At 44.9% G+C, this 70899-nt stretch overlaps 3 protein-coding genes across 5 annotated transcripts in view; 2 read left to right on the forward strand and 1 right to left on the reverse strand.

Moving 5' to 3' along the window:
• The first annotated feature begins 787 nt into the window (after positions 1 to 787).
• Positions 788 to 5655, forward strand: LOC130155102 (bone morphogenetic protein 2-like). The gene is made up of 5 exons (XM_056352055.1): positions 788 to 1118; positions 1310 to 1452; positions 2206 to 2322; positions 3502 to 3703; positions 5164 to 5655. Exons 1-5 carry the CDS (start codon positions 788 to 790, stop codon positions 5604 to 5606), a joined length of 1236 nt encoding a protein of 411 aa, XP_056208030.1. The 3' UTR covers positions 5607 to 5655.
• Positions 5656 to 17526: 11871 nt separating this feature from the next.
• Positions 17527 to 37150, forward strand: DRGX (dorsal root ganglia homeobox). Its single transcript, XM_056352196.1, has 6 exons — positions 17527 to 17736; positions 20530 to 20627; positions 20822 to 20923; positions 23498 to 23670; positions 23986 to 24098; positions 34291 to 37150. The coding sequence occupies exons 1-6, from the start codon at positions 17703 to 17705 to the stop codon at positions 34554 to 34556; spliced, it is 786 nt and encodes a 261-aa protein (XP_056208171.1). The 5' UTR covers positions 17527 to 17702; the 3' UTR covers positions 34557 to 37150.
• Positions 37151 to 47271: 10121 nt separating this feature from the next.
• The window catches only part of C9H10orf71 (chromosome 9 C10orf71 homolog), a 32892-nt gene continuing 9264 nt past the window's right edge, over positions 47272 to 70899 (reverse strand). Inside the window, exons 1-3 of one of the 3 annotated variants that reach the window (XM_056352752.1) lie at positions 69348 to 69556; positions 58377 to 58543; positions 47272 to 56474 (exon numbers count right to left, since the gene is read on the reverse strand). In XM_056352752.1, coding sequence (XP_056208727.1) covers positions 51649 to 56298 — 4650 coding nt within the window. In that variant the 5' untranslated portion in view covers positions 56299 to 56474; positions 58377 to 58543; positions 69348 to 69556 and the 3' untranslated portion in view covers positions 47272 to 51648. Of the gene's footprint in view, positions 56475 to 58376; positions 58544 to 63381; positions 63608 to 69347; positions 69557 to 70899 lie in introns of those variants that run through there. The other 2 variants (XM_056352751.1, XM_056352750.1) reach the window with 2 other exon arrangements.

Genomic DNA, 70899 nt, shown 5'->3' on the forward strand with positions numbered 1-70899 from the left:
AGACTGCCTTAGGAAGGACTAGTACAGGGGATGCGTAGGATCTGGGTTTGTTCGGCATTGGTGCTTTGCTGTTTTGGCTGGGCTTTCTTTGGGGTGTGTGGGATGGTGGAACTCCATCAACCCAAGGGGTGAAAACGGCAAACTAGGACCAGCTGGTTCGGTTTGGGCCTTAAAACAGCCTTTCAGGATGCCTGTGCCCGCCCCTACCGCTGGTCACTCCAGAGCCCGGCAGCTCCTGCCGCACCGCAGGGCGGCCCCAGGCCCCGCCGCGCACCCTGGGGCCGGGGCCGCGCACCCTGGGTCCCCCGCGGGCCCTGTAGCTGCAGCGGGCGCGGCTCACGCGCATTCCCGGGGGCACGGTTTATTGCTGTGGCAATGACAGAAAAAGCGCGCCGGGGCTCAGCAATGTCCAAATCAAAGCCCCCCTTTTTTTTTTTTTTTTTTTTTTTAAACATCACAACAAAGAACCCAAACAAAAAAATAACTTGCAGAATAAGCGTTCCGTAAGCGCGGTTTCCTTTGCAGGCTCTCAGCTGCCCCCGAAAGCAAGAGCCGGTGCCCCGGGGCCGGCCGGCGGCCCCCGGTGCTCCCGAGCGAGCGGCGATGCCCCATTCAGCCGTTAAGGGCCCTTAATGGCCCGGGCGCGGCGCACCCGCCCACCCCCGCGGGAAGCGGCCGTCGGGCTGCGCACCCTGCCCGGCGCCCCGCGCACTCGCCCCGCCGCCCTCAGCTCGGCGCCCCCAGCCCCGTGCGGCCACCGCCGCGGAGCGGCACGGGGCACCCGGCCATGGCGGAGCACCCGGGCACGGCGGAGCACCCGGGCACGGCGGCCCGCCGGCTGCGCCTGGGGCTGGGGCTGGGGCTGGCCTGGCTGCTGAGCCTGCCGGCGGCGAGCGGCCTGCCCCTGGTCCCCGCGCCGCGGGACGGGGTCCTGGCGGCCGCCCTGCAGCGGCTGCGGGAGGTCTTCGACATCGAGGCGCTGCCGCCCGACGTGCTGCCCCGCAAGCGGCCGCCCCAGTTCATGGTGGATCTCTTCAACGCGGTGGCCGACGCCAACGGCATCAGCCGCGCCCCGGGGCTGCTGGAGGGCGACGTGGTGCGCAGCTTCGAGGACCGAGGTGGGCCGGGGGCGGGCCGGGGCCGGGGGCCCGACGCCGGGGCAGTTCCCCGCAGCGGCGGCACCTGCCGGGCGGGGGGTTCCGGTGCCCGCCGCGGGACCCCGGCGGGGCGCAGCGGGGCCGGCGGCCGCCGCGGGAACGCGGGTGACAGTGCGGGGCCCTGCGTGTGCCTGAGGGAGGCTCTTTTCCAGTCCCCCTGGGCGCGGACCTGCACCGCTTCCACTTCGACGTCGGCGCGGTGGAGAGGAGCGAGCGGGTGCTGCGGGCCGAGCTCCGCGTCTTCGGGCTGCGGCGGGGCCGCGCGGCGGGGGCCGGCGTGAGGCACTTCTGCAAAGTAAGCGGGAACCGCCTGTCCAGCGCAGGCGCCTTCGCTGCTAACCGGGCTGCAGACGGGGAGGGCGACCACTTAGCACGTCAGCCTGCGTTATTTTTACTTTTATTTGTTTGCCATACTCACTTTTCCTTCGCGTTCAGCGTGCCGAGCAGGCGCAAGGCTTGGCTGTGGCAGCGTGCTGACCGCTGCGCGCTGTGCAGGGGGCTCCCCCCCGAGGTACCGCCGTCGGACCTGGCTCAGGCCAGACCGTGCTTTTCTGGGATTTGAGATGTTTTAAAGTTTAAATCGAAATTTATCTGTTTGAGCGGCTCCAGAAAATAATAGTAGCCCTCAGGGATTCATAGGAAAATAGGGCAGGTGAGGACTCTGATACTGAGTCTGTTCTTTTGGCAAAATGCAGGATGGGGCTTTTTGGAAACCTGAAGACAAAGATGTGGGGAAGCAGAAGCCTTTCATGGCAGCAGATATTCAATATAGAAAGAAAAGGGGATGGTCAAGATATTTTTCTGTAATATCAAACAGTCTACTATCCTGCACGTGTAGAAGTATGTGTACAGAACACACCTAGATGTATGGAGTGATACTTGGTTTTCTGTTAAACTGTCTCAAAACTACTTTTTGCCTGGTTTAGAATGACGGAACAGTTTTACAGCTATGACGTGGCAGAAGTGTGATAATTTTCATCCTCCTTATTTTGCTGGAAAAGTAGTTGGTTTCATTTCTTTACTGTTTTGTTTTATTGCTCTCATCAAGGTGGAACTGTATGAGCTTTTGGAGAATGGAAGTAAGCCACAAAAAAGACATCTCATTGCATCAAGATTGTTGTCCATGTACACAGAAGGCTGGGAAGTATTCAACGTCACGGAGACAGTAAGCAGAGAATTCTGTCTGAATTTTAATTCTACATCTCTTAAGATTACAGACAACTCGTAACTCCAGCATTGTATTTATGCTAGGTATTGCGGTCAATTCAAACTGAAAGACAGAAGCAGAAGGAGAAGTTTCTAACACTTAAAAGTACACCTGGTGCTACCTGAAATAAAGGAGAAGTGTTTGTATGCCACTAGCAGCACAGGCATGATGAGAATTGAGTAACCCAAACCTAGTCCATAGGAGGGACATCAGGCCAATTATGTCATTGTGATTAAAACTTGTTTAGGCTGCCAAAGGAGATGCCACTGATTGTGTGCTACAAGTAGGTTTTCATTTCTCCTTTTTATTCTGGTGGCATTACTACACAGCAGTGTGCTTTAACGTTCTGTTTCTGGAATTTATCATGGTTCCATTGTTTTTCATTTAACTTCTGCTGTAGACTTCTTCAGTTTCAAGATTTGTTTTATAGATATCCTTAAACTGTAATAGTATGTGAGTGCCTTTCCACAGCAAAAAGCCAAACGTGGTTTAAAGCATACGGTTTCTTGGATTTAAATCTGTACTCTCGGACAGTGTTTTTTATTGCCTGAGCTTTATGATCAGACTAAACCAGCATGCTTTGATGAGTGGTTGAGTTGCATCTCAGGTCATGATAGCCCTGCTTGAGAGTGGCCTAGCCTTATCTATTAGTCTGCAATTATAACTATTAGATAAACTTGCTCAGTTGCAGGGTTGGTTTCTTCAAATGCAATGTTTGTTAGATTTAAATGAGTTTTAATAGTGTGGAAAGTCTGGAGAGTTCATATTACTTTGTTATTAAGATTGCTATGAAAAATAAATTCCTGACTAAAGTCAGAGAGGATTTATTTTAATGTTAATTTTAACTCCTGGACTCATCTGTTCACTACTAAATTTTCTGAAATTAATTATTTTCCTGTAAATGTAGCTTTGGGGAATGCATATGGTATTTTGTATTTTTAAATGTTGAATTACTGGTTTAAATATTAAACTCAATTGAGTCTCAGCTATACAGTTACCTTATTTCTGTCATAATATACGTTCTTATGCTCTCCTAGCTTGTTGCCTGTTCCCTTTTCCTAATATAAACATTGCTTAATCATAATGCTGTAATAAGAATATTGAAACAATATTTTTTCATTTCCCTGTCATTACCAGGTTTCCAAGTGGGTTGGAAACAGCAGCTGCAACCATGGCTTTTTGATAACTACAACACATGTATTCAACAACAGAATTGAGCACAACGTGGTTAAGTTTGCTAAGAGCCAGGGTGCTTTGCAGGCGACTAGAAATGCTTTCCTTGTCCTCTTCACCAACAGTAACAAACGGAGGTCTTCCAGCTTTGCGCCCTCTTCCACAAGTAAGTTCACGTGAGAGCAGCAGCTGTGTTGTAGAATATGAACTCCCTGTTCATCTTCTGTTATCTTTTGCCTCATGTGTACCTAATCTCAGTATTTACTTGCAGTGTTGAACAGGTTTGAAGTTCAGCTTTGTCACTGATCAGAGTTTGATCTGATAGCTCATGCTAATAGGTCACCCAGCACCTTAAGTTGCCTTTCCCCTCAGAAAAAACGTGTTTGCAGGACATACTCATAAAGCCTAGGGGGAATCTGGTTTGTTTTGTTTGTAAAGGGGTGGAAGTTCTATTAGGTTGGGTTGGGGAGGAGGGGGAATTAATTACTGTTTATATTTCTTTTTTGTGGTGGTGAAGTGTGCATGAAAATTGTAGGTTATTTTTAGGCTAAAAAAAACCAGTGACCTGGAAAACTTTGTGAAAATGCTGGTAAAGTAACTGTAAGTAGAGTTATTAAGTGCGGTTTTCAAGAGTAGAAGAGGTTGTTAAATAAGCAATTTAAGCCTCTCTGTCCTTGGCTTGGTTTTTAAGCACCTATTTAACTTCAGTGACTAATTAGCATTGTGACTAAAGGCTGCTTTCATCAAAGACAACGCCTCGTCCTTTAAATTACAAAACATAGTGCCTTACCTCTCCCACTGGTCTTCCAGTAAATCCAGCTGTAGTTGGATTTTAGAGCCTGATAAATCCAAAGAACAAAAGCTGGAGGAGGGGCAGAAATTATTCTCTTTTGGGGTTGCAGGTTTTTCTGGTAAATCATTGCATTTTCGTACTAGAAAGAAACTAGGTAGGACTTGCATCAGTATTAAGAAGTAGGTGATTAGATTGATTAAAAACAAAAATGAGGCTGGCCTGTTTGTTTTCCAAATAAAATTTTTATAGTGAAATCCTGGATCCAATGAGAATCAAGCTCTATACAAGATACCGAGCAAGTAGATACCCATTTCTCATTGAAGAAGCTCCGTTGACCTGCTTGTTATTTGTGGTCAGTGGATCTGCACAGGTAGTTCTCCCACCAGCCTGTATATTAGTGGTTTGCAGCCTCTGTACATGGATCTTGTGGTCTCCGTGGACATTTATCAAGGCTTCTCAAAAGATACTTTAAGAAAGCAAAACTATTATCGGTAAGCTTCGTTCTCTAGCAGAGTTCCATAAAAGTGGTGGTAGTGTTTTCAGATCCAAAATTGAATTTATTTTTTTTAAATATTACTTTACAAGAGCACACTCTGCTTTGCAAGTGTATGGGTAAGAAAAAGGCATTATTTCCAGCCTCTGTTAGCACTGCTCAGCGTGACAGCAGTTGAATACACACCCCTTCTGGTGCTGTCACAGTTTAAGTGTAATTTTAAAATCTCGTCTGAAGACTTTGATGTAGATTTGTGGAATAGACTTTCATACAGAATACTGTACTTAGGAAATTAATTTCTTTTGAGAAAGATTAACATGCAACTTCCTTTCAGAACCAGAGATGAACCCTGACAAAAATGATGCTTCACACATGCCTCGTGAAACTCAGATCATCGAAAGCAGCAGTGCAAGCATGAGCAGGAGACCTCGAGCTGCTGCACTCCCTTCTGCCGAAAGCCAGGTAACAGCATGTCATCGAAGGGAATTCTACGTTGACTTCCATGCTATTGGCTGGTCAGGATGGATTATTTACCCAAATGGATACAATGCATTTTCTTGCAAAGGATCCTGTCTCTTCCCCTTGGGGGAAAGTCTAAATGCAACAAATCATGCTACAGTTCAGTCCATAGTCCATACACTTAAACTGTCTCAAGATATTAGCACGCCCTGCTGTGTGCCAGATGAATTGAAGTCCCTCAATCTTCTCTACTTTGATGACAAAGAGAATGTGGTCCTTAAAAATTATAAAGACATGGTGGCAACAAGGTGTGGTTGTCATTAGCAGGACCTCTTTTGTCTGCATTTGGTGTGCACTTGGATTCAGTTCCCCATTTGCCACTGATAATACCAAGGGAGATGGCATTTCAGTTTAAAGGGCAGGAGAGCCAGAAACGCAGCTGTGCTTCAGATCTTCTTCCCCTCACCGTGGCTCTGTGGAACCATGTTTAAGGCTGGCTGTCAAAGAGCCATGGGCTTCTCTAGGGTATGGTGACCTGCGTGGAGAGCTCTTTGAGTGCCAGTACACCAGAGGAAACCATTAAAAACAGGAACTTGCTATGTGGAAGAATTGAAACCCAGTTAGCTGACTGTTCAAATTAAGGTCTTGTTCTGTATATTAAGACTCAGAGTTTCCTATCATTTAACAGGCATGGTATCCTGCTTCCATCCAGGACCGGGTGCAGGTCTCTTAGTAACACAGCCTTACTCAGTTTTGATTGCATGATCCAGTGGGTATGTACACTCCTGCGTAGAGCTTTCAGGAGCCCAGGATTAGCCCAGAGCTAATGTCAGAGGCCTCTATTATCTGTAGCTCATGCATTACCCAGAAATGCACGTCTTCCCCCTGTTCTTTTGTAGCCTACCAAATGCAGAGACCTTGTAAGTCCCCATGGGACTTGCTAGCCAGTCTGAGGGAACACATACATCAGTATTTGTCTGAGAATCAGCAAATCTGGCTTCTGATGCAGGGCCACACCTCTGTATGATAGAGTCAGCCAGTCCCCTTCTTTGTAAAATCATTCTCTTCCACCATGGTCTGCTGTGGCTGTTAGGCTGTGTGGCCGCAGAAATTGATTGCCTTTGTGTATTTATACAGTGGCTGTACAATGGGATCCTAAGCTTGGGTCAGAATCCCCGTCATTTAGCAGGAAGAAAGAAGACCACTAAGCTTTGGAGGCTTGTGAGAACATACTGGATGCTGGCCTGGTCCTGTATCTGAGGCAAGTCTGATGGAAGGTGCTCACTGTTCCCTTCCATTCTTCCTCAAAGTATAGGACATAGACTTGGAAGGGGGCCTCCTGAGGTCTTTCAGTCTTGCTACAATTTAATGCAGGGAACCAGCCCATTGCAGTTCCTCAGTCAACTCACAGAGTTGTAACTTAAACCTGGTTAGGTTTGTTGCCTCCATTAATCCTTGAAGGAGGCTGACTTCTCACAGAACGTGATGCCTCCTGTGAGTAGAAACTTCATGGAGAATTTTTTTACTCCAGTGACATTCTTTAAAAAAACAAAAAGATGAAATTATGTAAATTTTTTCTTTCTGTAAATACTGATTTCTGTAATAAATCTATTTTATTTAAAACCCAAACACTTGGAGTATTTTAACTTAATTTGTAATAGAAAATTATAATTTTCAAATAAATGTAATGTAACACTGGTCTGGGTTTTTGTTTTGTTTTGGAACATCCTTCCTAGAATCATGAATCAAATACTTTTCCAGAAGAGAGGATGTGCCTATTGGCTTCAGAGGACACTGTATCCAGTCCTCTGACTCCATGTCAAGGAGTACAATGAATAAGCAGAATGGGTGTGTCACCCTTCAGGGAGGAGGGTCCAGTAATTTTTCCTGAAGTGAAACTCACATTGAAGCTTCTTGTAACTCTCACTTGAGTTAGGCACAAAGACTAAAGCCCTTCAGGTTGGTCACACATTGTGCTGGTAACAAAGCCTAGCTCGTGGAGGTCCCAAACTGAACATACCTGAGATGGTTTCAGTTTTCTTGGTGCATTATTTTGATGCATGTTGTAAATCTTAGGATGCCTTCATTAAAATTTCACTAAGTTAGGAAGCCAGGACAAAAGAAATAACTGTTCACAGGTACAATATATGCTGTGCCATATGTGTAGGGCATGTGCTTATCAGAACTGTAGCCTGGAATATGTGGAGTAGAGGAGCCTGAGCATGACAAGGATTTGGAAAGAAAGGATGGCATCCGTGGGTCAGTGTGGACAGAAGGGTTTTCTGCCATTATTTTTTTTCCCTGGAATGGTATGGAGGGTAAGTATCAGCAGAGCCGTGATACTCTGTTGTCAGAACAGCTCCAAAAGCAGGTCTTGCTGCTGAGAGCAGTGGTTAAGGTGAGGATTTGGTGCTTAGTCCAGACTGGAACAGGCAGTGAAGTGTTCAGAAAGCTCAATTTTGTTAGGTACAAAAGGCTTGATTCCCCCAAGCCAGGGAAACAGGCTGTGGTACAGCTCCTCTATTTCCATTCAGCAGACCATGTGTTGAGCTGGTGGTGTGGAGCTATACAGCACAGGCACAGGGTCTTCAGTACGACTGAATGTTTCAAACCTGCTGCATGTGCCTGGCATAGCAGAAAAAAAGTATTTATCCTTTCCACAGAACAGCCCGTCATCGCCGTGCTGAGCACACTGCCTCGTCTTCAGAATTCCCAAACAAATGGGCAAAATCTTCTATGTAAAACTTCTGAGTTGGGGCAGGGAGAGAGAACAGGGTGTTTTGATCTTGGTATATGGTCACCCTGGTAGAGTGGAGTATAAATCTGGTAGCAGGGTGATGCTAACTGCTGCATGGGCTCAGATTTTTGCCTTTGGCAAAAAGGGACCTTGGAAAGCATAAAGGGTCACAATCTCACTTTGCTGATTTATTTTCCATGCTGCTGTTCCACAGTTTTCCCTTTTAACTGCAGAAGTATCTGTGGTGTTTTAAATCTGTAGGAGCCACACCTTGGGAATGGGGAAATGTGTCTACAGTGAGAGTCCGGACAAGGTAATTTCGGAATGGTGACTTCTGATAGTTATCTATGCTTCTTTTGGTAGGGGCCCCAGGAACCAGAGCCAGAAGTTTTCACTGCCAAACAATGCTTGTAGAAGGACTGCATTTGGAACGGAGTGGCTGAGGCAGGTTCTATGTCCGGCACACTCCAATCTTCTGTCCATGACATGACAGATGCTTCTAGCACCATCAGCTGTGTATCAGCTGCATCCTTCATTGCTTGACTCAGAGAACTGCCCATTTTTACCAGGACTTTTTAATGGCTTTCTTCTTGTTTCAGATGCCAGGGGAAAAAAGGAAAAATTTCTATTGAAAAGCAAGTCTGATTAATAAATAAATGATGGGCAAATTGCATATTAGCTAACATAGTGTTGCCCTACAATAGGTGAATATGCACAGCCAAGCTAGGAGCACTCAGTAGTTCTGCACACATTAAATTATTTTTTTCTGCACCACTCAACATACTCTCATTATGCCCCATTAAACCCTGATAATTAAAACAAAATATATTGGAATTGTTTATCCTGGACTTTGTAAGGAAATGAGGATCATAATGATGCCAAGGGAAAAAATTTACACTACACCAGAACTTGTAATTAGAATAACAATTAAGCACAAGTATGCTTCTCTCTCTCCCTGACCCCTCCCCATCTCTCTTTCTGTCTCGTGTTAGCATAAAGGTGTATTTTCTTGTTCATTAACTGAAATAAGTAAGAATTCCAAAATTAGAAATGCCACACGTTGGAGTCTTGGTTTAATCAGAAGATCATATGTTTAGGTGGCATAACAAAAAGCAATAGCTAGGGTTTTGGAGGGAATAGGAGTAATCTTCAGCATGGGCAATCTGGAAAAGGACTGGTGGCTCAGATTGTGCATTGTTAATACATGTTGCATCACAACAGCAGCAAGCAGAAGCAAGGCTGGTGGTAAACCCTGTTGTGAGAAATACTGTACTGAGACCAATGAGGAGTACACCTGGCCCTGAAGACCTCTCCCGTGTAAAGAGCAGAAACAAAAAGGAATGACCACAGATTTTATATGCAGGATGCCACCAAAAGCATCAACACCCCAGAGACTGAAATTTGGAGGTATACAGAGGAGAAGTCCCACATTAAAGGACTGAAAGCCTTGCAGCATCTCTCTCCTGTCTCCAGCTCCAAGCCTCACTGAAGCTTGGTGTGGGGCTGTCTGAGCTGGCTCAGCTGGTGGCTGGCAGTGGTGGAGTGCCCTATCAGCCATCCATGGTGGTACATCTGTACTGCACTCAGCTCTTCAACTGAAGGGCTGCAGGCTTGGATCTCTGACAGCTCATGGATCTCTGTATCCTCTCCGTAGCATGAGAACAGTGTGATTCTCTTATGGTAAACAACACACCTTGCATTTCATACCCACAAGCATGTGGAAAGCAGGATTTCAGAGGCAGAAAGACTCAGACAATGCCTGGAAAGAGAATCCAACCCCCTGGTAAAGCTGCAGGGTTATGCTTAACCCCATGATAATGAATTTGGCCAGGGTTTGCAACCAAAGAGGTCCAGGTATGTGAGGTATGTGCAGTTATCACATAAGGTGGGGACAGCACTAAACCTAGTCCCAGGAGCACTGCTGTGGGATGGTAGTAGGATCTGAGTATGTTGTGGTGGAGAACTAATGGTAAAGAGCACAGATCCACAAGAGATCAGACTTGCACGGTCTCCTGCTTGTAGAATTGTTTGTTTTAAGGGATTTCTGTGGTGTTTCTGTCACAAGATACAGATGATGGAAAGGTGCTTCTGAGCACTGAAGCGGGAGGAGGCATGTGCTGGGGATGGCCTGTGGGGGTGGGTAAGGCAGAAGGGATGGGCTTGGGGAATTTGGTTTGGGATGGTTTCCTTTGTGAAGGGGAAGATAACTTAAATATGCCTGCCCTGAGGAAGCTGGAGCACAGCAATGCTGTAAAGCAGCTGAAAGGCCTCAGGTCTATTCTGTCTGCTTTGCAGGCTTGAAAATGATATTCGGTATGAGGCATCCAGTTAGGAATGCTCTTGAGTTGTTTCCAGACTGCCAAGAGTAGTTACTATAGTTCCTGTTCTTCCTGCAGGAAATGGGACATTTCTGTGCTTTACTTGAAAAACCCATGGTACTTGATTCATAGCCCTGGAGCTTGTCTCCTAAAAAGAGAGGAGAGAAACTGGGTGCCTATCGTAAATTCCAGGGATTTCCCAGAGAGACTGAACCCTCCAGATTACCTCCAGTCCCTTTAAGATCACACATGCAAATACATAAGAGCATATGCATGTATACATGTGGGTTCTTTCTTAGGTGCACACATGGGCACATGCCTTCATGTACAGAGGCAGCCTCCCTCCTGGTTCATCCCAAACTGCTTCCCAAAGCAGTTACTACTTACTTACCAATAACTGAGGTGGGGTGCTCAGGGCTAATTTGAGAACATTGTCACATCCGGAGGGTGCATTTCAATGGCTTCATGCAAAAGTATGTCACACCTAGGCCTATTCTCCCATTCTGGCCTTGAGTGTAGCCCACCTCCAAGGAGAGTAGTTAGCAGGTGTGAATTGACCTTTGGTGAATGAGACAATTGTGCCTTAAAGCAGCTAATTAAATGTTTTCTTTCTTTCTACTAGGTTGATTGCTAGAAGCCATGAACAGAATAAGAGGGACTGCTAACTTTCTGTTGCCACAAGGATCTATAGATCAATGCAGATACTAACTGCCCTATTTCAGAGCTAGATCACAGCCTGTCTTGGTTTTAGGAAACAAAACCTGTAGTTTTGCCTTTAAGTGGAAAAATGGCCTGTTACTGAGATGTGATTGGCCTTGAACTGAAACCATGATTTGGTGATGCTGTGCATCCAGGCCTCATGACAGAAAGCGGTGTTATGGCTTAAATCCCAGTACCCTGCTTCAGATCTGCTTGCAAAAACCTAGCTTGGTAAACTGACATATATTTCAGGGACCAGTTCCTGAGACTTGCAAGCACCTGAAAAATTCCAAATAAACTGGCAAGTCCATGGAAGAATAAGGACGACTCAAAGAAAGTGCAAACCTAAATATGAGATACCATGTGTCTCAATTTTTCAACTTTGACCTCCACAGCATTCAATCTTCTAGTAGCTTTGGGTACCTTTTCTAGGCAACAGGAAATCACTTTTCTGCCTTTGACCAGGGTAAATAATGTCAATAATCATAGCATCCACATTCATTTGAGATCTCTTCAATTTTCAAAGACATTGGATTCTGGTAAGCCGGAGCAGCTTCTTCTGGGAAAAACTTTTCTCCAAAGCCAAGGTCAAATGTTTAAGATGTTAACTTACACAGTCTGAGTTTGCTGCTCTATTCTGCAGTAGCTGTCCATTATGGACAACTTGAGCAAATCAATTAGTCTTCCTGTATCTCATTTTCCTACCTTCAAGTAATGCTACTACTTTTTCCTCACTCTTATAGCTGATCCCTTGAAAGTCTTTTCTCACAGATCTTGGTTAGAAGACTCTTTTTAGTGGGAAAGAGCACATCTGGGAAGAAACACCTTTATATGAAGTCGTCACTAAAAAAACAGACAATCCTCCTGAAAACCAGTGCTGTTTTGCCCCAGCAAACCCTGGCATAGTCTCAGCCTGCACTCTGAGTCACTTCAAATGGTGAGCAATGCAGGGACCAGGCACAGGTTTTGTAAAGGCATGACTCTGGGTAGAGAACTTTTGCTATTGAATAAGGCTTCTGGCAGCCTAACCCTCTCTGCCACTAGAGACGCCACAAAGTACCTTGTTGTTCTTCACAGGGAGGGAGGGCAAAGTATGGTTTATGGGCTGTCTTCTGAGTGTTCATATAGTTCTGGCCATAGGACTGTAGTTCTGGCCAGCTCTGAAAAGAAACACATTGTTCTTTTAGACACAGTAATGTGTGGCAGATGGAGAAGAAGATGTGCGTGTGTCTACTTGAAGCTTGGCGTGACCTGAATGGAATGAATATAATACTTGTGGGGACATCAACTTAGGAGGTCATGGGATCAGGACTGGTGCAATGAATGACTTCTCAGTGGTATGTAATTTAAGCTAATATCCTTTCCTTCTCATGTGCCTTCTCTGCCATGTCATGAAATTTCTGTCCAAATCCATTGTTGCTCAGCCCTGACCCAGGCTTTGATTAGAGACTTTCCTCTTCTATGTTGCATGTTCCCACATCTAAGGATCATATAATTTCAGTCCAGACAGCAGCTCTCAAATGAGAAAAAAAAATAATTCAGTATATGCACTGCCCATTAAAGGGAAGGAAGAAAAAAAAAAAAAAAAGGCTTACTTTCATTATAAATGGGACCAGGAATGTAAAAGTTCAATTACCAGAATGCATTTGCTTTGTACATTTTAAACCTGCTGTAGCTAGTATAACCAGCACATGCAGTTGGGTCTAATTGCTGCTTTCCAGCTTGACCTAATTGATGCTCTGATTTGCAGTCACCTACCTCTACAAGCCCATGTTTCATTACATTTTGCCCCTGCTTCCGAAATCCTAAAATTCCCATGGGGAGAAATAGATTACAGCAACCCAGAGCTTTTGTGTGTGAACTGACAATTCTTTCTCCCATATAATTTTCTTCATCTACATGTGAACAATAGAAATACAGTCGATTGACAGAGATGTATTAGTTACCCCAAAATACTCCGTATTTAGGCAGCATAGCTCCTTTTAACTCACTAGGCGTTTTACTTAAACTCTGAATGAAAACTGCAGTGGTATAAAATCAGCTTAGAGATATTTGGGATGTTTATATTACAAAACTGTGTTATTCTCAGTCTCTGCTTACAATTTAAAATAAGTTTTTTGCTGAAGAACGTGTCAGTATTTTCCATGGAAAATTATTTAGATAAAAGCTTTTGAAATATGGAAGCCTCATGGTTTTAGCTTGAAATAAGCATTTCAGTCATCATAAAAAAAAAAAAAAAAAGGAAAACAACACCTCTAATGTCTTTTGCAGCTTTGATTTCAAACACATCACATTCTTCATTAAAGCAATCATTGTTAAAACAGAGGGACATAAAGCAACATAGAATTTATTCCTTCATTAAACTGATGATCCGTATATGAAGCCAATTAACATTATGAGTCTGGTGAACATCAAGTGTAAAGAGGTTACAGAAAATTAAAAGCAGTCACCTTGGTCTTTAGATAAAGAAAGAACACTTTTACATTATAAATTATAAGAGTGTCCAAGCGGGACAAATCGGCAAATTTGGTTAATTGGAAAATACATTTTACTGCACATGAATTAGGGTAAAATAACCTTTTAGCTGCTAGCCTTTTTTTGTGGTCAGGTATTGGGAATCATGGGAAAGGAAGTGCTTGGACATGGAAAGGCTAGAGAGCCATTTCGTCAAACTTGAGCCACTTAGACTTTCTTGAGTTTTACAAATGATGCCCTCAAAGCTGAGTGCTCTTAAGGAAAACGTCCATTCAGTGATTTTGTTCATCAGTTCAGTCCTAGGTTTTATTGTCATGGGTGAAAAATAGGAAGAGGTATGTTTGTGTGTGCAGCACAGGGGCAGCTCTGCTTTAAGACAGACACAATCAGCAAAACATCTATCCAGAATTATATTTACTTGGACTTTTGCTTGCAGTAACTCATACTGAAGAAATAACAGTAATAGTAATAATAATAATAATGATGATGTATGCATGTAAGACTTTAAGGACTTTGCATTAAAAGGGATCTTTTGCTGAAATATTATAGCTCACCTCTATGTTATTTCATTCTGCAGCCTGGTTTTAGTGGTTGCCTACTAGCCGGGATCGAAAGCAATGTACTGAGGTTTTTTCTTTACCTGTGGTCCCAGCTTCGCGGGAGAGTGGCTGCAGAGAGGGGACACGGGGGACACGGAAAGACCAGACGCTGCCCGAGAGCAGCCTTGCCCGGGCAGGGACCGTCCCCGGCCGCATCCCAGCCTTGCCCGGGCAGGGACCGTCCCCGTCCCTGTCCCCGTCCCCGTCCCCGTCCCCTGCCTCAGCCCAGCGGGCGGGCGCGGCGCGCTGCCAGGGGCGCGGAGCGGCGGGCGCTCTCCGTGGTGCTGAAACGCGCCGCGCCGCTGCCGCCGCCCGCAAACGGCACCCAAGGCTCTCAGGCGCTAACTTTTAATTATGTCGACCCCACCTTTCGTGCATTAAAATTAAACAGGGACCGAGCTGGCGAGGGGTGGGGGGTTGTATGTTGCTTATTTATCTCCTTGTTTTGCAGCTGCTGCTTCTTGGGAGAAAGTTGAGCCTTGCCCTTGTTGAGGTTTGGGGTCCTTCTGCTTCTATTTAAAAAGCAGCGACTTGGAGCACTTCCCCGTGCTCCATTTCACCCTCTCTGCCTCCTGCAATGCGCTGAACTTGCAGGCTTCAAACTGCTGGGGAAAGTGAGTCTTGGAGCCAAAAGAGCAATGCAGCCCCCTGACTAGAGCAAGGCCTGTAGAGCGCCATAATGAAGTTATTATTATTTTATTAGGGGTTCTTATGATAAAACACTCTCTCACTCCTCTCTTCCCAACATCAGAGAAAACGCACATCTGTCTCTCTGCAAAGGGATCCTGCCGTACCAGCCCTGCATGGATTTTAAAGCTTAGGATGGACAGGCTGGCAGGGAAGATCCAGCCGGCACCTCTGGGTTATGTTTTTCCTTTTAAGGTTAATTGACCTAAAGCTTGTGCTGCTATTATTGAGTGCAGTCAGATTCAGAACATTGGTCTTGGGTCTTGTACAGTCCTGTAAAATCTGCCTCAATTCATAGTATATTTGCTGTTCAGAGACTTGCCTGGATGGTAAGTCAGTATCTGTTGTCAAACACAGGTATCCCTAAAAGCATCTATGTATGTGTATACGTGTAAATATATGTATGTGTGTGTGCATGTGTGTGTGTGTGTATATATATATATAAACACGTTTGAATGCGGCTTTCTGAATCTATCACTAGTATGCTAAAATTATAGGTGAATGGATAAGATCAGATCAAATCAATTTGGATCGTGGGTACAATTAATTCTTGCCTTGCTTTGCTAAAACAATACTTTACAGTACTGAAACATAACTTCAGCTTGAATATACATATGGCGAATTTCCGCATCTGTGCCTAGTGTGAAAGGCAGATAGAGCAGGTGATATTTCTAGGGCTTATTAGTCTTTATCTGATGAGATCAGATATGCAGAATAACTTTCAAAAGATATCTTCTCTTCAAAATCTCTGTCTGTTTCTGGACCTTTATCGCCTGTATCCATCTCCTTTGCTCTGGTATGAACGTGCTATGTCTTTAAACTCCCATCAGATCTAAGAGCGCCTGTGTAGATTTGCTCGCCCTTCCTGCACAGAACATTACAATGTTTATAAAATATTAAATTTGTGTAGTCTGCCGGAGCAGCAATTGTTCCAAAATAAAATCAGCAGTCTAGACGAAACATAGACACCAGAACTTATCAACAGTTGTCTGACTTACATCTTCTGATGCATCTTGAGTGGGTCATAATACCAACTTTATTTTCAGTGGTGCATAAATTAATTACACGCATTTAATAACCAAAATATCATTATATTCCCCCTTTAATATCATAAAGGCTTTACGCCAGGGAAGCACTTAATGTGCAGGGGGCCATAACAGGCTATTATCCTTGTGTAATGCTATTACAGAACCAATTATGCGCCATTATACTTGCTTTTTTTGCAGTTTATGCGATTTGATCCAATCCCGCGTCCCTGACTTGAAAATTTCATCTGGGTACTTTAAAGTCTAATTTTCACCCGGGCTGAGGCAAGGGCCATCTCTCTCCGCTGAGCCTATGTCTCGGATGCATTTTAAAAGTAATTGCAAAGGGTCCCGCCGCATATCATTTGCAGACGGGAAGCGAGCATAAATCCAGGGACCCCTCGCTGTGAACAAAATCAAACTTTGCTGCGGTACGATCGCTTGGAAAGGCAAGGCGTGTGCAGAGCGGCCCCCCAAAACCCATCCGGCGGCAATTATCCGGCGCTTTGACAGAGCCGTGGTCCAGGCGGCACGGCACGGCAGGGCACGGCGGGGGCCCCCCCGGCCCCACAGCCCGGGGCCGCCCCGGGGAGGCGGGGGGAGGGGGGGGGGGGTTGGGGGGGGGGGGACCGGCGGGGACCGCCGAGACCCGGAGCACCAGCGCTCAGAAAATAATGGGATTTTGTTGCTGCTGTTCACATTCCTGGTGTTTGCTGAGAAATGACGGGTTTTTTCTTTCCATCTTTTTTTTCTCCCCCCCCCCCCCCCCCCCCCTTGCTCTGCACACCACGTGGGCCATTTGTAGGGCCCAATAGACCTATCCAAGTTACTCACTGTAGACAGCGCTGGAAATAATCAGATTAAGGCCAATTATGCGTGAGATTATAAAGGCAAGTGCTGAGAGGCAGAGCATGCTGCAGACAGATATAAAGACATCTGGCCACTTCCAGAACTCCACAGAGCCCTTCTGTCTCTGCTGCCAACAACTCACAGCGCCTTATTCCAGTGCAAAATACCCACAAAACTTACTGGTGATTTTTACTTCGGTTTAGGTATGGATTACTATTTTTATTTGCCTTCTGGATTTTTTATATGACTGCATATAAATTTGAATAGTTTGTTTTTCTTGCCGAGGACGTTGGTTTCCAACCCGAACACGATTCCCAGTGTGTTGGATGCTTTAAAAAGAAGACAGCTTTTAGGTTTTATTGCTGTTTCATTTTGGCAGAATAATTTCGAGGGGGTTTAAACTGCTTATTCTTAGCTATAAGCTTTTTTTTTTTTTTTAATATGTAATTATTTGCTCCGGAAAGGATTATTTGAGATAATTAGATAGCTAGACAGACAGATAGACAGATGAATGACTATAGATGGATGGATGGATGGATGGATAGATAGATGGATGGATGGATGGAAGGAAGAACAAGAGATAATGTGCTATTCGTTTAAAAAAGAAAAGAAAGAAAGAAAAAAAGAAAAAGAAAAAGAAACCAAAGAGCAGCAGCAAAGTTTTACTTCTGATTACTTGCACCTACCATGGAGTTTTCTGCCTTTGGCTTTTGCAGTTCGTTGCATGGGGTTAGCCACTACTTTCTCTGCTTCCTCTGCTGTGGGAGCTGGGACGATCAGTGAGTTTCTTTAGGTGCTTTCTTCTGGTTATTCACCTATTCTGTTCTTTCCCTCTCTCTCCGTCTTTAGGTCGGCAGGAGACACCCCGGCGGTGCGCGGCGGTGCCCGGCTGGGCAGCTGGTGCCGGTGTGTCGGTGCGGGGGGTGCGCGGCGGTCCCACGCCCCGCGGACTGGCCCCGGCCCCGGCCCCGGCCCCGGCCCCCGACGGCTTCGCAGCGGCGGGCAGCGGGCGCCCTCCCGGCCGCAGGGCCATGTTCTACTTCCACTGCCCCCCGCAGCTAGAGGGTGAGTGTTGTCGCACGGAGATGTGTAAGTACAAGGGCTGAACTTCCAGGTGCGGGGGTGTGCGTGTGCGTGCGCTGGGGACGGAGGGACAATCCGTGGTCCGACTTGCTCCAAGACTGTCGGGGTATAGACATGTGCTAAGGTGCAGATCTATAGAGACAGCTAAATATAAAACATAAATATAAAACCTTTTTCCTTGAGAAAGCGCAGCCCTATCCCCCCTCCCCGCGCCCAGCTTTTCCCTCTTGTCACAGGATGGAAAGAAGGATTGCATGATTATTATTATTTTTTAAAAAATTTGATTCTTGTTGGAAAGGCCTTATTTTTACACCCCCACCCCTGTCATTTTGCCACCTGCCTCCCCTCTGTGGATAGCGATCCCGCAGTTGAGCCTCAGGCTACGAAAGAGATGCTTTTCTCCCCTCCCAGCACAGATGTTGGTGTCATGGCTGTAATCGGGACACTTTCAGGACGTGGTCACGCCTCCTCCCTCCAGCCAAAGGGACCGCATAAATCTTTAATGCTATTTTACAAACATTCTGCGGGAGGATGGGGAAAGACGGGGCACGACTGGGAAAAAACATAAAAATGTTTGGGTGGATTTTTTTTCTTTATGTTATTGATTAGAGGGTTTTGTTTATTTTTGTGTGTTTATTTGTTTATTTTTTTACAAGTATGGCACCCTTTGGGATTTCCCCGTGTCACCCCCTATATGTCCATGTCCCTCTGCACCCGCTGCCTCCGGCCGGCAGCCAGTGTAGGGATCACCCCCGCAGCCTCAGCCACACAACACCAGCCGCGGGCGGGCTGCCCTGCTCTGCCTGCCCTGCCCTGCCCTAGCCTGCCCTGCCGGCCCCCGGCGCGGCGGAGGGAGCGGCCCGTCCCTGTTAAATTCCCCCCGCTCCTCGCATGGGCATCACCGGCGAGCGAGGGGTTTTCCCCGCTCTGGCGCTGCCGGGAAGAGGTGGTCCAGCCGCTTCGTCCTCTTCCAGGGAAGGGCCACCCCCCCTTAAAGCACGGCTGCACCCGGGCCAGCGAACCCGAGCGGGTCTGCGCGTCGCCAGCTGCAAAATTCGCTCCCCCAGGGTGTCCCCGGCGCGGGCGGGGAAGCCGCGCTGGGCAGGGCAGAGCCGCGGTCCCCCCGCGCCCCGGAGCCTGCCCTGCCGCCCCGCCCCGCCACCCGGCGGCTTTGTGCGGTAGTTTTTGGCAGAGAGCTTTGGGAACGTGCTCTGGCTGGTTTGCTTGCTTGCTTGCTTGCTTCTCCGGTGGCAGTTTGGGGCTGGTGGCTGATCTTGGCGGCCCGAGATGGGGAGCGGTCCCCACAAGCTGCAGCCTCTCCCGGTGCCGTGGGCTGCGGGCGGGGGGCGCCGCGCCAGGGCCGGCCCCTCGCTTTCCCGGCATGGGCAGCAGTGGGGTGGTGGGGTGGCTGGTCTGCCCTGCTAAAGGGTGAAAACATCGTAGAGTGTCCTGAGTAAAAACCTCATCAAACAACAATAACCCCCAGTACAAAAAAAATCCTCAGCAACCCACCCACCCATCACCAAGCCGAAGTGGCAAGAGAGAGCCAGTCCCTTTTCGGCCGGCTTTTTCGGTGGGTTTTGGGCAGGTGCCCGGTGGTGCCGGAGGTCAGTGACTGCGCTCTGGGGCTCACCAGGACAGTACGCTTTACTCTCCGATGAGCATCTCCCAGGGCCGCAGCGAGCCTCTGCCTGTGCGAGGAGGGGGACTGAGGGCCGCGTTTATCTTCCAAATGATGCTCCAAGATGAGCGGCGACCTTCAGCCCCGGTGTCCCCCTGCGCTGGGCACTTCACGGGCAGCTTTGCCAGCCCAGGGTCCCAGAGACACTCAACAGCGTTTCTGTGGGCATGGGGACTTCTCTGTTCCGTGTTCTCTTGGTTTGGTTTAGGTTTGGGTTGGGGTGCTTTTTGGGTTGGGGTGCTTTTTTGTCAACTGTTTTGTCAGGGAACAAAAAGGAAGAGAAACAGGGGCGTCGGTGATGGGGGAGCGGCGAAGGCCGGGGTCTGCTCCCGGGAAGGTGGTTTGCATCCCGGCGGGTCGTCTGCCTTCTCTCGGCCTCCCACCAGGGACAAACTCCCAGTGCCTCAGTCTCCCCCTCGGGCCCCTCGACCCCCCCAGGACAGGGTTCCCTCTCCCAGCCCCGCTGGCGGGTCCCGGCGGCCCAGCCGCGGCCGAGCCCCCCGAGCACTGCCCCGGCCGCGGTGTTCGGCGCTGTGCGGAGCCCCGGCCCCTGCTGGCGGCTGGGCCCCAGGGGCGAGGGCGAGCACACGGGGACCGCTCGGCCGCTGCTCGGAGGGTGTGTGGGAGTGCGGGGAGAGAACTGCCAGCGGCCCCAGCCCTGCTCCTGCCGGGCACCGCGGCTGCCCCGTGCTCTCCTGGCAGACTGGCAGGGCTTTTTCGAGCTTGACCTGCCGTCACCACGCATAGGTCAAAGCCTCGTCTCCTGGTCCTTTCAGCCCACAAATGGCCCGAAAAAGACCCTCACCGGCGGCAGGGTGCCCCCCACCCGCGGCGGGGTGAGCTCGGGTCGGCAGGACCCCCCGATGCCGGCGGGACACCCCGGCCCGGTGGGGTCCCCGTCGCCCGGGCGGCTCCGGCTGCCGCGCCCGGCTGAGGCGCTCAGGGCTCCGCGCCCGCTCCGTCCCGCTCCCGCCCGGCTCCGAGCGCCGGTCCCGCCGGGCTGGCCCCGGCTCCGGCCCTGTGCCCCAATTCGGGGCGCGGCGGGGGCTGCGGCTCCGCGCCCCGCGGCCCCTAACGCGGCTGTCCCCCCGCAGGCGCGGCCCCCTTCGGAGGCCACTCCGCCGGCGACTTTGACGACGGGTTTCTGCGAAGGAAGCAGCGCCGCAACCGCACCACCTTCACCCTGCAGCAGGTAGGAGCCTGCTCCCCTCTGCCCCCTGCCCTGCCCGCCGGCTGCCCCCTGCCCGCTGCCCCGGGCGGCCCCGCTCCCCGCATCGCTGGCAGAAACTCCCCGGGGCAGCCGGACAGACGCCCCCCGAGGGGGTTGCTCCCTGCCGGGGCCGTGCCCGGCCCCTGACAGATGTTTGCTCTCCTCCCCTCCACCAGCTCGAGGCACTGGAAGCCGTTTTTGCTCAAACCCACTACCCCGATGTGTTCACTAGGGAAGAGCTGGCCATGAAAATCAACCTCACGGAAGCCAGGGTGCAGGTAAACATTCTGGGCAATTATTTAACTCTAGGGTATTCAAACTGGCAAACTTTTTTTTTTTTTTTTTTTTGACATCATGACTGCAGAGTGCACATTTGGCCAAAGAACGCAAATGAAGACGATCTGTCATTTTCATGATGCACTTTAATAACATCAACATAATGTGGAATATTAGATTAGGTTGATTAATCGGTCATTCATAATTAACTAGTGATAATGTTCTACACTAATTTGTCCGCGTCTCCAAGGTACTAAATTACATCAATGCACATCCATTTCCTTGCTTTTGGAGGGGGTGTGTGTGGAGAAAAGAGCTGAGACGTGATTCTCCAAAGCAACTATGACCACTGTCGAGCAATGGGGTTAGTCAACTGCAGGGAGCCCAGCTGCCAGGAAGAAATCTGCACCTCTTCAACTTTTCTCCCTTTCGCCCTCTTTCTAAACACTGAGACAGCTGAGGAGCCTGCAGAGCGATTTCTCACACCATTGATATAGCCAGTAAATACCATTGGCCACGATTACCCTCTTTCCATCCCTGCTCTTTTCCACCCCTTCCTTTCTTCCTTCCTTCTCCATTCCCGCCCCCCACCCTTTTTTTTTTTAATCCAGGTGTGGTTTTTTCATATCCAGCGATTAACTTTTGTCAACAAGCTCTGCTAAGAACAGCAGCCCTGCAGTTGTCAGAGATGGATCCCTATAACTCTGCAGGCATCCACCGCAGAGTTGCAAACCATTTTTTGAACACAATTATATACTCATTTTATTTATGGGGCTTTTCTTCATGCTGTTTTTGTATTTTTTTTTTATTTGGGTGCTTGGGGTTAAAACTATGCAAAGATCTAATTGTAGGAAATATAATAGCTTGCCTTTTGTTCCCTAGGGTCATGTTAGTATCTCTTAAAACCCAATGGCTGAAGAGAGATAATGGAATTCACCGCAGTAAATTGGGGATTGTAAACAAATTATTTCTCCTATAATCAGATTATGCGATCCTGATTATTAAATCTGAACATGAATCATTGGTCATATGCGGGCAAATTAAACTGATTATTATTTGGAAATGAAAATCTCCTTTTGCCACTGCATTGTAGGTACTGGCTTAAAAAAAATAATAAAAAATGCCATTTTGGCTATTGGTGCCTAAAGACTGAACTGCAAATTGAGATAAATGGGACAATTATTGAGCATTCAGAAGTGGAAGATCATAACTTCTTCCTGAAAGGTGCAAGGGTGAGATAGGGGTGGTGACAATTAGATTGCTGAGGACTGGTGTTTAGCCTTGTTGTTGGCTATTATGCAAACAGACAATAGATGCAAGCATTTGTTTAGCCTGCTTTCATGCAGGGACATGGGGAAACACAGAGGATGGGAGATATGTTTACATTTATACCCCTTGCTCATTCAAATATGATTAATGTGCTATAAAGCAGAGTCTTAATCGAAGATGATGTTGTCAAACAATAACTAAATAGGGAAATAAACGACTTCATCATGCTCTTTCCTCAGAAGCAGGCGAACTGTCAGTGCAAAGTCATTAAAATATGATAATGAAAAATAGCTCAATTAAATGTTGTTATAGCTGTGACCTTCATTCAATTAAGACACAAGAAAGTGTCTGCATTTTGCTTTGCATTTAACTGCTCTAAATTTAGAATATAGATAAAATCATTATTCAACGTTTGCTGATACACGCAATTAAAAGGCAGCTAACTAAAATGGAGTTGTAGGAGGAGAACAATAATAATAATAACAATCTCGCCTATACTTGAAGTCATGTATTAAAATGTGGATTTCCTGACCTCAAGAGAGGCTTGGCATTTTCCACCTCAAGTAAGGTGCTTTCAGAGCATCTGCTCCAAGGGAAAAGGGGGAAAAAAAAAAGTGTTTGGACTGAAAGTCAGGGGATAAAATCAAGAACCTGAATACGTGTATTGCATTACAGGAAAGAAATAAGTTTTGGAAACTGGTGTTTATTAAAGTGCAGAATGATCTTCTGAAATTAGTATCTACCACCTTTTGAGTTTTCTAAATGCAGACTGGAAAAATATGTTGGAGGAAAAAGAGCAAGTATCAGTCCTCTCCAGGAAACGGGCTGGACAAGATGGCCTAATACATACCTTTTCATTTCTGACCTCTCTGATTCTAGCAGCAGCTCACTTAAAGACTTTTATAAAGTTTCATCAGAGTGCTTAGATATGTATTTAAGTCCATCTCTATAATAGAGGCTTTTAGACATGTGAAAACATAGAAATCATTGAGAATTCAATGTATGCATAAAGGCAAGGCCACATTAAAATATTTTGCTAACTGGCACAATAACATTAAAACTCTTTTTTATTATTACTTTTTAATAAAAAAACTTTAGACATTCTTGGCTTGTTTTCCAGACACAGAAATATTCCAGATACAAATGTAATCCTAAGGCTCAACTAGAATAACAATGGTGACACAGAAGAAGAGGAAGTTTTAGCCAAGTTTCTAACTGACTGATTTCAGCAAAGTAACAATTTACAATTTCCTTGCTTCGCATTTGGCTAGACATGGTATTCAGCCTGGATTGCTCTCCTGCTCCAGGTGTGGTTCCAAAATCGAAGAGCTAAATGGAGGAAAACAGAGAGGGGTGCTTCTGACCAAGAGGGCTCTAAGGAAACAATGGCTGAGGTGGCACCTCCTGCGAGGAATTTAAATTCCCCTTCTCCAGCAGATCAAGCCAGGAATAAAAAAGAGGGTCTGGAGGTCCAGCAGAGGTAAGAGTAATACTTGTTATCAACTATCTTTCTTTGAGGCGAGCATACAGACTTGCTTGCTGCTAAGTCTTGACCTACGCAGTATCATATTCAGGTACAGCCCAAATCATTAGAAGATACGCTGTCTCTTGTTCAACTCACTTCTCCCAGTGGAGATGCTGAGAAACTGGTGGCTGTGGGAGGTTAATGTTATCTAGGCTTGGTCCTGTCTAGTTGGATGTTGAGAAACCAAGGTGTTTGTGTGCATGCACAAATGCTGTCTTTGGCATCAGCTTGTTCTGTATTTTAAGGACATTGTTTTTTCTTCTCCATCAGCCTGAGTCGAGCAGTGGGTCCTACAGGACCTTTCTTCCCCTCCTGCCTCCCAGGGACTCTTCTCAACACAGCCACCTATGCACAAGCTTTATCTCACGTCGCTTCTCTAAAAGGTAAGTGACTTGGTTTAACTTCAGGGGTAAGCTCAAAGAGCAGCTCTCTCAAGCTAAGCAGCATGGTCCCACTTGAGGCAGTGGGGAAGCCTTTGGGAAATGATGGATCCTTCTTTCTGTTATGATTGGCAGTAATTGCACTAACCAATGCTGCAGGTACAGGAGTGAGTCTCCTGTTGTAACCTGTAGCACCATTTGTGGTGAAGCTCCTTCATTTCACGCAGTTAGTTTTAGTGGGGTCAGGGTTTGTCTCAGGGAGCAAGGCAGGCAGGGTTTGATCCTTCAGAGCCTTCTTTGCATATGCTTTTATTTTCAGACTAGAATTTATACTAATAAATTAGTTATACACATCCTTTTGCATTATACATTACCTGGCACCGTTACTGATGCCTCATCCGCTCTTTGCATACGGTTTCCTTTGCAGTACATCTCTGCACAACGCCAGACTTTTCTCTTCTTGAACAGTAGGTCCCCTTTGAGAACTTGAATAAAGCTTGTATGTGGGGACAGGGGAGGATACAAAGTAATTCTTCATTACTTGGGACCCATGCTTCAGGAAGGGTACATCCAGTGTCCATATCTTTTCCAGTTCCCAGAAAGCAGCAGTATGCATCTTTTAAAAATAAATCGCCAGCTGATCCATTAGCTGTTCCTAGTCTAACAATTTATAAGACTAAGGGTGTAAGCAGGATGAATTCAATTTATAGATTTATAGGATGTTAAGCCTCATAGCACTGCCAAGCACAAAGTGGCACATACATTTATTCTATGCCCCAATGTAGTGCAATAATTTGTGAGGAAAGTTTCCCAGTTTAAGACCCTCTGCTATGAACACAAATGTCCTCTAATACCTCTCACTATGTTCTCTGGCACACCTCATGCTCTTTGTGGGTATTTCCAGTTAACTCAGGATTGCCAAGGTATATTCCTGAGGCAAATGCTTGGAAATGCTGAGTTCTGCATTAAGTCCAGTGTCCAGATCTCTGTTCCCCCTTCCTTTGTGTCTTTCCAGAAAAGCTGAAGTCAGGCACACCGTACAGCTACTGCTATTTTGATAGGTGTGGGATCTGTGATTTTGAATCAAGAAAAGCCGCACAGGAGTGACCTGAACCCTAAAACTTAAAGATGACTGTCAACCTAAACCCCGTAAGCAGTCAGGGGCTGCTGGACTGCATGAGTCCTCTTGTTCTCTGCCCCTTGACTGCAAAGTCTTGGGGCAGAGACTTTTGCCTTTTGTTGGGCAGGAACAGCATCTCTGGTGTAGATACAGGTGAAACTCTTCACGCAATAAGATTGTTCATTGGTAAATGTAGTCTCAGGTGGGTGTAAAGGTGTGGAAATGGGGTTGTGTTCAATGAATAATTTTGGATGGAAGTAAGGGATTTCTTTTCCTTAAAATTTACATTTAAGCATTTTCAAAATTGAGTGCATCAATACATTGTTCTCACTTGTTTCATGTTTAAATGTACCTAAATTTTAAGAAGAATAACCTCAATAAAAAAAACCCAAGCAAAGTGAAATAGAAATGAATGGGAAAAAATTGTCATGAGTTTCCCACCCCCCCTCTGTTTTATTTATTTGGAAGATTTCCAGATATTTTTTTCTGATTTTACAGCTCACCCGCTAAACTAAGAAATTAATAATTTGCTCCTTTTTGCTTGATATCAGTTTTACAACTTAGGGGCAGGAAAAATCCTATTCCTGAATCTCTTATAGAGATACTTATTAGATAGTCAGTTGCCCAGGCTAAAAGGCAGCGCCCCTGAAAAATTTGTCCCCACTGTAAACTTAGGTTTTTTATAATTTGTATAATGATGGTCAGTTATTAGATGCATGCATGTGATCTTGACGAATGTTGTCAGCTACGTGTGCAGTTCATTGCTGAAATGTCTGGTTTATAATTCCTGCCTGTTACCAGAAATCTCCAGATACATGCAAGGGGACCGGGATAACATAGTATATTCTGATTTTAAGAAATCCAGCTACAGATGTTCATATCTGCATATCCACCTACTTTGTGGAGCTTTGCCTATACCTGTCAGCATATTGTTACACTTGCAAAGAACTGGTGGGCTGAGCTCCTGCTTTGTGGGGAGGTCTTTTTCTTCTGCAGCTAGGTCTCAGGTAATGTCAAATTTTGGCTTTGAGGTTAAGGGGGTAGAATTTCTTATTCTATAAGGTGGCAAATGTGATCGTTTTTTCAGCAGAGGATAATTGTAGCATCTTTCCTGTGGTATTTTTATATGGAGTATTGACTCCTCTTTCCTTGGCTCATCTCCACAAGTTCCTATTTCCCTCTATCTCCAAGAGGAATTCACTTGGGCTGGGGTAGGGACTATGCACCTCAGAACCTGAGCTTCAGTCTTGTTAATTGTCAATGATGAATAGGATGGTCTCTAGAGATTCTGAGGGGACCAAAAGTATCACAGGCCTGATTTGTGTGTTGTTTTTCTTTGGTATGGAAACATGAGGTGAATGATGGCTCATCTAAACCAATGCATTTGAGAGCACGGCCAAGCTCACATGCCAGTCTGGAAGAAGAGATAAAGGTTGTGGGAAGGAAGGGAAGGACAGGGAGAGACACAGTGTTCACAAAACCTTTATATGACCTTCTTTGTCTTGCTCAACTCTGTTTGAATTTCCCTTCTCATTTCCCCCTTTGAGCTAGAAGCTGACTTGTACGCTTCAGGCCTGTCAAACAAGAACTAACCCTGCACTGAGGTGGGCACTGTCTGTGTCCTTATGTGTCTTAATCAAGTGACCTAAGCCTTGAGGAACCTTGATCTAAACCTTGAGAATCTAGTCGTGTTTTGCAGTGGAAACTCTGCCACAGTGTTTCTGAGGGCATAGGACTTCATGCTACACGAAATCCCATCAAACTCAGCACAGGGAATAAAATTCTGAGCTGTTTCATTTTTTGATTGCTTGGATGAGGACAAATTCACCAAGTAGGAAGTCTTTTCAAGATTTTGCAAGTTTTATTGAAGAGTGAAATGATCAAGAGCTCTTCCTGGTATCTCTCTTGTGCCAGCCATGTTTTGAAACTACCAGGATTTCTCTGTGCTTTTGAAAGCAAAATAGTTGCTCCAGAATCGAAGCACCACTTCACTACCAATGGATGCATAACCCCACTTTCTTCTAAGCAAATGTCAAATTAAATACAGCTCCTCTACGTGGATCCCCTAAATAGATACGTATTCCCACCTTTGGGAGAATAATCCTGGCCACTAAAGGGGATCTTATCTTCAATAAGGCTGTAAAAGCTGCCTGCAGACAAATGGGCACTCTCAGCACATCAGACACTACTGGGAAGTCTACGTTGTTTTCTTACCCTTTTGAGGAGACAAGACATGCTTTGTCGGGCTTGTGAGCCAACACTTTGTTGGTGTCAGTGAGTAATATTTCACTGATGCTTTAGAAGGAGACAATTAAAATCAATACAGTGGATAACAAGTGATGATGGTGATGTAACTAATTAATAATTATTTTATGCTCTCAGGGACCATTTTCATTCTGCCACCTGAGAGTTCTGTCTTCTGTAAAGAAACTAATACCTCTCTTTCTCCTCTGACTTTGATTGCTTGGCTCCAGACCCAGATTTCCAAGGCTACATAAACTGTCTAGGACACATGGCTCCTGGATCTAGTTTGTAGTATAAGGATATAGCAGTTGACAGTGAAGTTGGTCAGACAAGAAATCTCTGGACGGCCTAGCGTGAGGCAGGGACTGAGCCTGCAACTTTGCTTTTGGAAAGACTGTGCAGTGCACTGTAAGCTTGCCTTATGCTTTGTGTGGCTCTGGGCTCTCGGTAAGTGCTCATCCGAACCCCACATGTGCCACTTCCAGGTACATGGGGGATAGTGTTGGAGACTGAGACTAGGTCTGCTCTGATGAATGAGGAGAAAGCTGTTCTCCCTAAGCACTATGCCCCATGAACCCTGCTATCTCTGAAATGGAGATTTTTATGTTTCCCTCAAAGGGATGGTGTTACCATCACAGGGTGTTCTGTGAAGAAAGCAGGCTGGCTATACAATAGCAACCGTAACTGCAATTCAGAGCTTAGACTTTTCCAAAGAAGAGTATATTACCACTGGACAGTTTGTTTCTACCAATCATTCTCTATTCAGTAATACAACAGACCTTCTCCTTTCCTTAGCTGAGTCCTCTCCCTCCCTGAAGTTTAGCACATCGGCGGCTGTACTTAGCAAGCATCTGTCAGCTACCATAACACCTCACTACATACTATTCTTTCAAGAAATACGATTTCTCATTTGAAAAATTAGCATAAGATTATAATTTCTGTGGTATACAGGGTTTCCTGCTTCAGGGTTTTAGTTCTTTATCACTGTCCATAGTCATGAAGAAGGTTGGTTTGCATAAATGAAATTTCTGGTGTTTGTTACTCTCCGAAATTGCCCTAATTTGACAACTATGCTACTTCATTGTGGTGACTTTGACATTTCCATGATCTTCCAAGATGCATCACTTACTGTAAACCATGCATCTGCAGTCCATTTAGTGGATTTAATTGCAGACCTCAAATATGAAGGGAAAATACTTGTTTTATTTATGGGCTGTATAACAATAGAGTCATCAGGAGAAGCTAGTGTTCTGTGTAGAGAGAGACCTCAAAGTACCTTCTTAATGGATGACAGCATGAATGCAATTCATTAATGTAGAAGATGTTATTAATGGGTGTAAACAAGAATCTCCATTTTTTAGCGGAAGTATTCTACCATTCTGGTGGCTGAGGCCAAGAGTGTGTCTGTTCCATTCCACTGAAATTTCCCTAGACCCCGTGATGAGTGAAGTGTATGTGGAGAGAAATAATTACACTTGCCAGGGAATTACTTTCATAATTCACCCACAGCTCTTCTTTGTGCAAGTTATAGCTCAGTTGGTTTTCACGGCACATCCACACCGCTGACAGAGAAGCAGGACTGCATTATGCACATCAAAGTGGATATTCCAGGGTACCATTGATTAGGCTCTTTTATGGTTTGTTGCTGCTGTGGTTGCTGTTGTTCATATTAGGGAGGCTTAATTGCAGTATCCAGGAAAAAAACCTCGTAACAACTAGAACTGCCCACCCATTACATTTCAATTTCTATTATGGAAAGATGAAGAAAATTTGCCTGATTCCATTGGGCAACTCCCAGGGCCAAAGCTGAGAAAGAAGTGTTCAAGGACCTAACTTACCCTTGAACTGGTGTTTACTGGGTTGAACTCCCACTGCTTACCATAAGACTGGGAAATAGGAATCAAAACTCTTGGGGTCCTTTATTTTCTCTGTCATTCTTGGTTATGTACTTCTTGACTTTTCTCAGGTAATATAGCAAATATATCAGATAGGTTCTGTTTTTTCCCTAGTCTACCTGCTACTTTAGAGGATTTATAACATTTATTTAGTCTGCTGCAGATGCACAGACCTTCAGCAAATTACTTTGATTCCCATAACATCAGTCCTCGACTCCAGCACTGCCCTACCTTTCGGGTAGATTTTTTTGTCTTTTATCGCAAATATTAGAGAATATGCAGATACTAGAAGCCCTAAGAGCCGTGGGAAGGAAAAGCGTGATGACTTGTTCCTCCAGGAAAACTCTTGATTAGCTCAGTAAATCTTAGCTGGACAGTGTCTTGGAGTGACATGTCAGCAGTATTTAGGGTCAGATCATGTTTCTGATGTGCAAGGGAAGAGTGGTAAATCGCTGAGCTGACAGTATTCAAAGGGCTGGTTCTGTTCTTCCAGCTCTTATGGGTTTTGCTGCCAGCTTTCCTGTCCAAACAGGCAAGGTCCTGGCTTCTGAATTATTTTTTGAAACAGTACTAATGGCACAAATAAAGGAGGACGAAATCCTCTAGTTCCAGTATCAAGTTATTTACACAAAAAGACTCCTGCTAGAGCAACCGAACCAGATCATCAGCTCTCTGTTGTTTATATTGGGCATGTAGGCTTCACAAGCCAAGGAGATGTGAAATTATAAGATTTGGACTCTGCTGTCAGCTCTGAAGTGTTCTTCCAGCCTCTGGGAAGCACAGGGTGCCTTCCACACTTAACCAACTTAGGCACTAGAAGGAGGAACTATCTAGCTCAACTTTAGCAGCCTTGAGGCTACCCTAAATTATATGAGGAACATCTGGCGCTTCTCCATATAAGGCTTTAAGTTCATGCCTTTCTTGCTTTTCTGAACCTCCTGTTTCAAAGCTCAAGAAGATTTGGATAAAGCCACTTATTCTTTTCCTGCTTGTGCCTCAGACTTTATTAGACGGAGTGTTGACATCATGTATGAAGATCAAGAGGGAGCTCCCTTTGAATCAGCTCACTGGTACATGACAGTATGAACTTGAGGTTGTTGTTGACCTTCCAACCTTTCTGAAAGGGATTTCAGAGTTTATGAGGATTTAGAGCTCAAGCAAACCAATGTGATTACTATCAGAAGAAAACAATACTTAAACGAAGCATAATATTTTCTCTAAAAACTAAACAGCATGCATTGACAGATGAGGATTTTAAATGGAATTTTTTCCTTTAAACCTCCATGAGAGGTTGCTATTCGGCTGTCCACATCAAATGCTGATATGCACAAATACTGAAAAAGGAAAGGAACTGGGGTTTTGCTTTTTGGAAAGGCTATCTAATCTAATAAATTCTTTAAACTGTTGAGTTGAAATACAAACCATATATTTTAAATACTTATGTATCAATATGGGCCCTGCTCCCACCCCACTCTTCTCAGCTGAAACTGAACCTTGAAACTGAACAAGAGGGTCCACAACCAAAATTGTAGATCAAATATTCTTACAATTGAAATGTGATGTTGGCAGACACAAGACAGAACTAATTTAATTTTTCCTGTCAGTCTCTGTAGTAGATCAATTAAACTGCCAAGTGGATCAAATATTTCAGACTGTATTTATTACATTAAGTATTTATGTTCAGGCTGAGCATTTAAAGTATGATCTCATATAGGAATACAAGGAGGTTCAGATCAATTCAGCAGAATTTGCTGTAAGTTAATGGAAATCTAATTGTGTATTTTAATTTTGTGTACAGGAGGCAGTAAGTTCCTGAAAGAAAGAAAATGGTACCCTGTCAGTATTGTAGCAACTTGATCCAAATCCCATTAAAGTAATATCAGACTGTTATAGGTGTTAGTGGGAGCTGGATCAAGGTCTAGGGCTAATGGCTAAACCCTCACTAATTTTGATGGGAGCCTAAACCCCTTTGAAGATCAAAATAAGTAGGAGTGATTCCTTCCCCACTATGGACTCAGGGTTACTGCAATAAGATGTAAAAAACCCGCTGATGTCTGCTGTATGTGGATGCTTCTTTCTTGATGTAAGTCACATCACTGTCCAGCGTGGTCTGATTGAAGGACAGGTAGAGACCTCGGGCTCCTCAGTCTCCCATCATTTGTTTTGGCTATTGTGCCAGCAAAGGCCGATAGATTTCACTGGAGTTACTACTCACAGACACAGGCAATTGTAAGGTAGATTCAAATTGCCTTACAACCTGCATTAAAAAGAAACAGGGCTAAATCCTACTGTCTTGTATTCTAGCTGGACCCTGGGACAAATTACACTTGCTACTTTACATTTTATTTTGGGTGTGAACACTTGTTTGCAAGTGTTTTAACCTCAGTGAAAATGAAAGGAATGGTTTATAGGTGAATTATTGCTAGAGATAGCCTAGTTTCCACCACAGGTAGCTGCACCCTCAGGTTGCAGAGCCACTAGGTAATATCAGATCTAATTATTAAACAAAGAGCTTAGATTGGTACTGAATACTGATAAATATTTTATCCCTCTCTAACAATGGAATGAAAATCACTGTTAGGGGATAGAGATGATTCCTGCTCCTTTGAAAAAGGGAAGACTCTTTTGCACTTCTCCCCACCTCCCACTAAGCAGATGATGTCTGTGCTCAGTCCTGCGTTAGGTACCACCGGTGGGGCAGCCCTCCCCTCAGCCTGGGAGCTGAACAGCCACACTCAAAAGTCTCACTCAGTTTGTGTTAGAAAGCAGCAGTGCAAAACCAGCTGATGCACAGGCAGGCTTCCATGCTCCCCCATTGCAGAGCCTGAAGATAGTGGGGATTAGCAGTAGTGAAAAAACAGACCTCTGTGTGGCTTCTACAGCTAGAGACCTGCTGCATACCATACGGACTCTGAAGTGCTGATCTTCCTCTCCTCCCCTTTGTTAAAACAGTGGCTGTCCAGCACCCCTGAAGTGGCTGCAATTCAGCAGAGCGAAAAATGACTTTATGAGCATGGTTGGTGGTGGCAAGAACTGTTAAGTTGTGTTCCTGAGTGGATTTTGTTATAAACCCTCCTTCTGACCTGCTCAAAGCAGCCACAACATTCAAGACTGAGCTTTCTAGTGCTAAAAGCAAAAATGGAGGATTTTAGCCAAGTGTTGAAACTTGCTTGTGCAATTCACTTGAATGGCTGGACCCATGGAAGGTTGGTCTGCTGCTCATATGTTCTGTCAGAGGAGTATTACAAGAGAAGAGAAGAGAAGACTTTCCAGTTATATTAATAACTTGTCCCTTGTAGATTCTGTTTTTTAAAATGCAAAGAGTACTTTCTCCTGAATGTTACTTGCAAGCTGCTAATCTCTGACAATTGCTGTGGAGAAGTCTTGCCAACATCCTAAAAACAAACAACTGTCTGCCTTCATCCTTAGCAGATGGGTGCTGACCCGTTGCTACCGAGAGCAGAAGTGTAAAAGAAAGACTACCTGCTCCCTGCAGGTTATTAGTTCCATCACTTAGTCATGAGCCATTTAACTCAAATATTAATTGCAGAAATTAAAGCAAGTCCTTGGCTTGGAAAGATCAGAGGAAGACATTGCATTGTGTCAGGATGTGTGTGGCCAGGCTGTTTCTTGTTGGGAGGCAGTGTATCAGCAAAGGACAGGCTTTTGCTGGGGCATAGAAGAGGATGTGGCATTTGTGTAGCCTCTGAGACCCTTGGAAAAATGGTGTCACCCAACATTTCTCACCAGAGAGAAAAATAAAGCAGGAGCTCAGCCATCCCACCCTGCCTCCCCTCCCTACTCCTCTGACACATTCTTTCATTCAATAGATACATCTAAGCTAGGTATGAGGGTGGCTTTTCGGATGGACTGTATGTCCTGTGCAGTGGTCAGCCTACACTTCCAGATGTGCTCGCTTGGGAACTGTCCCAGGTCCCAGGGTTATCAAAGATAAGCCAGAGGAAAAGCATGCAGTGGTCCAGTTCAGGAAGGCAGCTGGTGGAGTGATGACTGCTTCTGTCAGTGGGTTGCAGGGGAGCCTTTTGGTTTAAAGGGAGAGAAATACCCACTTTACCCTCTCTCCAGTGTTTTATTGCCTGCTTGGAACAACCTATGTGTCTCAGATGACAGGGCAGAGATGGTCTGGCCCATCTTTCCATATGGAAAGATGGGACCCTTAAGGGACCCTTAAGCCAAGCAGTAGCTTTAGGTGGCCCTGGCTCACTTCTGGAGGCCATTCTTTATGAGGTGCCATCCTCAAAGCAGCGCAGATGTTGGGTGGGTGAAGGCAGAACAGACACCTGCAGGTAGACATGACGCCAAGTATCTGGGAGGGGCCTGGCCAAGGAAAAGCATATCTCATCCTACAGTGAGACAGGAAAACATCATTAGTTCCTGCATAATAATCAGGATATTTTCACCTTTCTCTCCACAATAATCTTTCAGCTGTGGGGCCTTTTAGGTGATGGGACCCCCACACACCCAGCAAATGCAGCTGCCCAAAGTGATCAGGCTTCAGTGTGCAGGGGAAGGCAGGGATGCCTCCAGCATGGGGCTGAGGGTAGCCACAGTGCAGCAGCTGGGTATGAGAGCAGGGGACAAGCTCAGCCTTGCTTGTGGGGAAGTCTCACTCGTGGTCTAAACTTCCCTGCTCCCTTCTGGCTCTGCTTACCCTCGCTCACCCTGTTTGCCACCCTGGACGACTCATGGTGTAAGGTCCTTCGCAGTGGGCCTCAGCAGAACAGGATCTGCTGTTTTCTAGCCCTGACCCAGAGAACCTCTGTGCACCCACTGCAGGTCAATAGGAGAAGGGGCTGTTGCCATCTGAGACTCCAACCCTGACTCTGCCCTCTCCAGACTGACCACGGAGGGAACAGTCGGACAGTGCCCATGACCTCCCCCATCAGTGATGCTGCCTTGTCTCCTTCCTCCGCAGGGAGCCCGCTGTGCTCGTGCTGCGTTCCAGACCCCATGGGCCTCTCCTTCCTGCCCACCTACGGCTGCCAAAGCAACCGCACCGCCAGCGTGGCCGCGCTGCGCATGAAGGCCCGGGAGCACTCGGAGGCCGTGCTGCAGTCCGCCAACCTCCTGCCCGCCGCCAGCAGCAGCCCCACTCCTCCCGCCAAAGCTGGCCTGGAGGGCGGCCAGGACAAGCAGCCCCCCCCAGCCAAGGAGCACATGGAAGGGGAGAAGAGTGTATGAGACCGGCCTGGCACAGGCCCCTCAGCTCAGGGCAGGGACCTGCCACAGGGAACTGCAGCGTGGCCGTGCCCCGGCAGGACATCACGGGCCGGCAGGACATCACGGGGCTGCCAGGGACCCGGCAAGTCTGAGTGGCCTCTCAGGCTGCCTTTCACGCACCCTTGCTTTTCTTGCGCTGCTGTAGGTTCATTCCCCTGATTTATCGGCACTATCTGTGTTTGGAAACGTTCGTGAAACTGTTTTTAGCTCTGCCTCTGCATCCCAGATAAAGCAAACTGCCCGGGATCCTGGCTTGCTCCCGCACGTCTCAGCTTCCCGTCCCACATGAGCTGGAGGGCTGGCAGCGGGGCAGCGCTTCCAGAAGTGAGGTCTGGGGCAGCAGAGGCATCCAGGCGCCATTTACCCCACTGTGCGCAGCAGAGGTGAAGGAACATGCAGGTATATACCGATTTGGCCTACTGTTTTCTGATGGCATTTGACTTCAAATCTATCCCAGGCAAGCCAGGTGTAAGAGGTAAGAGAAGCAGCAAACAGAACAAAACTCTTCATAATTTTCCCCTTCTCCCTTCTTTTCCCCAAAATGGAAACTTTCCACGGAGTAGGTTACCAGGAATTTGCTGAGATCAGTTTACCTGTGAATAAAATCCTTGCACTAGTCTCTATGTGAACATTATTAGCCTGTTACTCTTGCTATTCCCTGGGTTAGACGTAAGAGACATGACTCCCGAGCAGCGTTCGTAGCTCCAAACGGTAATGCTGGTAATTAATGGGGAGTGCAGTTGTGTCTAGATCTGCACAAATCTGGGAGTAATTCAGTACCATTCTGTCGGAGAGACAGACTGGAAAACAAAATAATCCTGCATTGCAATACTGCAAATATGTCCTTGCATGTTTTGTTTTTAATAAAGAGGAAATAAAGCTTGGAAGGATATTCCTTTATGTCATCCAAAATCAGACTATTCTATTCACTGAAGGCTTGTTGTAATGAATCTAGATGGGAAAAATGTCTTAATTATTACAGAGTGAGCACAGTGCAAAGGAGAAATTGATGCCTCAGGAAATACAGTCTTATCTAGACCCAAAACTCACCTTTGCCCAAAAAGCAAAGCAGACAGATCTGATGCTGGAGCAGGCATTTTAATCTGGGTTGCCCTACATTTTTTCACATGGGAAATGCACATGCAGATTTAAACTTAGTGACAAGGACTTGCTTTTTCTCAGGTGTCTTTTCAGATTCCTTAGGTTTGTCTGCAGGTGTCCCCGGAGGACAGAGTGAAAACACTTCTCTTGAGACTTGGCCAAGTAACATGGAGACTAGTGGAAGGACTCCTGTCAGCTCTGATCCTGCACATTGTGCTGAGGACCTCCTGCAATGTGCTGAGCACATGCTTTTATGTGGGGTTCTGTTTGGCTACTCACAGGATCTGGGCTGGGGGATGTCCTTGGAAAGGCAGTTCCAAGTGAGGTTGGCAGCAAAAATGTCTCTCCCCCACCTAGGTGATCTCAGACCAGGAATTTCACAGAACCTGAGACTTCTCTGGGGCTCACAGGACCCTCCCGTACTCCCTGGTGTTGAGGTTCCTTTCCCTGAGGCAGGGCGCGGTGTCAGCACCCACTCAAAGGGTGGAAGCCCTGGTCTTCAGGGAGTAGCTTGACAGCACCTTGCACCTTCATTGCTCCAGGAGTGAAGGGTACCAGGCATTCCCCCACGGTGGCGTTTGCACCTTCTGGGCACAAGCCAACAGAGAGGGCATTGTTGGGTCTGCCCTTGGATCCAAGTACAAATGAAAGTCTGACAGGGCCCACTTTCATCAAATGGAGTCATTTTGCTTTACTTTTGCCACACCGTGTGTTTCTTTTGGCAACCGTGAACTGTCCTAATGGCAGGGAGGAAGACGCAGTAGTCTGTGATCGGCCTTTGTGTTCCAGCCTCAGGAGCTGCTCTGCTGAACTGTAGGTGGAGGTGGCTTCTTTGGCTGCAAGTTATGGCTTAGTTTAAACAACAACGACAACCTTTTTCTTCCACCAAAACAAAATCAATTGCTGTATGCTTTGTGATGAGGAGAGAATCACTTGTTTTCTTAGTCATCTTCCCAACCGTAATTTATTTGTGCGCCCCCTCTCTAAAAAAAAAAGACTAAAAAAATATTCCATTCCAAAGAGGCAGGCCCAACTTCATTTCAACATAATTACCTTGCATTCAGTTGAACTTCAGCCCTTCTGCACACTAACTCTTCAATCTAATTGTTTGATTAAACTCGTATTTCCTCCAGAAAGGTACATAAATAAGTGAATTGTTGAGCAAATTAAGAATACTTAACAGCATTGCATCTGAAAAGTAGTTACGCTGATTAAATTTTCTGTCCTTGAGGATTTTCAGGAAATTACTTTTGATCATCAATAACACAATTAAGTAAACTACACACACATTAGCATGAATAATTGATAAGAAATTATGTATTACCACGAAGCACTGATTTAATAATTCATGATGCGACACTCTAGTGACTGTGCAAAACTAGTCTGCCTGATGTTGCTGGAAATGCTGCAAATACAAACAAGTCCATAGTTTTGTTGTACAATAAAAAAAAGTATCTGATGCATGCTGTAGTTTCTGTTTGTTTAATAATTGAATAAATTTAGAAAGAAGACCCTGAAAAGTTCCTGTACTGTTTTCATTCAGAACAATTTCTCTGTCCAAGCATCTGCTCTCACACCGATGACTGTCCAGTTCTGCTTAGACCACAAAGATGTTGCAGAGCTGGGGAGGCTCTCAGATCCACAGATGGAACCTGCTGGGTGTCTCAGAACTTGCAAAATTAGGGGTCTTGAAGTTTTGCAAAGCTTCCTGTTCAGAGCAAAGCAGCATTAGTCCCCCTTAAACCTGAGCCCTAAGTCTTTTAGACTCTTCAGTGTCTGATGTGTCTGTGATTATAATTAGTCAGTATGATTTTTATGGGTGGTTGCTCTAAGTCCACCATAAATGAAGCTTTCAGATTTGTATGTTTTGAGTCTGCATGACATACGTTAAACCCCAGTCCAATTCACCAACAATTCTCACGACTTCCCTGGGGGAGGCAGATACATATTTGCATTCTCATTAGCATGTTGGGAAAACCAGGGCATGGTGAGCCACAATTTCCTCTCAGATTTTGGTCTGAGACTTGTCTGCTCAGGGCAGTACAGCCTGAGGGAACTTGCTCGAAGTCAATGAGCAGTAGCACAAGGGCAAGAGCAAAACTCAGAAGATCTGCGACTCAGTTGTGCCCACTTCCAGCCACCAGACCCCTCCCTTCCAGACAGCCTGCTCACTGTGGATAAGCCACCTACCTTCTTTCTGTGCTATCATATATCAGGGCTGTGCCACTTAAACCGCTCCTGTAATGGCCATCTCGGTAGCTCTGATTAAGTCTGGCATTTAAAAGTTTATAACTCAGCTATAAAAAGTCACTCAGGCTGAACTCCAGCGTGAGAGGCCCAAGCCCAAGGGGATGATTTACATGCGAGCTACTCCAAAATCAGCCTGCATATTTTTTCAGTTCTGTGAAGGAAAAATGGAAGCCTGAGGTTTGAGGGACGGATATAAGACAAAACCGTTTTGTTTAAAGTCTTACTGCATTGTCACTAGAACCTATGCAATAATTCTCTGTGAATTTCCATGCTAGCATGAGCCACGTGTAACATGAATGGCCTCTGTGCAAATGTCACTTGCATGATTTTGGCAAAGCATCTCCAGTCCTGGACTCTTTTCTCAAGAAATAACAGACATCCACAGTGCCCAGATTTCTCCTCACCCTCCACCTTCCCTGCTCGGATCATGTCCCAACATCCTCGCTCACTGCTCTGCAGCAAGCCTGCGGTCCTGCCTGCAGCTCTGGTACTGACCCTCAGCCTGTGCCACCCCGCCGCCACAGCCCCTCCTGCCCTGTGCAGAGCCCTGCCCCAGCACCGAGCCCAGCACCGGGAGGCTGTGGAGCCAGCCAGGCAGTCGGTGCTCAGAGGGGGTGTGCGGGGCTGTTGCAGCAAGTTGGTCTAGGTTTTGTTAATGAGGGTTGATGCAAAGCTCCAGGCCAAGGGACCTTCTTTATAAAGTTGCATGCCACTCTCTCAGCTCTCCATGCTTTTCGCCTCTTGCACATCTATTTAGGCCTCCTTATGCCTACATACATTATAGCAGGAAACGTGCAGTCGAGAATGCATCTTCGCTCAGTCACGCTGTAGGCTAGTTCTTCCTACACTGCATGCGGGATAGTAATGAGATTGTTAGGCTAATTGGCTCTTTATTAAGAGTATTATTTACAATGATGCTGAAGGCCATGTGCATGCAGAAAATGATCTTGGTATACCATTAAACTTCTCCTTCTTGCAGTTGGTGCCCTTCCCTATGTGTTCCCTACAGGTTGCTGCCCTTGGTGAGTTTGCATTGACCTTCTCTGCATCTCCCAGAGGACTCCCCATCCCGTGTCAGGGGCAGGGAGAAAAGCCTGTTGGTAGGGCTGTGTCTCTGGGAAGTTTGCACTTCTGCTGCATGCTTAATCTTTCTGCTTCCCTGCAGCAGAAAGAAGCCAGCACAGAGCAGGAGGAAGTCGTTTGCTGCCAGGCGGACCACGAGGGAGCAGGGGATGGAGATGAAATGCTTGTGGTGTGCTGCTGTGGCACATTCTCCCTCTAAAAGAGCTGTTACTCGATAAAGATCCTGTTGTGTCTGGCTGTTTGTGCGGTAGAAGCAGTGTGTGAAGCAGGGGAAGTGAGAAGCCCTGAATTGATAATCGAGCTCCAAGTACATAATTCAGACCTCTCCACTGAATAGTTTGACACCCCTGACATAAATAAAAGAGCAGCAGAGTACAATAAACAATGCTTTATTCTTTCGAGTTAAAAACTTCCTTTGCACTGTAGTAAAATATTGACTTCAGGTGACCATATTACCACAAAATATGATCTTTTCCTGATACCAACCAAAGAAGCCTTTACATGGATCATGAGGCACCTAAGACTGAGACAGCTTTATTTGTACAGAGGAAATACCCACTTCTCTGGGCTAGTCTAGTGGCAGGGTGGTTGTTACTGGCCCACTTTCTAAGCCCCAGCATAAGCCAGAGTACTGTGACCTTAATACTGTATACAATTGGACGCCTGGAAGTATGTCATCCTTCATGACTTACCCATCTTCTGCCCCATGGATGGCCTGGACATATATAGCTCATTAGCTGACAAGGTCTATTCTGGTATTCAAGTTCCTGTGTACTTGGAGCAGTGCCCTTCAGCCCAGGTTGGGAGACCTCTGATAGTATAGTCAGAAAATGCATCCCAAGAGCAGCCATCAGAAGGCAGCCCAGACACAACCAGTCTGAGACACTGGGAGAAAACTTTTAATTTCTAATTAAATTGTGTTTGCTTTGTCAGCTGAACTAATTTACCTTTTTGTTCTCTTGCTTCAGAATTTTTGTTTATTAAACTCCAGCATCCAGTATTGGCCCTAAAGACTAATACTTGCTATAGCGGCAAATTTATTAGGACTCCCCTAGGTATTGAACAGGCTGAATTTTTTTATTATATGCACATAGCTTCTTTACACCTGCACTGTACATGAGCCGATGTGTTAAATAAGATCCAAAGCCCATTAAATGAAGAAGCCCATCTCTGAAAGAAGACTCCCCAGAAACCTGAACTCTGCCTGTTATATCACAGCTGGCTCACCCTTCCTCTGTCGTGCTGGCTGAAGCCGTCAGGTTTTGGCAGATGCTTGAGAACCAAGATGCTGATGTGATCACCAGTCCTTGGCACAGCAAGGTATAGGAGTGTCCCTGGGAGTTGTTCATTTTTATTAGAAATATTTCTGTAGCATTGCACAAGAAACCGGCTGCTGGCAGGGAAGGAAGATGTACAGTAGAAAAGAGCTAATCCTATTTCTCCTCTGAACCATTACTTGTGTTTAGAGCTAAACTTAACTGGGACTGAGCCAGAGGTTCTCCAGGAAGGATTTCACAATCACCATCTGACAGGGGTCAGAAAGGAAAGTTTCAAAATCCCACTTGGAAAACCAAATACCTGAATACTTCTGTGGGGCTGAACCTGGGAGTAATCCAGATCGATGTTGCAGCTTGTTGTTCAGACAGATAACACAGACAACAAGCAGTCAGGTTTGTGTGTGTGCATGTGCACATGTGCAAACCACAGCTCCATCTCTTTTTCTGTGGGGTTTTCCTCCACAGGGCTCAGCCCCTGTGGGTCAGCTTCATGCACCCCACAGAGCTGTTTCTCTGCCAGGGCTCACTGCACTATGTTTTGTCCCTACCTCCACTATGAGGCCGTGGGATGGAACTCACAACCTGGGTCCAAGCTGGAAGGAAAGGAAGGAGAAGGGTTTCTTACTCAGCGCTCTCTTACTAGTGATCACTTTGCACTTTGCCCAGCCATCCTGAGCCCTATGTAACTCTGGTTTTTTTCAGTGCAGACATACCAAAGGGAGGCATTTCTTGCTAAGTGGTCCCCTTTTTCGGTAATTGAATCAGCTTCCATAGCTTGGGAGGCTTCCTGTCCTCTCAGTGAGGGCTCATGAGCCATCTGGAACCCCTCAGTGCCTCAGTGTGTCACCCTGCTGCTCAATGCCACACTGCCTTGGCTGCATCACATTGTCACCAGAGATGAGGAGCAGTACAGCTGAAGGTACAAGTGATGCTCTTTGCTCCACACAAAGGAATCACTAGATCTGGTCTGAAATTTTCTTTTGAGGTAGTGATGGTTGGATTCAGTTTGTTTTGTTAAAATGCATAGGTCTGCTGCTCTGTGCAAATGTCAAATGTCTAGAGAGCTGCTGAGGCTAGGAAGCCTCTTGTTTATGGGAAACTCTGGAAATCTTCCAATTTCTACCCAGTTCAAATGAAATCAAACTTTAAAAACAATAATCCAGTGAGCTAAGAGCTATGCCTTTGCACCAGGTCAGTGAATGAGATACATATTAAAATTACTTTGGTGACACTGGCACTTTTCTGTTCTGCAATACATCATTTGCCAGACACTGTGAAAACAGGAAAGGAGTGAATAAACATTGAATAAATGAGTCATTGCTATTAATTAGATTTTAGAATTATGTTAATGAGCCAGGAAAGGAGGAGCCAAGGTACTGGAGACACCTTGTTCCTACTGCCACTGCACAGGCAGGTGATTTAGCCTTGGTTTCATAGTCTCTGCCTCTGTGACTTATATGTGCTCAACTGAAATAATTCCTGCATGTCATGGTGGATATATCTGGTCCACAATTTACCAAGGCTCATAGGAAAACAAACCTTAGCACCTGCCACAAAGGGCTCGTGTGTTGGCCAGATGCTACAAAGATGATGACACCTTTTAAGCACATTGCTCTTTCTTTACTCTCTCCCCCTGCCCTCTGCCTGGGACCTTCTCTCTTCCTGAGCTCAGCTCCTTACGCTTCTGTTAGTAGGAGGGAACGTTTTGTGCTTGCTGCAGGTGGACCGGGAAGCCCTTGTGAAATGCTTCTGCTGGCAGAGACAGCAATAAGCAGCAAGGGGCAGAAAAGTCTTCAAAGCGCCTAGCATGGTACGGAAGATGATGTCTGCTGTGTGCCGTGTTAGTTAACAACGTAGACACAGCAAGGTGGGCATTAATTTGGGGTAATGAACAAGGGTTTAGTTTTATTCAGGCTGGATTTGGGATTAGTGGGAATAAAAAGCATATGTTGGGATCTGTGTGGTTTTATCTATGGCCTCTGAACATCACAGGCTTTCTTCTGCTCAGCCTTATCAGGCATACATGACCTTGGCCGACAATGCTGTTCCAGCAAAAGCCTGTAGTACAGATGCAGTCAAGTGTATAAAACCTTTGTTTTACCACTTGAGTCAGATTTATTTACAGGTTGGTCTTACTGCCATGGTACTAAGACCAGTTTTACTGGCAAAGCTGTGCCCCCTGAAGGAGTGCTTCAAGTGCAGTATGGATATACAACTGCTCTTACATTAGCCCTACTCTCCCAGCATGAATGAGGCTAAGAAGCTTTTCAAGGACCAGGCTGTTGTTTAGGTTTTTCAGATGAGAAGTGTAAAAACTGACAAGTGTAAACCACGTGGTTAGTGTCCTACTGAGCACAATCAGATAACCCCTCTTAGTATACTCCAGGGATGCAGATATTTCACACCATTAAACATGTCTTGGATGCCCAGAAGGATATACAGCTATTGCCAGCTTCCTCTACCACTTGAAAACACACTTAGCAGCAGGAATAGCCCCCCTCAGCGTTAGTAACAAGACGGTCAGCATGCAGCTGATCGCATGGCAGCTGTATCCAGAGATATGGACAGTCCAGCAGGAGAGGGTGCTCCATAGTGGCTCACGGGTGGCAGCCAGCCCTAAGAGCACTTGTCTGTGACTGGATGAGAAACTGTTTTCCCCTCACATAGCCATTTTGGTGATGGTGACGTCTCTTCCTCATTCCAAATAGGACAAAAAACCCCCCTAACCCAACAGAAAATTGTGGAAAAATGACTAAAGTTATAACATTAAGGAAATTTTAGGGTAAACCTGCAGCCGCTACCTCCAGGGTGGAATGCAGTTGGTATGCACAGTATCTACTCCCCAGTAGTTCCCCAGGCAACACAGCCTGCAACCTTAGCACAGGCTAAGAGGGACTGGAATGGTCTTGGAGCTTGGAGCGGAGTGAGGGCACTGTGGGCAGGCCCTGTTGTGTCGCTGGGGGAACTTGGTGGTACCACATACTGATAAACCACATCATAGCTGTCCAGCCAGGAAGGTAAGGGAAGATGTCGGCTGTTGAGCCAGCAACTATGGTGAAATTGCTTCCCTCGGGTGGACTTTGCTTATTATAATTTCATTGTAACACCAAAGCACAGCTCTACCCCAAAGCTGCCTGCCCCCAAGGTACGATCCCCCCTTGCTGAGCATGTGCTTTGTATTTTTATTTGACTGTACCTTTAAAGGTAAAGCGAGAGAATTTTACACCTGTCAGTGTGTGTACACTAGGGTCACTCAAGCTCCACCTAGAAGCAAAGAAATAGCGTAAAAGTAAGCTTGGAAGGGGAGAAGTGAGGGAAGAGTCCACTGTAACTCTTGGGCCTAGCCAATGGGCCAGCCCTGTCTCCTCCGTGCCCCTTGGGACACCTGTTGGGTAAGAGCCACGCTGACTGCCACTGCCTTTTATCAGCCATTAGGTTTCGTGTCTGTACTGTTTCACACTCGTTCTTGCAGTCAGTGCACTACCAACAGCAACCTCAAACCTTCATCTGTCACAGCCCAGTACAATAAAAAATTCTCAGCCAAGACCTGTTCTGTGTGAGTTTGTGGACATTTGAATAGTTGCACTTGAGCAGTGACTGTCATCGTGAACCACCGACAGGCCGGGCAGGCCTGGCTGCAGCGTGCTGCCCAGCAGAGCCTCCGTGGGCCAGGCTGGCTGAGCGCAAGGGTCTCGTCTTGCCTGGGATGTTGACAGACCAGTTGAACATAAAGGGTAGGAGGGGAAAACCTCCTCCTTAACATGCCAAAAACCAAACACCGGAAAAAGAAAGCCAAAGCAATATTCAGCCCAACAAACTACAAAATACTAAACCAGCTTGGACTACTGGAAGATTTTGAGATATTTAAAATCTTTTGCTTTAGTTTCAACTTCTTAATACATATGTTTTAATGAATGATTTATTTAAAAAGTTGTTTCAGTCCAAAATAAAAGGGCTAGGACTACTTACTTATGTAAGCAAATGAGGACTTCTCAATAAATTTTCAGCAAATTTCCCAGCTCAAAAGATAGGGGTTGAAAAAAACCATGCCAAATGTGCCTTTTTTTTTCACCGGTGTTGTCAAAGCAGCCTTTAATTTTTCAGTGGAGAAGCTATTTGATTGGAAAATTCCTGCTAAGGTGCAGTCACATGATTTGGCTATGTTAGTAGGTTTTTGGGCCAGTACTCCAGCTGGTATTTGATCCTGCTTGGTTTATGTTCTCATCTGGTTGCTAAGGTAAGGAGTTTACTGTTAGTAGGATCAGTACTAGGGCCAGTTATGCTGCTGTGATGGACTGTTGGGACTGATCCTGTTGCCAGGACAAGTGTTTGTTGTCTCGGGTCAATAATGCAGTGGTTTCATGAAGGGAGAATATTAAGCAAAAGGGTCTCTCCATCTCCCTTTAAAGTCCCATCTGACCTAGCCTGGGGGACTGCTCAGGACTCACCAGCTGCACCACCTTTAGCAAGAGGAGTCTGTGTGAGGGTGACCATTCACTCCTCCAGCAGGAGAGATGGAGATATGGGGGTATCCCAGGTACACCCCCTGGTCCTGGTGAGAATATGGAAAGAGGCGAACATTTGTCTCCCTGGGGTAGTGGAAGATGGGAAGCCAGGGGGAAAATGGAGCTCCCCCGGGGCAGACCCTGCAAGTAACAGGACACAGGGACTGACAGGTGTGAGATGCAAAGGATAGCTCAAGGGCACTGTTTTGATCATGTCCAGACACTCCAGTAGAACATTAATGCTATATCTATAATTATACTTAAATATGTAGACATACCTAGATACGTCTCCATCTAGGCATACAAGTGTGTATGGATGTATTATCAACGCTAACATCGTCTTACATTATAATGCAGTATGACATCCTCCTTTCATTTCTTTCTGACTTTTCCATTTGCAAAGTTCATAAAGCCACAGCCAGTTTTGGCATGGAATAATGCTGAAACATTTTCATCCACATTCCTTGGGAAGGGACGCAGTCTCAGGAGACCTGATCCAGGCAGGCAGTGCTCGCCAGCAGAAACTGATTCTGCCAACAGACTTTCAGCAATCTCAGTGCAATCAAAGAAAGGGTGTCTCCTGGGCCAAATCCAGTTTGCATCCTCTGCAGCTTATCAGCACTGGGAATAGAAAGAAGGATCGCTGTTTATCTCAGAGTCTGTCTGCCATCTGTGGCCTGTCAATGTAAGGAAGATCCTGAAGAAGGCCACCTTGTCTTAGCTGGAATACTTCATGTTGTTGGTGACAACACTGGCATTCCTCACATAGCAATAAGCAGGGGGGGCATTTTTGTGTGCTCTTATTGCTGCTATTCCCTGTGCCAGTTTTAAGCAACTGGAGGGGCAGTTTTGAAGAAGATGAGGCTCTGACACTGAATGTCAGCAAGCTGGAGTATGGACCCACTGGGGAGCTCCAGGACAAGTTAGTCCAGCCCAGCATAGTGAACAGTTAGCTTGTCAGGCAGCTTGACTTTGACAAGCCCTGGCTTTTCAAAGCGTATCTGCAACTCCAAACATCTTTCACTTTTTGCTGGAGTTCAACTTCTTTCCATTGCTAGAAGGATTTCAAAGATTGTCCCTGATTCTCGCGAAGTCTTCCCCCCCTCCTTCTTTCAAAGTACCCCACTTCTCAATTTATTCAATATGGACTTTGACATAGGAAAGTGCTTGACTTTTAGCACTGCAAGCTGCTTCCCCAAAGGCTTGAGTTAAATCTGCTTTAATAAAAACACAGAGCTCTCGGCAATTGGGACATAAATGATTTCTCTCCTGCACTATTGAAATGCTGCTTTCAAACTATGTTCAATAGTATATTAGAAACAAATCTCTAATTGGCCATAGAGTACTGAAGACCTGACTATCTAATGTAAAAAATCAACATCATGAAAACTTTGAGAATATCAAAAAGAAGCAAGGGAAGACCACAGGTCATTTTCAGCTATTCCCTACCCATTTAAACCCCATAATTACAATATTATTTTTAATATCAGGGGACAGTAGTGAATGTAGGATCATCATAAGACCAGAATAATCATTCTAAAGACAAAATAAATTAATCATTGACCTCTGTTGCTATAATGAGCATTTAACAAAAAAAAACCCACAATGAAGTTCAATTTACTCAAGTGTTCCATGTTCTTTCTGTCTCCTGTAAGTCTCTGAAGCCGACTTTCTTTAATAAAAATGACTGATGTTCACCAGTTGCTCCAAATTACACATTTGTGTGCATTCACTAGAGCCCATGTAACCGATCATGTACAATATCACCAGCTTCTCATGCTTCTTTTCAGCGAGACAGAGGATCAAACTTAAAGAGTTGTTTCTTTACTCAGAAAGGAAACAGTATATCCCCCAGATACAGATATGCGAATCTGTCAGTGTATTTCTGGTAAAAACATAACTAGCTATCTTTTCTGTTTATGTGCTCTTATATCCAAACCACAGTAACACTTCCACTGTCAGTAAGAACTGCTTGGCTAGTCAGGGATCAAAGCAGAGCAGGTCTAAATAAAACAGCCGGTCTGGACAAGGACTGAACCAAGATCACTTTGAGAAGAGTCTCCACCGTGTTTCATAATGCAACAGACAATAAGAGAAACTGAGGAGAAATGTAAAACCATCTCTGACAAGACTTTAGAGACTACATACAGTCTGCAGGACTGGTTAGTAATGAAAAAGACAAGTTACACCAAATTACGTGCTTGATAACTTCCCCCAGGTGGATGGGGCACAGGGAATGCAAAATCCCTGATGTCCTCTGCAGGGTGGCGAGAAGGTGATGCCCTTCCAGTGCTGCTGGACTGGGTGCTGACAGCACATCCCCAGGTCCTCTGGCCAGACTGCTGGCCTCACACAGCAGGGAAGGGTGGGAATGATTGCAGGAGTCTTGGGCCACAGTGTTTCTGCCCAGCTTCCTGCTCTCTTTCTTTAGGAGGCGAAGGAAGAGGGATGAAGCCCACATCCAGTCATCGAGTAGATCTTTTAATTGTGTACCACACATGTGCACGCATGAACAGACAGTCCCATGTTGTCAACTTCTTCTGCTGGCATAACTTGAGATAAAATTACAATGAGACATAATTACAATGAAAAAGCTGGCTAGAAGTCATTCCAGTATTGTAAAACAAGTCCCATTTATTTTGTTTATGAACTAATAAATAATTACTTATTTGCAAATACAGTTGCATTGATGGAACGTGCCGATGACACATATTTTCTTGGACAGATGACTTAGGAAGGCACTTGAACACCCAAGGGGGACTTGATAAAAATCCATGCATGTAGGGCGTTTCAGTTAAACAGCACTCTCTGAAACAAATCCAGCATTTTGCACAAGGAAATTTGAGCTCTTGGGACAGCCATGGCTGTGGGATGGCAGTCCAAGTCTGCTGTGTGGCAACAGGACTGGAAGGCGTTGCAGTTGCCCCAGAAGGAGAAAGAGGTGATTCTGGCCCTAGAGCCAAAGCCTAGGTAAGTCAGGTTTGGCCTCAGTCACATCTGCCAAGGAAGAACCAGCACTGTAAATGAGCCTCAGAGCACCAAGAAATGCAACATGCAAAAAAGGCCACCTGCAGGAGAAGGGAGGTGTGAAAGCCCTCTCTTTCCTTCAGCCTGCTGTGCTTTTGTGTTTGCAAGGAACCTGCTGTGTTCTTTAGTTCTAATCACTGTCTGCTGGCAAGACAAAATTCAGCTTAATTTGCCCCAACACCTCTTTAACCTATGATTTAATGTCACTGTCATTTGCATCATGAAAGAGTGCTTTCCTACAACTGCTTTCATGACAATTGCACATTTCCCATAGCCTCCCCCCCCCCCCCCCAAGAAAGAGGTCAAGTCACAGCTGTCATTTTGCCTAGTAATGACCACTTCCATCCCAGTTTCCCACAGCAGCAATGGAAAAAAAGGACCAACAAACACAAACAGAAAAGGTCAAGGAAAGAAAAATATTTGTTATTTGAAAAGGTGTCATTTGCCTTCCTTTTAAAGCACAAACATTTTGTGTTCACCATCACAGGCATTACTGCTGTCTTATACTGATAGGCAAATGGCAGTTTTATAGGTATATTATATATCTATAATTTTTTTATATATATAGGGTGGTTTCTGTGTGTGCATGCGTTGGTTATACACACACGCACTCCTATGGCCTAGGAAGAAATTTGCCATAGGTTTGCTGGTGGGTTCATACTCAAATGAAGTCAATAGCAGGCTGGGACCTGGAGCAACACTTTTATAATACCATTCACTCATTCACTCCCTGTGGCAAAGCGCTGTAGGGAAAGCTCTGGGTACATGATGGGAGCCACTTCCTTTTTTGTTTTCAAAACTCCCCAGTTCTGTCTGTTTCATTTAGCTACAAGTTCTCTAGGTCAAAACTCTCTGGGGCATGTGCGTATTCAGAGACACAGTTCACTGTGGAGGCAGCTCCCTTAAGCTAGCAGAAAGGATTAGCCAAAATAAAGAAGTCCTACTTGAAATGTATTTGGTATCCAAGTTAGGACTGGCTCCTTTTCAGATACCCACATTTCAGTTTACCTTCACAGTAGAGTAAAAAAATACACTCTGCTTTCCTCACGTACCTAGAGGTAGTATATTGGAGGATCCCATTCTCTACAGCAAGAATTTAAGAAGCCCCTCAATAAAAGAGGTGCAGAAGGACAAGTGTGCACATCCACCAAATGACAGTTAACCAAGCAAAAGGGATTTTTTTAAATGCAGTTGTATATTTTGCTTATCAAATTACCATCTATTTTCTATCTGTGCACTTTGTATCCACAGTCTCCCCTTGGAAAGGAGCTTTTATCCTGTCCTCTGAGAGCCTGCCTACCTCTTAACTTGTGGCTCTTAAAGGCATTTAAATTTATAATATCAAACAAAAAAAAATGGCTTGTGCACTCTGCTAGGCTTTCAGATTACATAGGTTCTGTTTAAATGCACCATGGAAAACTTTAATAGATCTATTTATCTGTAATTTAACATGTAGATGACATTCTGCTTAATACTGGATAGACACTATGCTGTATACAGAGACAGCAACAGAGGAGTGCAACACGAATGGCACCGTGTCTGTTTAGCAAATTATTTGTAACTACAAATAGCAAAAATATTTATAATAGGAGTCATTTCCCTTAATCTAACAACTTGAAAATTGATCTTACAGAAACACTCTCAATTTTCAAGTTCTTTATTTCTTTCAAAATGAGACATTTCTCAAGGGAGACTGCATTTTCTGAGTTTGAAGTCAAAGTTGGTTTAAAAAATTTAATGTTTGCAGAATAGAATCATAGGATTATTCAGGCTGCAAGAGATCTCATGAGGTCTCTGGATGAACCTCCTGGTCAAGGAGGGTCGGCTCTGAGGCCAGCCCAGGTTGTTCAGGGCTTTAACTGGTCAGGTGTTGAAAATTTTCAAGGGTGGAAACTGAACAATAAATATTTATACAAATATGTATATTTGGTCGAATGTGCTCACAACCCGAACCAAACCAGTGAAAGCTTCTCCATTTCCACCCCACACCTCTGCTGCAACCAGCCCTGCCAAATCACAAAATGGCAAATCTGACACAAGTCTGTGTAACAGGTGAAATGAAACTTAGATCATTAAAGGGCAAATCCAAACCCCACTGAAATCAATGAAGACATACCCTTAGTGTTTGTCTAGCCCCTCTAAGGGAAACATTTTAGGAAATAGCACTGATGAGGGGAAGTGTCCAATGGGATCAGGACAGGTTCTGAACACATGGCTCTTGTTCAGGATGGAGGAAGGCTAGAAGCTGCGTTTAGGTTAGGGAATGAGTCAACCAACCAAGTGTTGTGTTCTGGGAGCAGCCTCGGTCCTGGGAAATTAAGAATTTACTGAAGAAAACCTCTATCATAGATATTCAAGCCGGGACAGTGGAGCAGTGCCAGTGTCACATCTCCACGTTATATTTATTAAATAAACAAAAGGTCTGATTCTTTCCTTTCTTTTCATGAAGTCAAGAGTCAGTCACTTCACCTAAAACAATCCCATAAAAAGAGCCTAAGATGTGAATCAGGCCGACAGTCACTGGTATAATTCTTCCTCAGAGCTCCTGCACTTCAGTTTTAATTGGGGAAAACAATATGAAAATGAGACAGAGAAAAAGTAAACCAGTACTCAAAATATAGATATTTATAACCAGGCACATTACATTCAATTTTTCCATCTTTTCACCAAGGTTCTGTCATTATTTATGATGATAGAAAAGAGCTTACACAAGGATGAGTGATATTTTGATTCAGAGCTGTCAAAGAAAAGTGATTATCCAAAGAAGCACTTTTCTAGAAATTAATACTTTGGATGTTTTGTATCTCCTTTTTTTGTTTGTTTGTTTGTTTTTAAACCACACAATTTATGAGACCAAAACTAGGTATGTGTTTCAGGTTTTAAAAGTTAGTGCTGTATTTCAGTGGGAGCCTCAAAACAAAACAAAACAAAACAAAACAAAACAAAACAAAAAGCATTTCAATTATAATAAGCAAAGATCTTCTCATCCTAATGAAAAATCAAATACTGTTATGGGATTTTGTTCAGCCTTGCTCCTTACCAAAATATTTCAGGTCAAGTATCAAGATAAGTTGAAGTTTTAAGTTGCATTATAAATAACCCCTGACTCTAGGGAATTTATTTGTAGATTATCAAGAAATATAAATAATTAAACAGCATATTAGTGGATACTGCAAAAGTATATGAGAAGTCTACAGCAGCTGCAACTTGTTTAAAGGTTTTTGACATGGCTGTTGTATGGTGCATCCAGTGTACAATCTTCTTGTCAATAACATCTGGACAATCAGTGTGTGCAAAAAATGAATCTTGGGTTTATGGCATATTTGTAGCCATGTGCTTTCTACTTGTCAATATAGTTCAAAGGCAGTGAGTGAGGAAAGTTCAGGAGATGCGACTTCTGTCCCAGGTCTTATAGGACGGACAGGAGGCTCTCATAGGTTTTACTTTGTGTCATATATCATGCAACGCATCTGGGCAAAAGGACACTTGCTTTGGCAATCCCAGCCACCATAATGGCAAAGCAGCAGCAGCAGCAAGCAGTGGCTTCATACTGTCATATTTATTTGTTTAGCTGGCATTGCCCCTTCATCTCACTGATAATTTGGTGCTTACTTTATTTCACTCTTTTTCAGAGTGATCACCTCACATCTTCCAATGTGATCAGCTTTCATTTACCTTCCCACACAAACCACAATGAGATTCAGACATAAAGTGTTGTACAAACATCAAATCTGCATGTGCTTTTGTGTGCATGTGTCTGTTCAAACAGTTCTTAAAAACACTAGCTGGCATATTTTGTTACTTCAGTTTTCAAGACACTCCTTCAGCAGCGAAATCATCTAAATCGGTGAGGGACACTATGTCAGTATCTGGGGTTGGGCTCATGCCCTTTTCTAAGCAAACTTGAGTTTCTTCAGCATCTTGACTGTAGGAGTAAGAGGCTGGTTCAATACAGGGCTGAGTATCCACAGCTTCAGTGTATCTGTAGTCCTGCTGGCCATCTTCAGGTAGTTCAGCTTGTTCTCCTGGCACAGCCGGCATTGACCAGGTAGGTTCAGAGAGCTGAGAAGGTGACTTCAGCACTGCTACAGATGCAGCTGGTAAAGGCAGCACTCTAGGGTAGGAGGAACAGGAAGAATTCATAATTTCTGAAGAGGGAGGCTGGTGTAAGTTCCCTTCTGAAGAAGGGACTGAGACTTGAACGTATTTGCCAGTTTCTGGGTCATAAAATGTCTTTAAATTAACTTCAGCTGGTAAATCAACTACATAGTATTGACCAGAGTCAGGGTCTTGGAGGAGTTTGCGCTGGGTTGAAGAGAGTGAGGGGCTCACTGCTGATGCACCACTGGGTCTTCCTGTACTGGTTTCTGTGGGAGTAATAGTGGAGTGAGGGGCAGGATGGGGAGGAGAATAACCCAAGGATGAAGGAAATGCTAGTGTCTGTCCAGAATGAGAAGGCTTTCTCCCTACAGCATCTATATACTCAGTCTGATGTTTTTTCTCCTGTTCTTGTATTTTCTTTCTCCTGCTTGCCAGCTTTTTGGCTCTCCGCAGAGCCTTTTCTGTTTTTGGTGGCACAGCAGGAGGCTTGCCTGCTGTTCTCTCCCCAGGTCCCCTGAGCTCCAGTCTCTCAGCTTCCCCCGCAGAATCAGAAAGAAAATTTCTCTGTGCTGAATCAAGTATCTTTTCTGCAGGCATATCAGCTTGGCTTTTCACTGCCATGTTCAGCAAAGCAGGGTTTATAACATCTTCGGTCTCTCTAAGGACAGAAATTGTTGGTTTGTCTGATGATGAGCTGGCAGCAAGAGAGTGCATCGTGCTGCCTGACCAGGTGCTTGTAAAAGCAGGGCATGCAAGACTGTCTAACAAAACCGGTGCACCTTCTGTATGTAGAATGTCCTCTGAAGCTTCATGGGGTACAGGAGAATACATGTGGTCCTCTGATACGAAGCCAGTCCCAGGGGAAATTGGCTCTCTAGTGATTATTTTTTTCACACAAGAGCCACCTCTGCGATTAGACAAATGATGATTCTTGAAGTAATTTGTCTTTCTTTCTGTGGGATAGATGGGGTTGTTTCGCACCTGGTCATTTTCGAGACCTAAATTTGGCTGTGTTAAGCTGTGTCGTGCCTTCCTAGTCTGGGGCTTCTCTTTCCTTCTGCAGACAGTCTTTTCATTCATTTTCCCAACTTTATTTAACAAAGCACAAGTCTCTTCATCTTCTTCTGTCAGCTTCCCTAATGAAAAGCTCTCTGTATCTTCCAGAAGACTGGGATCCAGTGTTGCTGAAGTAGATCCAGCCTCACTGGCCTCTTTCCCTCTGTCAGTTGCTCCATCCCTCACATTCTGCTGCCCTCTGCGCCTTGATGCCAACGAGCCCACCTCCTGGGCATGCAACGTGTTTCGGTGCTGCTTGTTGTGCTCTGCTGGGGGCATAAACCTACCTTCCATTTCCTTGTAACTGCTGCTTACTGTATCATCCAGGGAAAAGGACCTGAACAGGGGCAGCTTAACAGCCCTTATTACCTGAGGTGACCTGAATGTGTTGTCTTTAATCATAAACAGACTGGGTTTCGTTGAGCTTGAAGATGGTGGTGTTTGTGGTTCCTCAGACATGGGGATGGACAAGTCCTTTATGCTGTCAGGAGCTGTATCCATGCTGTTGGCCTCTTCCCTTTTTTCTCTCTTTAGTTTCTCTTTCATCGAGCTCTTCTGTTCATTCTCAGTAACCTTCCCCTCCTGCTTCTCTGCTGTACCAGTACCAGAGCTGATACAAGCATAACATTGCAGTTCATCTTCCCCAACTGCTTTCCCTCTCTCCTTGTGGCTTTTCTTACTGTCTGCACCCATTTCACTCTTACTCCTCTGGCTTTCTTGCAGACATGCCTTCTGCATCAGGGGCACTGGTGGAAACTGTTCCTCCTGAAGTGGCTGCTCTACTGTGGAGACAAAAGATTGCTCTGAAGAACTAGTGCTTCTTTTGCCTTGTGCTTCATGGCCAGGTACCACCATATTGGTTTGGGTGTCACTGTAAGGCACATCCTCTGCTGGTGAGAGTTGGTTTGGGACTGTTTTGAAGGAAAAGTTTTCATTCTGAATAGCAGGCTGTCTCTTATTTTCCTCATCCTGGACACTGGGATTTTGCATGGGCTGCCCAGCTGTTGTATCTGCATTGTCTTTACTGAATGGTTTCAGTGCTGGATACTGCAGACATTTTCTTAAATCAAGTTTATTTGATTCATGTCTGAACAAGGAGAAGTTTTCACTATCTCTTGTGTTTTTAACCAGATCTTCATGTTTTGAATTGTCTTGTTGCAAGTTGTCTCCGATCTGGTAAAATGTAAGGTCTGCTGTTGTCTGGGGTGAGCTCAAAGTCAGGTAATTGTCTGTAAAGTGTCCGGTTAAATCAGTTTTATTGTCCTTTTCATGAACACTGCCAGACAATACGGAGGTTATATCACTTGATTCATCTTTCTCTGCAATATTTTTGCTATCTTTTTCTTGGAAAGTCAAGAGAGAGGCATTAATTTTTGTACCTTCCTGTATATTTTCCCTAGTTCTATTTTTCTCCTCTAAGGCCCTTAACAGGGGAGAAGGGGTATAAATGCTTTTAACACGTTTACGCACATCCTTCAAGTTGAATAACAGACTTGATGCTTTCGATTTGTAACTATCCCGAGACCTGTAATCGCCAAACGTGCTCCCGTCATGGTCTCTCTGTGTCATGCCTTTGGTGGGAGGAAGTGTCAGCAGGATCAGCTCACTTTCAACAGCATCCACCTCTTGTTTTGGTGGTATGATGGGTGTTAAAAGTTCAGTGATGTTGAAAGAGGGACTGATTGATCCAGGGGAGTTTACCTGTTTAGCCAAAGGAGTCACATCCAGACCAGGCTCCGCACCGGTCACCTTTTCAGACAATGGGCCCGTCTCACTGGCTGTGAACTTCTCCTTTGAAGTCTGTCTCCTCTCTGCTGCCCCTTTTGTAACCCTCTGTCTCCTCCAGGGTGGACAGGTAATGCTCAGTTGGGGACTGAGGGTCTCCTCTTCAGCTAAGGTGGCCAGGGGTCTTGGTGAAGGAGGGCTGTCTGCCTGGGACATGGGTAAGGGTGAAACCATCCTGTAGGACACAGACTGGGGTGAGATGGAGGCTTGGGACATGGAAAGAGGGGAAAGTTGAGCTGGCACTGGGAGTGGGGGCACAGGAGGGGCTTCAGGGGTAGGGGGTGTTGGGGGATGGCCCTGCTGTGTGGGGGCTGGAAGAGCAAGTGCTTGCAGGACAGGAGGTTGCTGAGGGGGACCCTGGTGTGCATGGCTCCTAGGCGGGGGTGTGGGAGGAAGAGCAGCAGGAAATTCAGCTTCTGAAGGGAGGGGGCCCTGAGGTACACATGCAGCTGGGAGAGGGGTGCTGAAAGCAGCTTCTGGTGGAGTTGGTTTCATCTGAAAATCTTTCTCCTGCTTCTTAGTAACAGTGGTTTTGACTGGTGGCAATTTATGTTCATGTGTGTGGGATCCTTTGAAAAATGGTGCTTCTTCCAGGTATGTAAGACCTTCCTTTTTCATTTTTATATCAACAAATTCCTCCTTTTCAGTCAGTTTCTTATGATGAACATTCCATGATTCAAAAGCACTATTCTCACTGTGAAGAAAATTACCTTTTTTTGCTGGCTCATTAACTTTCACACTTCTGCTTTTTAAAGCCTTTTTAGAAGAACGGGAAAAATTTGACTTGGCTACTTTTGACATCTCAATCAGCACAGGATAACAACCATCAGAACCACAATAACTCATGTCTATTTTATTAGGCCTTTTCTGTGGCTCATGTTTGCTGCTGAGACAGTGGCTACCTTGACTAGCCTCAGAAAAATCAGGAAGTTCCTTGTGGATGCTTAAAATGTCTGTGTCATCCCAACAAGCCATATCATTTCCATGATTTAATTTACATTTCTGAAAGCTATTCTTAATGGGCTGCTTAATGGCTATCAGGGAACCTCCTGACCCTTGGTCTGCAGTCTTATCAAATGTCTTAATCAATGAAGACACTTTTGAAATGTGTTTATTGTTCCTTGGACCAGGGACTGGCAAATTCAGTTTTTTCCCTTCTGTGGCAAAGGTGTTATTTTTAGCAATCCTTTTCTCCTCCGGAGCACATTTTGGTAGCTGCTGGAATGTGGAAGCCCATATTGTATGTTCATTGTTTCTTGCTGTTAGCTTGTTACAGATATTGCTTTTCTTGATGGCATGGTTTAATGTCCCTGGGTGAAATTTACTGGAGAACTGGAGAGCGAAGTCAGGTGAAATGGTGAGATCTGGTTCATTGTAAGAGTCTTCAAGCTCTGCCACACACAAACTTTTGAAAGCCCGGTCTGTGAGGCTGCTTACCTCTCTGTCTGTATCATCCAGGAGACTCCCAATACTTGAGGAGTCACTATGTCCTTCCGTATGTTTCTTATTTCCCTGCATTGTTCATGGGAGTCATGAATGAATTAGTCAAAGGATTAATTTCAGGTGTCAAATGGGCAGATGACTCTGTGGGGTGGTTCCAGCTGTTTGCAATTCACAAGCACAAAGCTATTCTTCCAGACGGTGCTGCTGCACATCGATTCATCTTACAGAAGAGCTGAAGGAAACTTTCTTCTCTGCAAAGCCAAAAATTGTAAATTACCATTTTTCTGTATGAACACTCTCAGACAGAGCGTGTTTCCCAGATATATCAGTCACTGATTAACTTGCTCCTACCTGTATTTTAAACAAGATGCTACCAACACACATGAAAAATAATTGTTATTTTGGTCCATTCATGTAGCTCATGGTAGATAGTTTAATTACTGGAAAGTGCCATTTAAAAAAAGTGGTCTTACCTCAGATTCTTTACTTGGGCTCTTAAACAAGGATATGAGAGCCAAATTTTAAGCACTTCCCTTTCCGTACCTCTAACCATAAACAATTCCAAGTTCTGTGCATGTATTTAGCTAAGAAGGTTTGCCATTTTTTGACCAGGAAGAATTAGTAATAAAAAAGGAGAAAACTTACTTAAAAAAAGAATGTCACTGGGTATAACATTGCACACAATGTCCAAAATGAAAGAAAAGTTGGTAAAACTTACTTGGCAAGACATCATAATTATAATTTAAAATATTTTATGAAAAATAAAACTATTATAGAAGATTCAATTCTCACTCATCTGTTAGCTCATGGCTGCAGAAAATTGAATCTATAGAGATGAACCTGCTTGTATGAGGCTGGAGTTTTGCTGTGACAACTACCCTGAACAGAACCCTTGTTTGAGAAAGCAGGATGGCACCACAGGTAAAGAGGATTTACTGTGCATTAGAATGTTCCAAGCAAATATTGCTGAGGTAAAATCCTTTAGCCACCCATATCCAGATATGGTTGGGTTAGTATATTGAAACCGAAGAGCTGCTAATATCAGCTTAGCCAGCAGAAGGCAGGAGTGCCTAGGGGACTCTAGCAGACCCACTAAAGGAGCACAGGGAACATTTGGTTTCAGTTCCAGAACTACTGAGAGCAAAAGGTAACCCATTCAACACAATTATAAAATATCACAGCCTTCCATTAATCTCTGGTTACAATGCACAGTCAGGGACCACAGCACTGTGGTTTCTGTCTGTCTCCACATCAATCTGAAGACAGGATGGGGGAATCTTTGGATGGAACAAGTAAAAGCAAAATAGACCCTTCAGCTATACTTGAAATCTATATGCTAAAACTCTTTAAAGTTTACTCTGTAAACTCTACAGATACTTATTCTTACTTTCAATGGTTTGAGCGGGGTATTGACTAAACTACATCAAGACTCAGTTTAAAAGCGTGTTCAAGAGCTAGCTAAAACCACCTTCTTAAGGAAAGTCTGATCTGTATCTCCATTTCCTAGTACAATTGCATCACGAACTTGTACCGAGCTGAGACATCACAGTTCACATCTACAGCAGCTTCTAGCTTCCATGCAAGTGGAAGCTGTCTCCATTTCAAGGTTGGATCCATCATAGAACTGAGCAATGAAATCCAGATCCAGACTTCAGCCGCTCCAGCTGTCCAAAGCCATGATTCTACTTTGGCTCATCTCAGCGAGACTCTTGGAAAGGGCACATTTTTCCCTATGGTGACTCAGTGCTGGTCACAGTATGAAGAGTCAGAGAAACTGGGCTTAATCAGCTGAATTACTCAGACTCGATTGTTTCTTCAAATGGAAACACTCCTCACCTTCCTTTTCTATTTGAAAAACTTCAGCCCACCTATTTTTAGACTCAAAGTATCATTGTGAATCTTGATTCTGTCCTTCCAGCAATACAATTCCAATGACTTATGCAGAACTACAATAGATTTATACCAGTTATAAAATGAGCTTAACAGAGCTTCTCCATTTTACTTTGTAAAAAGATTTTTTAAAAGTGAGTTTCACTACCCCCACTGCACATATATTTTTGTGTATAATGCAACAAGAAAAGACAAATGAAAGGCCATCTTGCTCTTGGTTTTGATTCTTAACTGTTATATGAGTGGGAAGTACAGGTACATACCTGCCATGTAATTTTGTTTCACATCGTTAGAACTCCCTCTCATGCTTGTGTTTGGCTTAATTTCTGACCATCTTTAGTGAGGAGGGAGAAATAGTCCATGTAGATTCGACAGAAGTAGTGTCCTGAGATGTTCCCGACCTTCAGCATTTTTTGATCTTAAATTAACTCTGCAATTTGAAAACAAAGACATTTGTTTGCATGATCTGAAGATTGGTGCTCATTCATTCATTCATTCATTTATTCATTCACATTTTACAACCTTTTTAGGAGTGATTTACAGGATTTTTTAATCAAAAGAGACAGATATATATTCCAGAGTGATAACCAGATACCTTGAAGATTCAATAGCTTGCAGAGTGCAGTCAGGTTCCTAGCAAACAGCTACCACAATCTCCAGCACTTTCTAGTAGCCCCAGCAGAGATTAACAGCTGAGGGAGCAATAGTTTCCTTGCAGTCTGCCCATTGCAAAGCCTGGGTGATGTCTCCAGGCTAAAAAGAGGGGGCAGATGTCTTGTCCCCTGCTGCTGTCTATGTCCCTGCTGTGCCAGTTGTTCAGAGGGACTGCAGAAGAAAACGTGTGTCTCCACACATACATGATTTCCTGCTGCCAACAAGTACAGACAGGTGTCAATCTGGTGGACTGGGAACTAATGCAGCTGAGGTTTGAAAGTCCATCCTTTTTGTTGTCCCTGTTGTAAAGGAGAGGAAAGGTGGACAGCTGGGATGGTGAGAGGCAGTAAATAAAACATCTTCTAGCTTCCATGCCTGAATCAGAGTCAGGAGATGCTAAAGGAAAGCTCAGCTATGGTGAACATGCCTTGCTGCTGTCCTTTTGCTGTGGAGACACCCACAGGTTCAGGCTAGTTTGCTTCATTGTTTCAAGAATATATTCATTTCCTACAAGGAGAATTGCCTGGCCCTGAGGAAATGCAGATAATCATATAGGTGTAGATAGGTGTAGACACAGTAGACTTTCCTGAAGCAAGGGTCTTCTTGAAGGAAAGTTTTGTGTCAGCCTATGGTATTCAAAACACACTTGGAAAAGTGGCAACAAGGGCTCACCCACTGGGATGGTCTCCTGCACTTTACCTGGGGAAGGACTGTTGTTAGTGTTAGTTTAGGGACAAGCCTGTACCAGTCAGAGCTTTTTGTGGAACACTTAATATGTCTATGAAAAAAAAAAAAGTAAAAGCAAAGAAAAAAATCCTGTGCTGTGTCTGGTTGCAGCCAGATGCAAAAGGGCATCCTCTTTGCAGAGATGTGTACTCAGTTATCTTCACTCAGAGGTTAAATTACAATTTTACTGCTTCTGTGGTACTCTTAAATGTGCAAAGCCAACACAGCCATGGAAGATTGTGATTATGTTCTGGCTCACTCATCAGCGGGGCTTTTGCCTAAATTCCAGTGGCACAGTGTTTATCGCTATTTAGTGGTGGTGGTGCCTGAGCTAGGAGGAAGCTTGGCTTTCAGATCCCGTGGACGGAGGTCTGAAGAAACATCTCGTCCCTTGTAAACTGAGAACATTTGCTGAAAAGTGAGTAGAGTAACAATAAACATGGAGATCATGATGTAATCTCAGCAATCATTTTCCTAGATGGGGTCACTGTTGCAAAAACAACTCAGTGCCACTGATGAAAAGAAGAATAGTGACTGCCACTGTCTCTGGAATCCTTGTGAAGATCCTTATCTAGCCTGGCCATAATACTAGTATTTGGGTAGTGTAATGTTTCAAGCTGGAAAAGTTGTATATGCACCAGGTGTTCAGGGTGCAGATCACCACTGGGACTGGATGGAAACAGCAGCACTGTACTGGTCTAGCTATCCCTTGTATAGGTATGATGGCAGCTTCTGAACTTTGGGCAAAGAAGCTGGTCATGGCTGGTTTAATAACCTGGTGAAGTCCCAATTTTTTTAACTTTTTGAACAAACATGGCAGCCAGCAAGCAATGTGCAGAGTTTGAGCTTAGGTCAGGATTCAGCTAGATCAAACATTTAAGAATGTCTGAATTTAGTCTATTTTCAAGACAGAGGAAAGCAACACTGGTCATCTGGAACTTCTTGGGAGACGCTGAGAAACACGTGAGGTGTTTGCAGCAGGCATCACCTGATAAGAGCTACTAAAAAAACTTGCATAAATGTACAGATTTCAAGGAGCTTAATCAGAAATCAGCTTCCACTCTCTTTCAAATAGGAGGCTTTTTTCAGTGGTCCTCTTAAGTGCCTAGCAAGTTGTGATGAGGAGGTTAAATTACAGAGACTATTCCTGGCCTGGCACAGACTGAATGTCAACTTCTTTCACTAGACAGGAGCTGGGCAAACCAGCAAACTTGGCTGGAGCGTGTGACATCACTGCTGCTGCAATACAGAAAGGACCAGTTGGTTCCCCCGACCCTTGGGCTGGTATTTGGCTGAAATATTGTGCCATGAGACATCATGGTGGTATTTTGGCAGTGACCTTAGGAGCTGCATAGCAGTATGAAGTCAACAGCACTGCATTCCCTTGAGGATGGGAAGAGAAGAGAGAGGGAGGGAAGGTCTGAGATGTTTTAATCTTTGTGATCTGGTTTCTTTATGTGGTGCTCTCTGTATGGCATCCATCCACAGCTCCAGCCCAAAACTCAGAGCCCTGTGGTGACTGCTGGCTGAGGTTTATTCAGTGGCGTGCTCTACTTGCATACACACTGCTGCTTTGGGCTTCCAGGGGCTCATCATGGCAATGTATAGTTAGTACTTCGGAGACTCTCTAATGAATTGATGGCTTTTTTGCATAGGTGTATTTTGTTCATGGCACACATGGGAGCTCATAATCTGGTGAGAGAGCTGGATAGATACAGGCCTGTTCAGCTATGTGTCATCAGGCTGAGACGGTACTCCCAGCTGATGGCACCTCCTCGCTAGCCTGAGCAGCACTGACTCAGTGAGCTCTCCTGGATACTGCCAGAAAAGCCTGCATGGCGGCAGTGATCAGTACATGGACGGCTATTAAGTGTGCTGTTGTTGGTCAATGATCCCAGTACTGCTGTCTTCATTGCGCATTTAGGAAAACAGACAAAAGGGTGTCAGAGAGTTAAGGGTCACCCTGTGAGTCCCTGTCAGAGACAAGGACCCAGAAGGATGTCAAGGAGAATTTTAAACCCCTGTAGTCTGGTGCAGAATACCTGAATATCCTCTGTGCTGGGCTGCTTGGACTGCCAAAGGTGTGTGGGCTGGTCATATTGGGCTGCATCTGAGCCAGACACTCTCTGATCTGCCCTGATGCCTGGCTGCTCCAGGCACACTGCCTCTTTGAGTAGCCCTCAGGGCACATGGACCAGCGGGAGGATCACAACACCCTCATCAAGGAGGGGAGCTCCCTGGCAAGAGACAGTGGCGCTCCAGCTACGTTTCCCTGAACTGTCAAGAAAGGCAACTTCTGGATTAAGGTGGTCATAAGATGAAAGCTATTAGCATGAACCTCCATTTCCCTCATCCAACAAGATCACTTTCATTGTACTTTGTGGTCATAAGGGACAGCCAAAGAAAATTCTTCTGCTTTGGGAAAGAGGAACCGGTTTGCTCAAATACAAATACCTGCTCCAGCTATGGAGGGCGGAGAACTGGACAGGCTCGGCTTAGGGTTAAAATCCCAAACACTGACAGAAATGACTACTATTGAGAACAAGGTGACCTCAGCTATTCCAGATTCAGATCTTTAACCATTGCACTGGAAAGCAAGGTGAAGGAACCATGTATCTGAACCAAACCAGTGTAGACTGGGTCCATTCCCCTTCAGGATTTGGCCCAGCAATTGTGTCTCGAACAGCTTGTCCAGGGCCAGAGAAGAGGAGAGACTGTTCTTGAGTTTGGGCCAACTTCTGTTCTCAGTTACACTGGTATAAATCTAGAGTCATTTTACTGACGTCAGTAGAATAACTGAGAACAGAATTGGTGACTCTAAATACATCTACTTCCTAAGCTGACACTGGTGCACTATCCAGAAGGCTACATAAGCAACTGTAACCACAGTAAAGTGAAATCCAACATCTCTGATGAGCCAAACCTCACCCCCATGTGGCATTCAGACCAACATGTGAAGGAAAGGGATTTGGAACTGATACCACACTGCTATGTCACCAAATCATGTCCTCTGGATAATTCCGATTTTCTAACCTGTATCACCCATCACTGACAATAGCAGTGCATTTTTGCTCTTTTCTGCAATATTCACTAGAATACCTAGACCTAAGAGTTGTGTGGTAGATGTTGTGCAGTCCCAGGCCCGACCAGCAGAATTTCCATCCTGTGGACAATATCACCTTTTGGAAATATGTTTGTGCGTGATGGATGGGAAGATGTTCTCATTTAGATTGATCTGGAAATTTCTCATGGAATAAAGATTCTGAAGAGAAATTAAGTTATAAATTTCAACATTTCATTCAGAACTAAAAAAAAATCATTTTGTTTCAGAGTATTTTACTATTTTTACACTATAGGCCATGAGAAGTAGCATGTAATATATACTATAATAGTTAAAATACCATATTATTACTGTCCTTAAGTCAGAGAGGGTGTATGCTATTTAACATTAACTGAAACTTTTAATTTTATTTTCTGTGTCAAACAATACTCTGGCAGTATTGCAACAGTGTGATCTTGTGTTGAAATTTCCCTAAGTAAATATCCTAAATGATAAAAGAAAATATTTCCAACCATCTTTTAGGGGAAATGCCATTAAAATGAATATGATAGTGATTTTATTTGTTTAATCAAACAGTTTGTTTCTGAAGAAAAGACAGCTGAAGTCTTTTTCTCCCCACGAGGTCTACTGAAGCTAGTGTATCTGTTGCCATGGGAGCTGGAACTGGGGGCTCATCAGACTAACAGCTCAAGGAAGGTCAGTGCAACCTGGTGGAAGCATGAATGCAAGGAGGGAGTGTACTAGCTAATGACTATGTTATGTATCCTGCTCTGTGTCCTTTCCCCAAAGGATGTGAACCTCTTCCAGGCCCCAGCTGCAATGCTTACCTCTTCAGCTCAGACCACAAAGCTTCAAGCACTGGGAGATGAAGACCTCACGTGAAGAAAAAAGGGAGGAACAGAGACTGCTTGCGACAGCTATGAAGAATCATGGCAAGTCTCTCTACCTTTCCCTTTCTGGTTCAATGGCAAACACCCAACAGTTATTTCCAGCTGGTCTCCGGACTGCCTTTCCCAATGTCCTCCAAATGCCCCATCCTGCCAAGAGGCCTGCCAAGTCTGGAAGAAGGAGATGTCTCTCAGAAAGGGTTGTATCTGGACTGAGGCTTTCTTGCAACTCCTGTTCACTCCTTCCATTACCTGAGCCCTATCCTACTGCCTTTGAAGAGTCAGTAACATGCAGACATGATGAAGAAAGTCAAAGGCAAGAGCACATGACTAACACGGGCACAGGGCAGGTGCAGCAGTTGACAAACAGCACAAGTCTATGAGAATCACAAGGCAAAGGGATGGTGCTCCTCCCATGACCTGAAGTCAGCACAGACAAGTGACATTTAAGCAACTGAACCCAAACAGTGCATTTCTTGGCATTAAATGTCTGACTGGAAAAGGCCACTGTCTGTATCTAGGTCAGTCATTATACACTGAGATATTTATACAGCTCCCCAGTAATATGGTACATGAACACCTCGTGGCTATTTATCCTTACAAACTCTCTCACTGCAAGCAGGATTTCTGTCTCATTTACAGATCAGCAGCTAAGGCCCAGCTTCAACTGACTGATTTGCCCAAGATCAAACAGGGCGTTTGTGGCAGGGCAGGGAACTAAATCTATATTTTCTGAATCACACAAGAAGAGCTTAACCTTTGTCAGTTAAGGAAAAAATGTGCCTTCCCCCTGTCCTTCATGGGTCATGGTACTTTACCATGAGCCTCTGCAAATAAACCCTTTCAACTGAGTATGGTGCTGTAGCTTGGCACTATATTGTATAGTGAAATCCATCCAGATTTGCAGGTGACTGTCTTGCTGCAAAGATCTCAGCTCAGCCTCAGGTACTTGATACCTATATCTGTCTGAGATCATGAAGACTCAAGCCTTCTTCATTAGTTAAAGGTGACAACTGATATTCCATTGGTACAGCCTCCTCACTGACAGGATTTTGGCTGATGAGACAGATACTCATCTCCTTTCATTTTAGTCTCAAGCAAGGCTTAGAGGATGAAAGCTTCTGAGTTTTCAATTGCTGTGTGGAAGAAAGGAGATTTTTCCATTGTAGAGGGAAAGTTGTGGAGTACTGTGGCATTGCTAGAGACAGGAGATGACAAAGGGGGAAAGGAAGAAAAATACATGGACAAGAAAACAAATGAAATGTCTTGGATGCCTTGTGAAGGAGCACGCCAAACAGTCCCAGTCCCTGTCACAGGAAAATTGTAATGATACCAGCAAGTATGTTAGACACAAGAGGGAAGCAGGTGTATTCTCCTCTGTGACCTACACAAGTAAATCTACAGCTAGCAACCAGTCATGCCTCACTTTCCAGGCTTTCCAGGCTGGGGAATCTGAAACCATCCCCCACTTACACGGCCCTCCTCATCAGCCCCAGCACACCGATACCATCTGCACTGTCAAGTTTACACTCAGACCATTTAAGCTTCTTGACAAGGAGAGTCTGACCCACACCCACTCATGCAGGATGCAGTCTCAGGAAATAATAGGCTTGCAGAAAACAAGTAGTGTTCTTTTACTGGTAGTCTCACCTGCTCCCTTCCTTTGTATCTTCTGGATATGTAGTTCTTTTGGACAAGAATTTTGCTGAATCTGTTTTCTATAAAGAAAAGAATTTAAGCCATGTATATGTGCTATGTTCAAAATTGTTTCAAGTTCTAAGTGGTTTTCTCACCCACTGATTTCCACGGGATTTAGGAACATGCAATATCTTGAAATACTGCAGTATCCTGAAATACCTCTCATGTTACCAAAGACAAATAAATATATGTATCAAAGGGGGGAAGAGAAGGTGGAGGCTTTGGTTTTCAAGGTTTTCTGGCTCAGGCTGCAGGAATAGAGCTATTTCTTTACTTACACCTTGCTATAGTTTTCAAGTGCAGTCAAAAGAGCTTAGTTCCCCAGCAAGCAGTGTGGCGGAGCCGGGGCGGGGCGATACACATTTATATACATGCCAGAGCATATGACTCAAGCATACAACCATCCATTCACATAACATCTTTCTTCTGATGACAAACTGTTTCTCAACTATCGGTGATTACAACAGAGCTATTCCAGTTGAAGGACAAAGGCTGTGGCTTGCCTTATTCCTGCCCGCTATCTGGAAGATGGCCATGGGACTATCCACCTATGGCAGGACTTTGAGAGGGCAGGGGAGAGCCCACCCACCCTGTCTCCCAGGTAATATCTCTGGAGGTCATACTGTTTTCCTCCTTTTGAGGAACAAAAACCAGACAGTGGTCTTGTCCTGAGCAAGACGGCAGCTCCTTCCAGTTCCCTTTTCACTGTGCAACAGGAGTAGGTGTTTTTTTCCCAGGGAAATGCAGTCTCCCACTTCCTATTCAGAGATTGATTCATTGGTGTGTCCCCATGATTTAACAGTTAGTCCCCAAGGCAGTTCCTAATTCTTTTACAGTTAATGCAGCATTCTACTGTGCTTCTTGTGATTATTCTGTAAAGGATATATGCAAAAGGCAGAAAAGAAAATAACAAGAGTTTTAAGCAGAACCCACACTTGTTCCCTAAAAGACAGGCCAGTGACTCTGGCTGAATCAGTCCCTCAGCAACCTCGGTGATACAGTCATCGCAGTGCTTTTCCAGACCATCTAGACCCTCTGAAGAACACTGCAGGCAGGCATTAGCATCACCTGCAGCTCATTGCTGTCACCAGCCATTTCTTCCCCAGCCCTTCTCAATTTCTCCGCACCTCAAGTGGCAATTCTAGCTACTTGTCTATGGCTTCATTCAATTCACAAGCCTGGTCAAAGAATAATTTCTCAGTTTTGGAGAAACGGGCTAAGTCCTAATGTTACGACTTCAAAACAGATCAGTCAAAATGAAGAGTCTCAGCGAGGAACATCATGACCAGGAATGCTGCCCCACTGCCCCAGCACAAACCCTGGATGCAGCTTGCAGGTCCTGTTCCCTCTGAGCATGCTGTTGCTTCTGCACCAACATGTCAGGCAGTCCTAGGCACCTACTCCAGTTTCTGCACGATGGAGCCCTATGCTTTGAAACATGCAAAGGATGGGGACAGGGGCACACCTGAAATACATCACAATGGAACAGAAGCCATCAGAAGTGTGCAGAACCGTACAAGGGTCTATAACGAAGCTGACAGGCAAGCCAAATGAACCTTAAGGTATGACAGCTTATGTCTGATCAAGATAAAGGTGATAAAGAGAAGCACATCTGAGACTGAGGATTTGCAGTAGCTGTAAACTGCCAGATACTGCTGTTTTCTGATTCTGCATGTTAAGATGTAGCCAAACGTCAATGACATGCAACTCTTATAGAGACTTTTCAAAAAACTGCAGAAATTTTCATCTCTACCTTCTCCAAGTGGAAAGTATGATCTAGGTGGCCTTCATGTACCTGGCTGTTATAGCCCTGTCACAGTTCCCAAAACAGCCTCAGACACAGCGTGTAAGTAACAGGGAAAGCATCCCTGAAACTACTGGGATGTAGCTGTGTGAGAGACTGAAAATAAAGATGCATCACTATTTGACCTGCTTGGCTCATAAGAAGATTGGTCTGACTGTTACCAGATGATTTAGATTAATCATTACTAGCTAATGTCTTCTTGTTTATCATTATTTGCAAGCACAGGAGGTGGATGATAAAGAAATCTAGGACTATAATTAAATATCTGCTTTCTATGCTTGTCCAAAGAGGATGATTTGGCAGGGGAACCGAAGAGAGAGGAAAACCTTAATTCTGGGGAAGGGTTTCAATGCTGCCTGCATTTCTCTGGGGCTGCTAAGAGACAGGGCGTTTGGTGGCAGTCTCTCTGACCATGCACACTTGAAAACCATAAAAACCTGGCAAGCAGCAACATAGCCACAAAACACCAAGCTTAACACACACACAAATATACATATACACACACACACTTAGATATGTATGTATAAGCAATCACTGACTCACACAGAAACACATGCAGGCTTGATAGAAGAGGGACAACCCTTTCTCAAGTGTAAAGTTTCCCTATCAATGCACACATGCAGCCCCCACTATGGTCCCTTTCCCCACACACCTGTCAGCTGGCTCACAGACTGCTGGTCCCAAAATTTGACACTACCTCAAGCAATGCACACTAGCTCTAAAAGCAATGGACTCACCCGCTTTCTTATAGTATACAAAGCTCTGTGTGACCTGGCATCCCAGCTGCAGGCAAGCCAGCACAGCGAAGTCGGCAGCTAGAAACCACTTGCAGAATTTGCCTCTGCTAGCAACATTTTGTGTGTGTAAACTCAGCTAAACTCAAGAAAGACTGATACAGATGAGTGGTGTTTTCCCCCAACCTGGCTCATAGGGTTGGTTGGCTTTTTTCCCAGTCTTGGAGTGATTTACATTTTCGTGGGCCTTTTGCACAGCTCTAGTAATGCATGCACGGACAAAACAAGCGGAGAAGGAAGTAGGAATAAGAGGCTACAGAGTGAAAATTCCCTGTGCTTTTGGTTTGCAGCGCAGGAGTGCAATTATACCTGCATACCTCCACCCAGCTGTGGCCTTCAAGTTCACTGGTGAGTGCCTGTTACAACTGTTTTGGCAACTAAATTGTTAATATGTATGTAAATACCTTCCTAGTGACAAGCGTGGAAGGGTGGAGAAATTCAGTCGTTTTGGGGCTCCAGTATAATAGAAATCTTTTATTTGTTAGTATTCTCCACAGATCTTATCCTTCAAGCATTTAACTGAGTGCATTTGCTTCTTATATGGTCAGTTCCTTGAAGAAGTGAAGGAAAAGAAGTCATGGACTTTGATCCTGTCCAGAAAGTTAATTTCTTCTTATGTCTTCTCACTTTTTCTTCTCCTCAGCTGCCCTCCCAGAATGGCAGAGGACTAGTGAGGAACCCTGTAGCTGATACTGTACAAAGTCAGTATGAACCAGTTGCTTTGACCTGCTGCTGGAAAACTTCCCTGTTCAGATTTAATCGGATTGCCTGTTCACAGGCCATTTAAAAAAGCTTAAGCAGTTTGGCTTCTCAAGCTCAATTTTAATTATTTCTGTTCTTATTTTGCTGCTGAGTTCTGCAGCTAGGCTAATAAAATGCAGTTCCTTAGGAGGGCAGATTAAGAAGTTCTGCAACAACTGGACTCAGAAAAGCTTACGCCATTTAAGAAATTTTCCAGTGATTAAAATTGGATACAAGTCATAGTCACAGTCATTTATAGTGGCCTCTTAGCACTGCCTAGGTATTTGAACTATTTTACTTTTTCAGGCTCTGTAGGAACTAATTGCACTCTATAAAATATTTAAATTATTATCTTACTATTTGTTCAAAGAAAAAAAAAAAAGAAATAAAAATGCCTTCAAACTCCTACACAAATCACTAAAGTTTTTACGAGTACCTTATCTGCAGGCAGTAATCATCTGGAAAATAAAATCAATGTCTATTTGCTTAAAGTTGCTTACAGCACAATGCATAGGACAATTAAATGGAGCTTCATAGCAATTTTATGGTCTTTTAAAAAGATCATAGCCCCTTACCAAATAATTGTATGTCATAAACCGTAATTACTGCATACAAATCTGTATGTATGTCTCATTCCACACACAGACTTTGAGAGAGAATCCTGCATTTTTCAGAACAGAAAAAAACTATACTAAATGAAAGGTCTTTCCTCCTCTAATTACTGAAAAAAAAAGATACAAATGCTGTTTGATTTCTCTTATCTGATCAATCACACAACTGATCCTTAAGTGCCCACACATTCACACACTCAGGCTCACCACTCTTCACCATTTCCCTCCTTTAAAAACACCCATACGCTTCCCCCTTACCTTCTGTGCTCCAGCTTCCTGATCAGGGACAGTACAGGGCTGCACTTTCTTCCCTTAAGTCAAAGCCCCAGCACATTTTACAGCAGCCTGCTTACTATTAGCACTTCCCATTATTTATGTGTTTCAGACTTCCCTTCTGAACATGGTTATCTTAATAGAAACAACCACTGAAAAATAAATAAATAAATAAAAATGTGGAGGAGCTAACCCTTGAGCCCTTGCAGACCTGCCCAGCCAGGTGAAGTGAGCAAGGAATCCAAAGTTAGTAAAATGTATTTAAATAGTTATCAGGCAAGGGGAAACCAAACGGAGATCATGGTAGGGAAGAGGCAAACATACGTATTGGAATAACCATGCGGTGTCAAGTAACAGACAGATGAAACAAACAGTCATCAGCTATTTTTACATTCAGATTCGGCATTAGTAATGCTTCAGAGATAACTAATACAGACAGTAATGCTGTGCTATTGGCTCGCTACTGCCAGTGATTCAAACCTTAAAGCACTGCATTTTTGTATCTACAGGTGGGAGTCACAATGTTTATTAAGGTCACCATTAAAAATACTATGTAAGAAGTATGCACATGAGTAACACATTGCTGTCCTGCTGGTGCTTTTTCATAAATAGCTCATTTCATCATAGAGGCTGGACAAATGTATCCAGCGTTCTTGGAGTAAGGACCCCATTCCACCGTCCTTCCAAAGCAAACAAGACCAGCCACCCTCCTGGAGGCACATGTCAGCATAGGGTTTCATTTGGCGAACTGCAATAGGATGTTGAATAATAGGGGAAATATTCCATGAAGTCAACAAGCTAAGTTTTTGTACTGCAGATATAAACAACGGATTGCACCCTGTGCCATGCTGAGTGCACAGAGCTCCTTAGTGAAGTCACGGGGTGCTCTCAGGACTCAGCATCACGCTGGGACTTGAGCCACAGCCTGCAGCAAAATGAAGAGCAGAGACTCCTGCGATTACAGCCCAAGTCCTGCTTCCATGGCAGAGCAGGGCTCCACGTGAGCCCAGTGCTCATTTGCATTTTAAAAAGAGCTGCTAATTATATTGCTACAGCACGAGCAAGGCAATAACCATGCAGTACCTGCTGCCTGAGAATCTCCAAGCAGCAGGCAACTTATGAACTCATCCTCTCTGTGATCCAAGAGCAACCTGAGCTTACTGGTCCTTGGAGGGGCAGCAACCTGCCTTCTGCAAAGTAACTTTCTGCTTTTAATTCTCCACCTGGGAGAGGTGTATTGTTCACCTTAGCTCCCAGCGGGAAGATTTTGCAAAGCTCCCTCCCCTAAACTCCTGGTCTAGGCTTTTGGTGCTCAAGTGATTCTCCTAACTCACCCCAAAATGAATGCTGGCCTTGCCAAACATCAGGGCACTTCTGCCAAGTTCTGGCCCCAAACGACACACTTCTAACATCTACTCATGCCCTGCACCCATAAGTGCACTTATACACAAAAGTCTGGTGCATCATGAGTCATGGCACCTATGAACTGAGGTATCTAAGAGAACTGCTGCATGCTGAAAAAAAAAAAAAGTTTGGG

The sequence above is a fragment of the Falco biarmicus genome, chromosome 9 (assembly GCF_023638135.1).
Source record: "Falco biarmicus isolate bFalBia1 chromosome 9, bFalBia1.pri, whole genome shotgun sequence".
NCBI lineage: Eukaryota > Metazoa > Chordata > Aves > Falconiformes > Falconidae > Falco > Falco biarmicus.

Coding starts and splice junctions, on each gene's coding strand:
- LOC130155102 (XM_056352055.1), top strand. CDS start 788: ATGGCGGAGCACCCGGGCACGGCGGAGCACCCGGGCACGGCGGCCCGC. Junction 1,119..1,309: donor GCGCAGCTTCGAGGACCGAG/GTGGGCCGGGGG, acceptor GCTCTTTTCCAG/TCCCCCTGGGCGCGGACCTG. Junction 2,323..3,501: donor TATTCAACGTCACGGAGACA/GTAAGCAGAGAA, acceptor TGTCATTACCAG/GTTTCCAAGTGGGTTGGAAA.
- DRGX (XM_056352196.1), top strand. CDS start 17,703: ATGTTCTACTTCCACTGCCCCCCGCAGCTAGAGG. Junction 23,671..23,985: donor GGTCTGGAGGTCCAGCAGAG/GTAAGAGTAATA, acceptor CTTCTCCATCAG/CCTGAGTCGAGCAGTGGGTC. Junction 24,099..34,290: donor TCACGTCGCTTCTCTAAAAG/GTAAGTGACTTG, acceptor CTTCCTCCGCAG/GGAGCCCGCTGTGCTCGTGC.